The following is a 59,183-nucleotide window of genomic DNA, read 5'->3' as shown; positions in this document are numbered from 1 at the left end:
AATTAAAAAAAATTAAATTATTTATTATATTTTATTTATTACTATTTAAAATATTTCATCTTATTTTATTAATGTAATTGAATCTCAATTAAATACATTTTCGTGTCCAAGCAGTTTTCTTACTGGTTGTTGAGCCCAAATTAACGTTACTGCTGCACCACAGTCTTATCCACACGTAAATTCGTGGCTTTTCTATAGATTTGGTATTGCTATTTTCGAGAAGAGAGAACCACACAAAAGAAGAGTAAGAATATACGTACAATCTTTTTATGTAACTACTTTAAAAAAATCATATTTTAAATGAATATATATTTAGAAAATGATGTTACATTTATAAATTATTTTATCAAAACACATCTCTTTTAAGTCAGAAGTAAGAATTTTGAGATAAAAAATTAAATATTATTATTATTTTAAATTTTGAAAAAGTTAAAAAAAATTAAATTAGTTATATATTTTACATGATAATTTAAAAAAATTATAATGATAAAATAAAAATTTAAAATTTAAAATAAAAATTTTATACAGTCAAACCGAATCTTAAAACATAATAATTGTATAAAGATAGTAAAAGAGAGTCATGTCTATCCTTTTCCATTATTTTATCTCTCGACTACTGAGATTAAAGACCCAATGTCACGGCAAATCGACAAACTTAACAAAGGTATTTTTTTTTTGTTTTTTTATGTCACACATTACGGTGCCCTAAATAACATCGAAGGTGTTATTATTCAATAGTGTTCCAAAAATATATTTTAATCATGAACCCAACTTTGCGTCGATACACGTTCTTTATAGCAAATTGAAACTAGTTGCTAAATCCCGAGACAGGATTCACTAATACTCTATACTGGACATAGACAATATTACACCCTCCTACCTCCGTCTGCTGCATTCTTACAATAATACAGATACATATTTCGTTCCATTACGCATGCAAATGAGCCAAGACTCCAACAATTTTTAGTTCAGTTGGATGAGCGGTGAGCGTGGTATAAGCGAAGGTTTAGATTCCTTCACGTCAAAGGATACATATGAATGATTTTCCCGAAATTCCTCGATGAGGGCTTCCATCGGCATGGCTCGGAGTGACTCGATGGTCCCCTTACTCGGGACCTCTGGCTCACATCTTGTTGGCGTTGTGCCACTAGCCTCGTAATCCTGCACACACCATTTAAGAACATGCATGCTTAATGGACTGGTTTGTGTACAAAGTAAACGGAACGAGCGCAAGCTTGTTGCTCTCGCAGTTTTGAACACTTAAACAAAGCCACGACTGCGCCTCAAAAATGCCTTGACACATGCATTCAGCGGATAATCATGATACATTTACCTATTTACCTATCATATTAAGTGGGTTTAGGGAGAAACTGAAGGCAATGAATTATAAGAGAGAACTAGGATATTTGTTCTCTCTCTCTCTCAGAGGAAAAAAGTAGGTATCAACCTCAGGTTGATTTCTGAGATGCTCTCGGCATAAACCCATAGCAGAAGTACAAGTCAGTATCCTAACCATGATAAGAAAAGTAACATACCATATATCGCTGCTGGAAGGTGTTCTGTGCCTTCTCTTCTATACACGCTGCTTGGCTAGAGTGATCCTCCCTGAAAACTTGAAGGTTATTTTGATGGGCTTTCACAATCTCCAAAATTCCAGATATAGAGCTTTGCTCCTGCTCAGATACACCTGTAGCAATGTTCACGAGGAAAACATCACATCTGTGATCCCTAGACGCAAAACTAGCAACAATAATAGTTATAACTTTTATATCATCAAACTTTAATCATTCTCATCTTTATCTATAGAAATAAATATGCAAATAACCATAGACAATTCAAAAATAGGTCAAATATAAAATAAGCAAAGCCAACTTAAATATAACCCAAATCAAACGTAACTCAGATATCAGACACTTCTTAAAACAATAATGTTGAAGTTTCATTATATTTTAGACCAAAACTAGGTTTATAATTTAGTCCCAGTTCAAGTTCTACAAATGAAATAAATGACAACGTAGTTAGTAATCACCCATAACCATAGAGTGGTGATCCCAATTAACATCATTTTTAAGATCAAGATTACGCATGAGTAATCTAGCTTAAGAGAATCGTGATAACAAAAATAGATATAGAAAAGCATATCATTCATTAATTACGGTGTGAAATGTCAAGTCATGTCAGTGGAATCTAAAGACACATCTAAAAGATTGAAACCTATATTCAATTTATCTACCTTTATCAAGCAGATCCACAGTCAACGGATATGGAAAATTTAGACGTGATTTACTGGTATATCATATGTGAATTTGCAAGTCAGATATAAACAAGACCATATTCAAGCAAATCTCTAAGCATAATACTCACTATCAACATGCTGAAGAACATCCTCACAATTCCTTGACACATCTTGCTCAGCTGCAACCCGTGCAGAACTAATCTCAACGTCATGCTGTTCATTGCTATCAGAAGCACTCCTGCATTAAAGGTCATAACATCAAGAGAAGAAATAAAGATGCGACCATACTTTTCTTTTACTACATGATTATGACGCATCCATTAGGTCGAGCTAGAAAGAGTTGTCAAACGAAAAACAAAGGCAGAAGCACCTTGAATATTTAATAATACAGAGAAAAGGCTTTTTCTTTCCCCTGTTCCCACCGTATAAAAGGGATAAAAGAGCTATCCACTAGAGCCCATTGGCCACTGACCTGACTAGTGACACCATTGCGGAAACATGTTTATTTCCCATCTCATTCACACACACGTGTGTCCTTTTCAAGTGCTCGAAAGCCGATTCAGAAGTATTTACACTACGCCAAAGAGAGAAAGAGAATATCAAATAAAGTAATAAAAAATTATATGGTTCAAGAGTCGGAAGAAGGCATTGAATCAAACTTACCATTGCTGTAGGAGTACCTCCATACGACAATGTTTAGCAGCAGAGTATTCAGCACTATCGTTGGCATCATTTTCTGCCAGTGTAGAAAATGTTTGCCACTTTCTTTTTGCATCTGTTGTAATACCCTCCATCGATGAAACGTGTCCATCCAAGAACGCCTTGTTTGCAGTAGCACTTTCTTTGAGATCTACAAGCCTTGTGTCAACCTGTCAGCTCAACTCTTAAAACAATTCTGGAGAAAGATATAGAAGCAGAAATTAAAAACGTATAAAAGTAATCCACACACAAAACAGACCAGCTTCTTTTGACGCTGAATGTGATTTGTGACCAGACTGGTTACATCAGCTATAAGCTTGTCTGCTTCAGATTTTGACTGCTCCTGCAAAAGATATGCCCGACATGTAAGATATTTCCACAAATGAAGTAATAAGTGTAGTAAAACTTCAATTGTTTCATACCTCATAGGCCTTTTGAAACTCTGCAATGCTTCTCACATGAATTTCATCAGCTTGCACTGCATAATTTTCAAGCCTCTTTGATTCTTCCAGAAGCTTTTGAAGAAATCCTTGAGAGAAATCAGAAATGTCCCTTGTTTGCTCAACACTAACATTGAATCTCTTTTCAATTCAAAACCAACAAAAGAAAATATGAATTCAAATTAGTCAAAAAATTAAAACCATAAGAGAGAAGGATGACAGTTTCAAATTTTTCCATAAATCAAATCGAACCATTTGTAGACCAATTAAGGAACTTTCACTAAAACCTCATATCAAAAGAAGGCAAAAAATTGGAAGAAATTCTTCAGTTTTCCATTAAAATATTAATAACCCTTTTTCATTGATTTTGGTCCATCAAAAATTGGATATACATTTTTTGGAGGAATATCAAGTGGGGGTGAAGAAAGGACACCTTTCCAACGGTCATGCTTCCTCTTTTTCCTTTCAAAATTTAATGTTTAGAAGTGGAGGGGTTCTAGCTATAACCCTTTGTGAACAATAGGACAAAGTAAATATCAAGGCATAAACCTGTCGCAGTTCCCTTGCAAACACAGCCATTTCTCCTTGGTGAGAGGATAGAGTACTCTGAAGATCATTGAATATTGAAGCCGCTTCACAGGCCTCTGACCCTAAAAGCTGATTCACAAACAGAAAATTAAATGATTATAACCACAATAAAAAGAGCCATCCATGAGGTATGATAGGGGATAGACACAAGGGAACTTCATCTGTTGCACCTACTTCTTCAATAGAATGAGCATTAGAAGCAGCCAGAGAAGAAATTTCCTCCAGTCCAGCATTAGAACCCGCCTTGTGCAAACGCACAATGTTTTGCACTGCCTCAATATGAGACAAATACAAAGCCCTCAAAGTTGTAATTTTTTCCTTGACTTCCACAACAGCCTAAAGGTAGAAACAAGGTGACTAAATCAAAGTTGAATGAAGCTTATGACATGACAACACTACCATCCTTTAAAAGAAAGCATGTCATCTCAAAACAGATAATACATCAGGTGAGCGCAAATTATTAATCAGAATTACGCCACAAGCGTCATCCAATACCTTCTCATGTATGCCTGTAAAAGAATGAGAAAGTTTCTCAACGCTCAGGAGGTGTTCTTTCTGCTCAGACAATGAAGTTTCCACCAAGTTGCAAAGCGAACCAATTTGTTGGGCAAGCTCAACTTGGAAATTGTTCACCACCAATCTGTTATCAGCATTAAGTTTGTCTTCTCTTCCTACAACATAAAACAATAGGAAAGCAGAATGTTAAAAAGTTTTGGCAATATCTGAGTTTGAAGCTTTGAAATCATTTAGAAACTGCATACCAATTTTGGAAAACAGTGATGCATTATCTTGAAGAGCTTTCTCCAAATCAGATCGTAAAACACAAGCTTGATGAGCCAGTGCATTTTCTGTTCCACGCATTGAGCAACAGTATGAACACACAAGATAGCATCCAAATGTCAAAAAGGATGATAGTCATGCACACCTGCTTTTCTCTGTTCAGAGATGACAAAATTCTTCTCTGTCAAAGCATACTGACATTTCTTAAGTTCCTCCTCAGAGTTGGCAAGCAATTTTCTGGTTTGATTTAAGTTTTTCTGCATGGTTTTCTCCACATTAGGACAAAAAATGGACCCAAGAATTCTGAAGCACGTACAACAACTTATGAATTGAGAATGACCTCAGTGACATCCAGTTTATGACTCAAATCAGAGCATTGCAGGATTTGGAAGTTATATTTATCGTGCAGTTCCTCAAGTTGCTGCTTGAAATATGATAAAATGAGTTGAGACATCACAACAATTTGTAACAAGAAAACACTTGGTCATTAATATTAGTGTCACGTGAACAAACCTTTTGATGGGTTTCTAGCATAATCCCCATTTGCTCAATCTGATCTACCATGGCCTAAGCTCAAGGTATAGAACACATGCATAAAAGGGAAGAAAATAGACACATCAAAAACTCAGAAATTTGAGAACAGAGAATGCAGGTGGTGAGCATCAACAACATTCAATGTGTATCCAGTTGTTATTTCATGTCGAAAAAGGACACCTCCCACTAAAAAAGTCTGTTCTTAGAAATTAGACAAGTTAAAATAAGCCAAACATCGACTGAAGCCACGGAATCATTAAGTGAACCTCACATTCACATAATCGTATAAAAATGAAACAATTTATGGAAATTCCACTCAAAATGTATGAATACTAAGATACAAATACAAGTAAAAGCATTATGAAAAGACAAAAATTAGGTGATATGTCAATACCTTTTTCTCACTCTCCTCCTGATGGTACCGCTCCTTTGGAATATAGACACCATTTTTTTCACGTGCAGCATAAACCTCTGAATAAATCACAATGGTGAAAAACAGGAAGCACGAGAAGCCACCTTAAATTTCGCAGATGCCACTAAATTCATTATACTGTTTCACCAACAACAAACATCTATCTCACCTGCCTTTAGGCGTTCAATTTCACCATATAGATCCTTGATCAAAGTTGACTTCATCATTTTTTGGTTAACCTAACAGTAACCAAAACAGAGTGAACTCCTAAGGAAATAGTATTCATTATCAACTATTTTGAGATTTGGCAACATTTGCACCAACCCATTCTAACCAAACCCTACAAAGACATTGAACTCGTGAATATCTGAAAACAAGAATTTGCATGAGATGGAAATTGTCCCAAAAGACATCTCCACTAAATTTTTAAGCTCAACTACAATAACTTGAGAGCATAAACTCTCGACATTGATTCCAAACTTTCCGAAAGCAAAGAGGCATGGTAACACTAGGTTGTATCCTATTTACTCAGGCTGCATATTAAAGGACATGTACCAAGAAGCTGTCAGCAAAATTCAATACATGATAACAGATATAAGAAAAAAAATGATCATCTCTGAATAAATCAAAGCTTTCATTCAAGGAACCTAATATAAGTTTACTTCTAAATTGGAAAACAGAAACAAGCTAGTTCCACAAGGTGATCAATCTGGTATTCAAATTAGATGTCAGACCTCAGTAATGGGTAAAAATCCATACAGATAACAGCAGATACATTACTCTATAAACCACGCTAATAACCAAATGCTAAACTAATAAGAGAGAGCACATAAAAGATGTCCAGACAGTCGACAGCATGCTTATTTTGGGAGAAATGCTATTCATCTCTTTTAACTATCATCCTTTCATCATTCTCAAAAACTATTTGTTATGTTTTACTTATCTATCAATCATTTGATTTCACATTAGAAGATAATAAAAATTTAATAGTTTAAAAGAATGAAGAATATAATCTAACTAACCTCTGGTTTATTTTTTATATTTTTGGCCCTATGCGCGTAATCCAGTGTACTTAAGGTTTCCTCCAAACAGTGTACTGCAGGTGAAACTGTGGCTATAATGCATGTCTTTGTTCTTCCTCCCAGTGAATCACGAAGTAACCGTGTAAGCTTGCTATCCCTAAATTTCAGTTTAAAATGTGATCATTCATCAGAAAATTAAATAGATATATTAATAACTTAAAATAAGAAATGCTAACCTGTACGGGATATGCCCAAGATGCTCTACTAACGCATTAATGACTCTCCCTAGAGTCAGTAAACTTTTGTTGATTTCTCCAGCTTCTCTTGCACGGCCCTGACGGATTATTGTAAAAGAAACAAGAACAATCGTCAGTTTTAGCTAGAGATCTCACTGTGCAATCCCAAACTTAAACACAAAAGCAGAAATATGATCGTGCATAAAACTAACTGCATTTACCTCCCGAGCACCAGAACGAGATATATTTTCTGATCCAGCTAAATCAACCAGATTAAGCTTGCCACATTTAATTAGTTCTTCACCTTCTGGTGTTGCTTCCTTGATGTGAATTGTAATGGAAAAGAGAGAATGTGACCGACTAAAATCAAAACAGATTGTTAATTACAAAGGAAGCTTGACTTCCACTCTAAAGCATGAAAACTACTTTAAAAAGGAAAAGTACCTTGACTGCTTGTTTAGCAAAGTTTCCGCTGTCCGACGTTTTGCAGACCCTCTTTCAAGAAGAGTAAAAATCTCACTCGCACTAGTCACAATTTCCTCCTCCAGACCTCTAACAAGAACTCCACCTTTTCCATCCTCCATCAGAGGCAACTGCTTTTTTGTCTTATCCTCCGAAGCAACTCTTGAAAGTTCCTCAGGCGCAAGCAAGTCAGTGATCTCCTCATTGTACAGTTCCAAGAAAGTAACTTTTACACTGTATTCTGCATTCTGACCCTCAAGAGTATCAAATATCTGCTGTACAGCCCTAGGTATAACCCCAGCTTCTGGAGGCAATTCTCCGTTTGGCCCACTCTGTCACAACATCACAAGACATTAACAGACTCTCATTTTATGATTCATGCGTGAAGATACATGAACATCAACACGAACGTAAGAAAAAAAACACAAAAATTATACCTTTGACCTCTTGCATTCACCTTCCATCGTGTAAGTCTTCCCGGTACCGGTTTGACCATATGCAAATATTGTACAGTTGAAGCCCTCTAGAACTTCATTCACTATTGGAATCACGGCTTGATCATAAAGATCTCTTTGTTGAGCTGAAGGACCAAAAACCTACATATAACCACAAACAAAATCTTACTATCCACAACAAAAATAAAATTGGAATTAAAAAACACTGTTGGATGTTATGGGAAGTTCTTTCACGTGGCAGTACTCCCTCAAAGAAAGCGTTTACCCAAATTCAAAAATATTCATTTCTAACTCATTTTACCTTATCTATTAGAAGCCTTGTGTACACAAATTGAGCCAACTGAACCTACTCAAGTGCTTAAACTAAAAGCATGTATAAAATAATAATCGGTAACCAGTGAATCCCCTCGAACCAACTAAAAACTAAAGTACGCCAACTATCCTACTGGTTAAGCTAAACACAAAAAGGGCATATAAAAAATCCCTCTGGCCAAGAAAAGACCATAAAAATCAAAGCAGCTTCAAAAACATTGGATTGGTGAACCATTTGTGAGATTCTTAAATTTCCAACAAAACAAGGCATCAATATAGAGATCCACAACAATTTTCCAAATTTCAAAAATCCCCATCGATAGGTATAGTTAAAAAATAAACTATAATTTTCATTTCGAGCAATATAGATTAAAAAATAAATAAATAAATAAATTTAAAACAAAATAAAAACTAGCATTGAATTCGTTTAAATACCTTATCGAAAGTGAAAACCCTGTCAAGATGCTTTCCGGCGATGTTTTGTGACACTGACACTTCTCTACTGTACTCATTGCAAGTAACGACCTGCGGTGCATTGCTCCGGAGCTCTTCATCGCTAAACGGTCTGTGAAAAATATCAAAACAAAATTTCATAACTTACAAAAAATTCACGAATTAGTTAAATGTTGAAAAGGCGTAGTTTCAAATCCCAAAAAAAATAAAAAAATAAAAATGCTCAACTCAACGAACTAATTCCAAACCAAAGAAAAACTCCAAAGTTAAGGAGAGGCAACTGTAAATGTGTGCGACAGGAATGCGTACCTGCAACGAAGAAGCACCTGAACGTTTACGCCCTTTTCTTTCTCGTGGCGACCGGACATTATGAATCGGCGGCGATAGAGAGAGTAGATCAGCTACAGAAATGCAAATCTCCACTCTCACGGGTGCGAGATGCTTCGTTTTCGTGATATGCACTCCGTTTTATCGATCTTCTCCAATCTCTATCAGTCACACACAGTGGTTAGGAATTTAGGAAGAGAGCGGGATGGATTTGATATTTGAAATTTTCGCACAGAAGCACGCGCTCTCGTTCTCTCTCACTCTCTCGAACGGCTTAAATTCAAAGATCACGGATCTGACGATCCATATTCAGATCGTAATTGTTTGACTGGAATAACCCTGTGCGCTTTGTATAATGCCGGATTAACCCTAATTTTTTGATTAGTAGGTTTGCTAACTGGGATCTGAAGTTTATACAGCCCATAAATGCAGAAGCCCAACCCACAACTCTATCCCGAATGGAACATGGGCCTTACCCACTACTCCACCCAAATAATAAAAAAAGAAATGGATAATTCATAATATTTAATTATGTTTTATATTTTTTTTTCTCTTATTTTCATGGTAACATGTTGGTATGACGCCGTTCATTATCAGATTAGCTTTTATTTTCTAATTCAATAAACTTAATTACTGATAGAAAATATTACATCATCAACAGAGTGTGATCTAAACTTTCTTAAATTTTGGAATTTTTTTTCTCTTATTTTCATGGTAACATGTTGGTATGCCATTTAGAATCTTTGTTTTTTTTTTATTATTCTTAAATTTTGGAATCATGTCCTTGCCAACTTTTGAATATATATACGTCAGACTTGAGCAATGGCCATAGGTGTTGGGTTTGTACTCTGTATGTGACGGCCTATCTTGATGACCTAATTTGACAATAATTCGTTATGATTTTTTGTTAAAAAAAAAATGGCATTATTTGTTATTAGAAAAAATGACAGGCAAAAAGTTTATTCCAAACTCATTTAAGTGAAATTTAGATAGAAAATTCACTTGACGAGCACTTGACACTCCTTTTGAGCGAAACTTAGATAGAGAGTTCACTTAATACAGGCTCAACACGTTGCTCGCTCGAATAAAACAGAAAAGTAAAAATTATTATTTTCCCTTGTAACACTATAAATATGTACTTATTAGTGATTTTGAGTAATCTAAATGGTGAAATTTTGCTCACAAAGTATATTTTATGATTCCTAAATATAATAAAATCATCTGCAGTTATATGGATATAAGTATGTTGTCAAACCACATAACTTTTGTAATCTATGATTGTTTATTAGTGTTTGCTTTTATTAGTATCTCAAAACGCATTTCTTTGCAAGACTAACTGCTGGCCTGCTTGGTGCTGATAAGACTTTTTGCATCAAGATGGGGAGATAAGTAGGTTGGGCAAATATGCATATGAATGTGTTGAGAGCACAGTGAAATTGTATGCATATGACTGCATCAATCATAAAACGAAAGCCGAAGGGCATAATAATTTAGCAATTGGGTTTTGAGAACTATTCGATTGACACAATAAAATATCCATACAAGCGACTAAACCATCATCAATCATGAATGAAAGCCGAAGGTCCAATCATTTATCAATGAAGAAGTGAAACAGAGGCAATTCATGTCCAGGCATTCATTACCGGCAAAACGCTCCAAGCTCTAAGATCTATATCACCAAAATGATCAAAATTACCTCAACCGTTTTGGAAGAACTGACTTGTATTCCTGTAGAATCCTAAATCATTACATCCTTTGAATTAGAAGCGGCCGGCCACGCACTTGCATCAAGGAAAAACAATATCCTGGTCCCTATAAAAATATATGATCTATCTTCTACAATCTAAATGAACTCCTCAACCAGTTTCCCAAAGTCAAACTTCCCATTGCTGCACTGTACAGCTTTTAAGACCTCTTGGAAAGTAGACACGCTGCATGGAACTACCAGGCCAGTGCTTTGCTCGAACCCAAACTCGTTGTATGACTTCTCCAACAACATCTTGAACAATGGGTGTGAGAGAAAGCTGGTTGGAACCGCAAACCTTTGGCGCTCCTCTCCTATATATGCCGCAAAGAACCCTGTTGGCGTTTTGGGAGAAAGAGAAGCTTCCTCAAATTCCTTGAGCAAACATTCATGATATGTTAGTTCCTCATGAGCAACTCTACCCAGAACCTTTACCTTCTTCGCTAGTTTCTTGAAAGACACCATTTTCTTCCCCACCATTTTTCTCTCTATATATGCACTTCCAAGGAAGATAAGGAAAGAAAAGGGTGGGAGAGCAAGAGAATGATGAAGTTTTAGAGGTCAGATGCAGAGCCAAAGGGGAAGAGACCTCATGACATGGGCTTAGTGGGAGTATAGGTGGGTGGAGAGGATTTTATTTGCAATGTGGTATGAGAGGAATGTCTTGTTGACTATAGAAAACTTTGAAATACGTGTCCATCGTGATTTTTTTAATATTAATTATAAAACAAATTTCACTTAAAACTTTGAAAAATCAATGATGGGATGGCACTACATTGCATGATATCCCACGGTGATGCACTGTTGGCCTAAGAATCCTAATCATTTTAGTGCTGTGAAGTGTGAATAATATTTAAAGGCCAGTAAACAAGCACAATTAAGAAACTGTCATTCTTAACTGGTCTATATGTAAGAAAGTATAAAAGAAAGTACCTCAAACTCAACTTATAAAGTTGCTCCACAAGTTTCTCTAGATCGACAAATTTCAAGAGTTTCCACTTAATGATAAAGCGTATTACGTAGTGTAAAACTAGAGTAACGCTTTAACAAATCTACACCCTAAATACTATTTTAAGAAAAAACAAAAGAGAGTGAACTTTTTTATTGAATCAGATAATTACCAAGAATCAAAAAGAGGGGGGCTATATATAACCCCCTACACAGCTAGCTTTTAAGGCCAGCCTTAATCTGCCATTTAATTGGCAGAAATGTATAGTTTTAAGCCAAAAGTTGTAAGCAAATAACGCATAGCTTAAAGCCATGCGTTAGACAGAGTAAATGAGACGTCTGCTCCACGTGGGCGCCCTCCAATTAACACTATATAATTTGTTAAGGTCCATTAGAGGGAGAAGAGGCTGTGGAGGGGGTGGAGTAAGGTGACATTTGGCGAAGAATCTGAATCAAATGACAACAGCTAATTGTGGCTCTAGTGCTTTGAGAGACTCTGTAAATTTAAACAACCATACTTTACTGGAATCTCGATTCAATAACTAGTAAGAAAACAGAACTAACTTCAATACTTAGACCAAACCTCACATTTAAGGCTAATGCTAAAATGTTGTTTGGATACTGAGATAAGATAGTTTTAAATAAAAATTGAATAAAATATTATTAAAATAATTTTTTTAATATTATTATTATTATTTTGAGATTTAAAAATATTGAACTATTTATTATATTTTATGTAAGACTTTAAAAAAATTATAATAATCGGATGGAATAAAAATATTCCTCAATCCAAAAAGTCTTAACAGCGTTTGAATTAGTCAAAAAAAAAATGGAGGGCCACTCTTAATTATCGACTCGGTATGGTTTTTTTTTTTTCCAATAGAACGTTGACATGGATTACATTGAGGTGTACAAAAAATAATATATAATTTCTAATTTGTTCGTCTTCTTGAACTTTCTTGGATGAAAACTTCTCAGACTTTTGATCTTTGATATAAGAAAAGTCAAACATTGAAAAAATTAGAAAAAAAATGTTGATGAGCATCAAATGGGTTGGCTTGAAATGACTCAAAATTATTTCCAAACCACAAAAGAATTACAATGTTTTAGAATCCAAGGGCAAAGAGTACAGAAAAAGTAAGGTGGGCAGTATGATGTAAAATGGAAGATATAATATTGTCATTATTTTTTAATATTATTATTATTTTTAAATTTTTAAAAAATTAAATTATTTATTATATTTTATATAAAAATTTAAAAAAATTATAATGATGAGATGAGATGAAAGTATTTCTCAATCTAAAGTCTTAGAAGATGAGATTACTTGTTAAAATAGTCAAAAGACAACTTGAACGTGTGAGGTGGAAAGTGCTAAACTACAACAACACAGGAATAAAGAGCGACCACGGGTGGAGAAATTTTTAGATTGAATAGTTGACGTGGGAGGTGGCTCCTGGCGCACCAAGACAAGAATTTCAGGTCTGAGTGGGCCAGGCGCCATGCCATGAGAATCCACGATTCCACACGTTGACTCGTACATTCATTCGCCACCGTCGGCGTGGGTTTCTCGTAGACCCGTCCCATCACCCCATTTTGTACTTCAAAGCGTACAGTATTCACGTTGACGCATATTGAGGATTAGTAGAATAAGTCAAATGAAAAAATCTACACAACTTCTTATTATTTATATAGAGCTGCACCCAAAGCTACCTAGTTGACGGTTTGGTCCGACTTGAACCGACTCATAAGAAAAAAAAAAATGCGATTGATCTAATTTGATCCGTGAAATTTAAGTCGGGTCAAACCTATTTTAAACCCGTTCACTATCTCCTCGCTTGTTCTGTCGTATTCATTGAGGGACAAAAGCACAATTTCTACATTTCATGCCGTAGTCTTAGCCAGAGGAGGAAGAACAGAGAAATTCAAATAGAGAGTTTCTATCTCAATCAATCTCAAAAAATAAGTTTTTTATCTTCCCATTGGTAGTTTTTATCTTAATCAATCTCAGAAATGGATAATCATGTGATGATATATTTTTAAGGAAAACAAAAAAAAAAATAACAGATAAATGAAAATCGAAATAGAGGGACAAACCTGTGTTTTAATACAAAAATCTGTATTTTAATTCTACCATTTCATTGTTCCTTCGCAAACCACTCCGATTCCATCAACACAGTGCCATGCCGAAGAAATCTCTCTTCCTCCGGGAGCAAGCTTGACCCATTACTCTAGCAACATGATGTCGCGTCATGATGTGAGCTAAGGCTGAAGCACAGGCACTCCTCCGTCGCCTCCGTGCTAATCGCGAGGCGTCTCCATCTCAGCTTCAAACAGGATGATGAAGAGGATAACGAAGAGCACTTCAATTCCTTGACGTGGAGCTTCCTCCTCTTAGTGGTGGTTACTGAACTTGCCGCTGCCTCCGCCATGGCCAGAAATGGTCGAGCTCTAGCCCTCACGCCCACCTGTGCCACTTCCATCACTGCAACATCTGAGATTCCTCTACGGGTTACTGGGTGGCATTCTCTTTTGAGGTTGATCTGTTTCGACCGAGGTAATAAAACTGTTAATGGGCTTGACCCGCTGAACCCGGTTTTAGGCAGGTAGGGCCATGTTGGGCTTTACGAGTTAATCGGGCTAGGCTCTTTTATGCACAAGCCTAATTCATATATCTTTCACACATTATATTTTTCTTAAGAATGTAATTAATATATACATAATAAATAGAAGAATTAAATTAATTTAAGAAGAATAAACTTAAACAAAAATTTAAAAATAATTAAAATTTTGAAATTTAAAAAAAAAAATTAAAATTTTGAAAATTAAAAAAAAAATAGTATGTAGAGATTGGGAGATTATGTAGTATTACTCAAAGCAAATTTGGAATTTTGGAGAGCAATTGTAAGGTTGGGTTCGGACGTGGACTTGACTTGATTTGAGTTTGGTAGGATTAAATTGAATTGAAATAAAAGTTAAAAGTTAAATAAAATATTATTAGAATATTAGTTTTTAATAATATTATTATTTTAAAATTTGAAAAGGTTAAATTGTTTATTATATTTTATATTGAAATATGAAAAAAAATATAATGATTATATGAGATGAGTTTAGTACATCATTATAATTTTTTCAAATTTTTATATAAAATATAATAATTAATTAATTTTTTTTAAATCTTAAAATAATAATAATATGAAAATTGTTATAGACAAAAAGAGATTATATAAAATAAACCCATAAATTGACGTGATTTCATTTAATATGTTAGATTTACTTTATAATAAAAGTAAATTTACAATCTAACATACTATATCAAACTATTTTGAGCATTTATTTCTGAACAATACTGAATTTATCATCTAAAATTATATCTTATTAATGTGTTATATTTATTTAAAAATTTATTTAGAATATTAAAAAATAATAAAATTAAGAATAAAAAATTAATATTACTCTTCTGTTTAATAATTTTAGTTGATTATTAATTATCTCTTAACAAGAGATTACGAGGTTATAAAATAATATCTCTCAAATTTAAATTGCATTAACATCTTGTGTCGACCATTAATTGAAGAGGACTGCTATAATTACAAATAGATTATGCAAAAACAGCTATAAAAATTGATATAATTTTATGTGATCTATTATATTTATACCACAATAAAAATAATTTTACGATATGACGAATCACTTAAAGACACGCCATTAAATTACTTTTATATAATCTATTTATAATTAAAGTATTTCTTTAAACTAAAATTCCTAGATCGACGCTCAATCCACCACATGCTCTTATTTTCTTTTGAACCATAATTCAATTACACTATTAAAGCTCAAGGCTTTTGTTTAATTTGTGCATGATCTTCCAAATCCATGTCCACTTATAAATGACGTTTTAAAATTGTAACCACTCGAGTAAAATCCAAAGATTCATTGTATCACACAGTCATCATTGTAAGCTCAATACCAAACTTCACATAATTGCAATATAAAGTTCGATCATGAAATGATTATGAATTACCTTCGGAAAAATGATTAGCATTTGGAACATGAGGACATGACATATTACCAACCAAAAACCCATTGATGATTCTATTTTTTATTTATTTTTTGGTTATCTCTATCAATTTTCAAATTTTGTTAGTCTCTTGATCTTGGTTGGATATGTGGCCAACTACCTAGGGAAGTTATAAGACATTAAGGTCATGTTTGTGAAGTGAAATGAGTTGAGAACATCTCATATTATTTTGAAATTTTTCATAATTTCATTCACAAATATTATTTAAATACAAAATACTTTTCAAGTTCAAATCTTCAATTTTTTTACATAATTATTGCAATTTTCTTAAACTTCCAAACAAAATATAAAAAACAATACAACTTTTTCAAAATTTAAAAATATATATCAAAAAAAGTATTTCAAACAAAATTTTAATTTTATAATATTTTTATTCAATATTTTCTATCTTATTTTCTAAAATTTAATAAAATATTTTAACTCAGATCATTTTTTTATTATTCCTTTTAGAGAAAAGCTTCAAATTGGATTAGGTATTATTTGATATTTTACACCATCCAATAAAATTTGAACACGTGAGAAATTTATGTGTTTTACGGTAGATATGCTTGTATCTCAACTTTTTAGGATTAATGAAGTACAAGTTATTATAAAAAAAAAAAAAAATCCTCATCTCATCTATTATTGGATAAATATCTATCAATGTTTCCGATAAAGGACACTAATCAACCTATCAATTTTACAAAATTACCCTAGTTACAACTTGACATTCATATTAAGCACAATTTTCATGTCTAAAATTAAAATGGTGAAAAAGAAGTTTGTAAGTATAATAAGAAATGGGTTACATCTTTCTCATCGTAAGGGAAGATTGGGTGTTTGGTCTAGTGGTATGATTCTCGCTTCGGGTGCGAGAGGTCGCGAGTTCGATTCTCGCAACACCCCTTCGGAATCCTTTGGGCTGCGCTTTTTTGAATTATTCACATGGGCTGATTTGGAAAACCACACTGCCTCCTCTTTTCAGGCCCATCATTACGTAAACCTCATCGGTCCAATGTTCGTATAGCCCATTTGCTATTTTGCTGAACTCCGACCTTTCCGTTCCCTCAAAATCTTTCTAGGGTTTTACTCAGCCGAATCTCTCTCTCTTACTCTCTAATCTATCCCGCTCGCAGTGTCTTCAACATGAGCAGATCGGGCCAGCCACCAGATCTCAAGAAGTAACTCTCTCTTCTCGACTGTTGTTCTTGGATTTCTCTTCTAATTCCTTTCCTTTTGTTTTGTTCGTATGATGTAGATTTTAATCCTGTCATTTTCCTTATGTAACAGATATATGGACAAGAAGCTTCAGAGTACGTTCCGTTCGCCCTCAATGAATTATCGGCCTTTATTTTTCTTCCATTTTCCTTACTTTTTTGGTTCTAGTATACGTTTTTTCCTCTCGTCTGTGAGAAAATCTAGGTCGCTAATATCAATCTAACCATTTAGCTTAGTTGCAGTGAGTTTTTTTCCCCATAAACTAGATCTGCTTAGTAGTTAGTATCTGAACCTTAGGTTTCCCATTTTGTTCATCGTTGTTTATCAAGTTTTTTAACTGGTACCATCTAGTTCTCTTAATTTATCTTGTTTTTTGCAGTTGGTTTGAAAAAAAGTTTGAGTTTTATTGTACTCGTTGTTTGTGGTCTTCAGAAGAGATTCTGGCCCAAGTGCGGGTTACTTGGTACTGTGGTCTTTTGGTAATTTAATTTTTCTAAGTGAACGTTTTGTGCCATGAGTAGTGTTACATGTATTACAATTTTACTTACAAGACTCATTTTGTTAGTTTCTTTTAAAATTTAAATTTTTAATTTCAAATTTAATGATTTTTAACATATCAATAATTGACATGCGGCGAAGTAAGTTTTTCTTTAAGTGCATTTAGCATTTTTCTTTGTGCCATTATTCTCTGTTGCTGTGAGTGTGGAAGTGTAGAACTCCTCGTAAGTTTGACTTGCCTACTTTTGTCTTGCCCAACAACCATGGATTTTACATTGTGGTAGGTTTGTTTGGAGACAGTCTTTTGGTGTTTGTTTGGCTGTTGTTCCTCGTTTTTCAAAGCTCAATTTTGATTTACATTCTGAGATATCTTATGAACTATAATCCGTAATAAGAAGTTGAGACCCATAGAGACCTATTTGCCTAAGGATGCACGTTTTGGAAGTCCTTGGAATAACATTATGAAGTTTAGAGTGATCATTTGCAGAGGTTCTCATGTCATCATCTGAAGGCTCGTTTTTATTGTGGGATATTTGCTTTATTACCTTGCTTGGGATTTTGGCTCATTATATGCCAATTTAGCCTTTTCTTGGGTTCTCTTCAAGGGATTGTTTTCATGAGTCTCGAGAGATCTTGAGACTGAGTTTACATCTTATGCGATTGGTTTGTTTTGAATAATGCAACGTTCAACATTTTTAATATTTCAACTGCTAGGTCTAATCCATTATGGCCTCATAACTTTCAGCCAAGGTAATTATATTACAATTTCAAACCCTAGCAGTTGGCTCAAGTGGTAAAGGCCATGGGCTTGGTGGTATACTCCCTCTAGGTCTAAGGTTTGAATCCTCTTGGTACAAACAATTTCTAGGGGTCATTGGATTGGGGGAACTTCCCGTTCAATTACCCAAGGTGCACTTGCGAGCGGGCAACTCATTGCTGAGGGGTTGTGCACCCCTGGGATTAGTTGGGATTTGTGCTCGGACACCCAGTGCCAATAAAAATAAAGAATTTATATTAAGATTTCTGTTTATGGTGGCTAATAATATTGGATATATTTATGACAAAATGCAGATCTAAATAAGTGGGCTAAAACTAATGTGTGTGTGGCAGGTTTTAGTTTATATAATCAAATTGTGTTTTCTTTGCACTCTTTACTTCTTTGGGTCAGATATTATATATTTACAATGTTTTGATGGGTGCTCTTCTTGTGCCTAGCAAGAAATTTTTTATGTACCGAATGTTTTAATTTTTGACACAATTAGTGTTTTATATTGCAGTCAAGTTAAATGCAAATCGAATGGTCGTTGGTACGCTACGTGGTTTTGACCAGTTTATGAACCTAGTGATTGACAACACTGTGGAAGTGAATGGCAATGATAAAAATGATATAGGCATGGTGGTGGGTTCCTCATTCTATTCCTTTTTAATAAAAAAAAGAAAAAAGAAAAATCTCATTCCTTTTCATAGTTAGCTTTAAGGTTAATTACCATGATAATATGATAATGTAAACACAGCGTACTTTTAGCTGATATTACTTTTACTGCTGCAGGTTATCAGAGGAAATAGTGTTGTCACTGTCGAGGCTCTTGAACCAGTAAACAGAAATTAGTGCTTAGATAATGCTGAGGATTTTATGTATGATTTAGTGTTTATTTTGGATGATGGTATGGCAATTAGTTTTTTTTGAAGGAAGATGTTGTGTAATGTGGATCAGGTGCTTGATTGGTTGAAGCAGTTGTATCACTTATTTCTGGATTCCCATTTTCAAGCAGACTTAATAGTCATATTATACATTTCTATGGGTTCTGATGGACAGACAATGACTTAGGTTAATATAGTTCTCATTCTGTCATAACACTTCATATGCTTTGCTTTTCCTGCTGTTTCAAAGGTGTTGTATATTTGCATCTGTAGCATATCTTTGAACTTGACACACGTCTGCTGGCTCTATGATGTTGGGTGGATTATATATCCTACAAAATCCGCCTGAATGTATATTTGGCTGTCATTGAGCTCAGATGAAAAGTGATCACCGTCACTTTGGCTAACGTTTATTCTTGTTAGGTCGGGTGAGGTCATGCATGTTCACAAAATTTTGAATTATTCTTGGCATTTGCAGATTGGCTTTATCCAATCGAGAGAACCTCGTGGCCCCATTCTCATGTGAAGGATTCTCCAAATAAAGAGAACAAAAAGATTGAGAGAGATACATTATAAAGAAATAAATAGATAGAAAGAGGAAGAGAGAAAAATAATGATATAATTTTTAAAAAAAATGCAGACATTGATAATTGGTATTGGTTCACGTTTGGATTGGTGCATTGCCTTTGTACAGTCGGATGGGAAAGAGTTTTTTGAATGCTCATCTACCGTTAGGCATACAAATGCAAAATGCAATGCTACTAGGATTCAGGAATGCTCTTAGTGCCATACCCTAACGATATTTCTTAAAGGGTAACTGCTGTTTGTAATCTCAGACACTACACTGAGGATATAAAGAATGCCCTTTATTATTGTTCTAGTTTTTGTCTGCCTGTGTGGTTAAATTTCCTAGGACTAGTCCTACAACTTTGGGGTGCACAAAAAGATGAGCAGCTGCCCACCTGGTGCAGTTTGAATTTTGAATAGTGAGTACCCATGGAATCACCATGGTTGTCTTCTCTTGAAGTTCTAAAGTTGGCTTTCCGATTTCTCATTTGTTTTCAGAGATGAGATGAGATAAGTTGAGATAAGTTAAATAAAATATTATTAGAATATATTAATTTTTGTATTGGAATTTAAAAAAAATGTATTAAGATTTGAAAAAGTTGAATTATTTATTTTATTTTGTATGGGGATTTGAAAAAGTTGTAATGATTAAGATGAGATGAGATGAGATGAAAATTTTGTGAAAACAAACAAGGTAAAACAGCTTGCTTGGCTCCATTTCACTTTTCCCCTTTTTCTTTCTTCTCTCTGATAACCATTTTTGGGCAACGTAAAAATTCAAAAATGCCTCTGATTACTGATATGTACCAGCTGTCTCAGAAGGCATCTAGCACCTGTTGGAAAGCAAGCTGCCAAGCTTAAATCCAACCCGACATTGTTAGAACTAGAAATCAACGTAAAAACAAACAGCTATGCTTTGTGCTTCAGGTTGCAGAGTGATGTTACATGCTTTGATTGACATGAAAGTCAGAGATTCATGATACAGTAAAATAGACAACTCAGACCCACCATTAGCGAATCTCTGTGTTCTTAAATCGCCACTTGCTAAAACTCAAGTGTGGAAAAGGTGGCACATGTGTTTTCTAGCAACAGTACCATATTAAGGTCATGATGGCAGTGTGTTTTTGCAGCTGCACCTCCATTGCTTCTACAATACTTCACAATTCATATAATCTTTACTTGCTCACTACTTGTTCTTGATCTTGTTCTTATTTCTTATTAGTCATGAGTTTCTCCTTTTATTCTGGACCCGTGAAAGAGGTGGGGTTGGGTGTTGTGGTCCTGGAGCTGGAATCAAAATTGTTAATCTTCTCAGAAAAAAAGACAAATGGGAAGACATTCAGTTATCACCACCTTGGCTGGTCTCATGAATTAGCTAGCAATGGGGTTTTGGATAAACGTACTTTACTGTTGTAAATTTGCAAATGTGAGACCTAATAACTTCAGCGAGTGAAAGATTATTACCCAAAACTAGGGTTTAACCCCCTCCCCAAAAATAGATTAAAAAAAGGAGTACAAGCAAGCCATGATCCCTTTTAAAATTTAGAAAAAACAAAAATAAATAAATAAAAATAAGAACATTACAACCTTGTGAAGCAACTTAACACTCTCTTACTGGGATAATTCCTAGTCCAAACTTTATAGCTCAATCATTGGAATTTGGGTTGAGAAGAATTTTTTATAGTTCTAAGGACAAGATTACCTCGAAAACATTGTCATCATTCTCCAGCCAAAGTATCTTTTGTAGGTCCAGGAAACCTCTTCTTAGAAGGGAATCAATCTTCTAAATAATCCATTGTAGACTTAAATAGTGAACCAGGACGCACACTAGGAGATTTTTTTTTTTTGGATTCTCGAGCTATAAGAACCATCACTCACGTGTTACATTTGTAGGAAACTGGTGGACCCATGTTCTGGACTCAGACATTACTGTTACACTAAGCAAATTGAGCAATATCAAACACATTTGTAGAGCGTGTAAATGCTTTATCATCATTTAAAAAAGAGTAAGATTTATTATTAAAAAATTAATTTTTTTTATGTGAATTATGTATTTATTTATTTTTTTAAAAATAATTATACGATATTTACACACTCACAACTACAAGTCTACAACCAGAAGAAAGAAAAAAAGAAACTAAATACTACAATAATTGCAGATTTTCATTACAGGGGATTCTTTTTTTTTTTATTTTTTATTTTGTAGCAAAAAGCGTCTTAGTAAACGCCATTAATTAATATACTTAAAATTGTAATACTCATTTTGCTAGAATTTCTTGAGGTTGCACTTAATCAACATAAATATGGAAGTGAATGTATTATAATTAATGCTTGAAGAAGATATATACTTGAACAAAAATGATTGTAATCAAGAGTGATCTCTATTTCTATGGAAAATAGAAATTCAATTATATAAGAATCTCATGTAATGCTTGGTAATTATTTCGTTACCCAAACAGTAAAGAGCAATTCTTAAAACACTTTCCATTATTGCTGCTAGGATTATTGGCGTAATTATTATTTTTGTCGTTTTTCAAGATACAATAGTGCTGTCGGAGCCCTACAATCCTGAGGCGATTGGATGATGGGTTGCTTCTGAAGGGCAAACGCCAAACAACTACCAACCTCCATTTCTTTCCGTCGAACTAGAATACAAAAATCTCATAATAGTTCCTGCGTCTCTCTCCCTCTCTCTAGTCTTACCTCCACGTCTCCGACTCTCCATTCTACCCTACGGCTACTTCTCTCTTTCTAAGCAAAATCCATTCCCCGTCTTGCTCTCTCTCTCTCCTTCGCCACAAACCTCACTACAGGAAAAAGTTAGGACAGAGGAGATGGAAGATATAAAAAAAAAAAAGGTGATGACAGTCACGTCTTACCCTCCATAAGACCTTCCTTAGATCCAACTCTACTCCACGTCATTCCCAAACCTTGGTCTTTCCGCAGACCCCCACAAAAAGCCTACTAAAAAATAGCCTAATAAATTTAGAAAAAACAGAGAGAGAAAAGACCGTGTCTTGCGCATAAAAAAATTTGCACAGAAGCATGACTGATGTACTCCAATCCGCATCTCACTTCCCTTCACCTTCAAGCTCTTCCACACCCAATGGTGGGTCACACCCACTTACCCTTATTAACGGCCCCACAATAGATGACCGTTTGGATATAGAGGAGGGAGAGGAAGGAGTTGGAGAAGGAGACAGGAAAAGCGAGGAAAGAGACAGAGAGGGAGATCAGCTGTCTCTTTTGACACTTTTGGTGGCTGCTTTTAGGAAGTCGTTGATTAGGTGTAGTACTGCTGGGTCAGGGAAGCTCTCTTCTATGGAGATTGGGCGGCCTTCCAATGTCAGGCACGTTGCCCATGTCACTTTCGATCGCTTCCATGGCTTTCTTGGTCTGCCTGTTGAGTTTGAGCCTGAAGTTCCCAGAAGGGCACCCAGTGCCAGGTCTGTTTTGAATTTCGTATTGTCTTTCATATTGCCTTTTCTATCTGCATATATGTTTCTTTTCCAACTCGAATGTTTTTATATGCTGTGATCAATTCTAGTCTGGGTTTTGATTATGAGTTTAGTGTATGCATTCTTGAAGTTCTGTTCTGGGTTTGAGATTCTTTTGTAATTCTGATTCTTTCTTGAAAATTTTGACTTCGTGCTGGTTCTTTTATGGAAGTTATGTTCTTTACTTCTTGCAAATGCACAGTTTTGGATTTGTGTTGAGAATCCTTTCTTGGGTTTTAGTTCTTGAATTATATGGCTTTATGACCCGTTGTAAGGCATTAAGTGATGATATTATTTGCAATCTCGTGCACGAATTAGGTGATATTACAATGTTGGATTAGGATGGCTTCATGCCATTAGGAATTCTGATATTTGCGTACTTTTTTGGTTTGGTTTGTAAATGCTTGTTGTTTTTCAAGCAGCATGAGGTTTTAAACAAAAATGTAACTGAAATAAGAAGAAAGAAAGAAGAAAACAGTAATCTGCTGACAGTTTTTCTTTGGTTAAAATCCATTCAGCATTAAACCTTACTTTCTCATAATCTTGACCTCTTTTTAGTACATTTTGTTCCCGTAATTATTTTCATGTCCTTATGTTGCAGACGTGTCATTCCTGTCTTGACAGCGTTCAAACTAATGCTATACTATTGACATAGATAATTTTCATATGTAGTGCAAATGTTTTTGGGGTTTCAACGGAATCTATGCAGCTTTCATTTGATGCAAGAGGAAATAGTGTGCCAACAATATTGCTGATGATGCAAAGGCAATTGTATGCACAAGGAGGCTTGCAGGTATCTGACTATTAGTCCTTCGTTATCCCTTTATTCTTGCGTATGAAGTGGAAGTGATTAAGTTTATTACGTCAGGGTCCAATAATTAAATCATACAGTGGCCAATATGGCTGTCTTCTTTCATGTCGCTTATTGAATGGGATTTTATCATGTTCACTTCAGCTTTTATAATTCTTTAGACTCCAACTCCAACAGACATTCTATAATTTTGAATTCCAACATGCAGGCGGAAGGAATCTTCAGAATTAATGCTGAGAACAGTCAAGAGGAGTATGTTAGGGAACAATTAAATAGGGGTGTCATACCAGCTAACATTGATGTGCACTGCTTGGCCGGTCTTATAAAGGTATGGCATTGCTAACTGAACTTCTCGTGGACTGTTCTTGACTGACTTCCTTATCCATTATTTCTTTCACCCCGGAGAATTGTTCTGTAATAAGGTTGTCTTTCACCTGTGATATTATTTTCAACGCACCAACTGAATTGGTCTTTCTTTTGCGGTACCGATTTTTATAATGCTAACTGTCAACCAAACTATCAAAGGTGCTGGTGGATTCAATGTTGAGCGTGTTCTGTCGCCAACTTCACATTTTAAATTAATCTAATGTGTTTGTGCTCCAATAGGCTTGGTTTAGAGAGCTCCCAACTGGTGTTTTGGACACCCTCTCGCCAGAACAGGTGATGCAATCGCAGTCGGAAGATGAGTGTACTCAGCTTGTGAGGCTACTTCCTTCAACAGAAGCTGCTCTGATGGACTGGGCAATAAACCTAATGTCTGATGTTGCACAACTGGAATACCAGAACAAGATGAATGCTCACAATGTTGCTATGGTTTTTGCACCAAACATGACTCAGGTGAATGGAAATTATTTGCTTTCTTAAGTTTAACTACACATTTAAGCGAACTTCATTTGTGTTGAGTGGAGTAGAGTGAGATTTGATTGTATCCATTTTCACATCTTCCTCAGAAGTGGTCATGGTTATGCCTTAAAAGTTGGGAAATAACAGAGTTTGTTGGGCGGGGATGAGTGAATAATAGGGAAATTTTGGTGCACCCGTTACCTATTCAAATATACATATTTAGTCAACTAGAGTTACAATGTGAGTCTAGGTGCAAAAATCTTGTTGTGCCGTCCGTCTTTTTCTAAGACCCCTTCTTTCATTAAATCTACTACTTGGGTATTCTACCAAAATGTGATTTTGATCATTCAATCCAGTTTGTTTGAGGTGTAATAACAGCTTTTCTAACTTTCATGCAACCGCAGATGGCAGACCCCTTGACTGCATTGATGTATGCAGTCCAGGTGATGAACTTTCTCAAAACTCTTATTGTTAAGACATTAAGAGAAAGAGAAGAGTCCAGGGTAGAGTCACCTACTTTTCCTCGACTAGAGCCTTCTGATGAGGACGGCTATCAAAGCTCTTCACAACTATGTGTTGAGGGGGCGAAAGAGGAGGGCAACAGTGTTGAAGAGAGAGTTTTTGGCTGCAAAGACCCGGCTTTTGAGAGCCCTGATCATGCTATTCAAGGTGTCACTCCAATTGAACGTGGACCTTGTATTGAAATTGTCACTCCTGAGGAGAGTCAGTCTCTGCTCGATACTCATCCGTGCGAGGATATATCTCAAGTGAATCTCTTAGTAAGTGGACTGGCAGATAGTTTAACAGGCTTGAGTGGAGGGGTTGAAAAAACTATTTCCAAGAGCAAAACTGTACAATCAAGTTTACCAAGTTTCAAGAAGGGATCCAGAAAGGTCAATGAAGGCCTCGTGTCTCTGGCGGCAGGACGTGCGGAGAAAACCAAGGGACCTGGAATTGTTGGGCGTATAAACTCGAGGACGGAGCTGTTCGAAGCTTGGCGTTGAAGACTCAGGCTTTCAATTTCTTCTTTTTTCTTTTTTTGTGGGGGGGGGGGGGGGGGGGGGGGGGGTCGGGTCGTCCCGGTCAGCGGGTGAAACCATCAGTTAGCAATCTGTAATTTCCAGCTTTGGAAAATTGTGTATGATTTTCATGTGTTTTTTTCGTTAATTTACAATGTGCTTCTGAGTGGTGATGTCCTCAAACTTTCTCGTCTCGTTTTAACTTGTTTTCATAGTACAGCTTTTGATCAATTTAAAGTTTTAAAATATGCATTGATCAATGAGCAATGTGAATACTACTGAGCTGTGGCTTTGAAATCCTCTCCATCTTTTCGCATCAAATAAGGGTTGGTTTTAAACATTCCTAATGAAACTGGCTGATGTGATAGTGATTTAATAAGCTAATCACGTTAAATTAATAAAAAAAAGCCATTTCAAATGTGACAAACCGTGTAATTGGAATGAAAAAATGGAATAATATTTCTCATTTTACGCCGGTTTTCGTATATCCAGTGAATAAAGGATCCGAATTTGTTATGAAGATGATAGAACCAACCTCTTTGACCCTGGATTCAATTATGTGATTTGAAAGCAAGTCGAAGGTAAAACTATACATTCTTTTTCATCAGAAATGCGCCCATACATTGCCGGTAGAATGTTTTCTAGAACACATGCTTAACTCTGCTGCTTCATTGATAATATATCCTGTAAATAAACCTTGAGCCCTGAAGCATTTGAGCTGACAGTTTCACTCTCTCTGACCTACTCATTCCTGCATCATCGCTCAAACCAACATTTTTGTTCAAGCTAGGATAGCCGCTTGACTATCATTCTCTTGCAATCGTTGAAAAGATAGGATAAGCAAATACAAGTGAAAATGGTGAATTTTCTCAGTCTCCAATGAATGTTATTTGTTCAAACGATTTCAGTCGTATGCATGTAACCCATCCACTACTACTATAGGGTGCAATCTTGCTAGTGCTTCCTCTTTGAATCTGTGTTAACATCCAATCACAAAGAATTACAATCTTGTTATCAGCTGCTAAATACTTGTATCAACTTAGCTTCCTTTGTGACTTTGATCTGCAGCCTCTAAGCAGGAAATTTGAGCAAATATTGCTTGGCAGCCAACCACCTTCATAAATTCTCTGCAATCGCAAGAATTTTCAATATTTTTTTTCCATTTTTTACATTTGAAAGCTTGAACCAGTGTTGACCTGTATGTCGTAGCCATGCATTATGGTCATCATTTTTAGACATTTTTAACGTTTTTCTCTTTCACTAGGGCTTTTTTATTCTGAAAGGTTTCACCAATAATCTTTGCAAGAACAGGACCCGTTCTTGAAATGATGGAAACGAGTTGCATCTCTAACAACGAACTGCCTATCCACGATCTTGCTAACCAACTTTATAAACTGGTGACAATTTTCACAGATCCTCAGGTTCTTTATCACAACAATCTCTGTCCCTGGTCGAGTATTTAAGAGCCCAAATGCAATTGCAAGCTTTTCACTGTGCACTCCCATGCCGCTCATAAGTTCTTCATTTCTTCTTTCTCGATCATTCTTATAAAAGCCGCCAAGTTCCTTTACTAGATTTTCCAAGTCATCCAACATTCTATATATCTCCTCTGTTTGAGGGTGAGTTCTATCCCCAGCCAAGAAAAGGTGAACTCTCCCTTCATATTCAACATAGCTATAGCCAGGGTCCTTTTTGAGCTTTCGCTTTCTCATCATTGCCCGAACCTCTAAGACTCCCTCCAAATTCTCTGCTTCACAGTATATATTTGATAACAAAACATAATAACCGATATTCATTGGGTCAAGCTCCATGACTCGTTCAAAAGCGAATTCTGCTAGCTGTACATTTTTATGAATTTTACAGGCACCCAAAAGGGCCCCCCAAACTGGACCGTCAGGCTTCACCTGCATCGACTCAATAAGCTCCTTAGCTTCCATGAGTCGACCGGCCCGGCCTAAAAGATCCACCACACAAGAGTAGTGCATTGGTTCTGGCTGCAACCCATAATTCATCTCCATTGCAGCAAAATAATCCAAGCCTTTATCAGTTAGTCCAGCGTGACTACACGCGGACAAAACACTCACAAAAGCTGCTTTATCAGGTCTAATTCCGGTCCCAACCATTTCATCAAAGAGCTGCACTGAAATTTCTCCATGTCCATGCATTCCATACCCACCTATGATTGCTGTCCATGAAACTACACTTTTCTCACGCAAATGGTCAAATATACTACGAGCCTTTTCCAAATTACCACATCTAGCATACATGTTAATCAGGGCATTGCACAAAAAAGGGTTGGAACTGAATCCACTGCTCTGTATCTGCCGTTCTACTTCAGTACCAAACTTTTGGGCACCAAGGTAAGTGCAAGATGAGAGAACCCCAACAAATGTCACAGGATCAGGATGAACTTCACTCAACTTCATCTTATGATAAAGGTCCAAAACCCGGGTGGCCAACCCATTTTGAGCATACCCAGAAATCATTGCATTCCAAGTAATTAAATCCTTATTAGACATCGCATTGAACAACTCTAGCGCATAATCAATTGCCCCACATTTCACATACATTGTCAGCAAACAGTTTGCTACAGAGCTTTGAGTGTCCAACCCAAACTTAACACAGCAACCGTGAAGACACAACCCAAGACACAAATGCACGGGAAGCGTACACAAAGGTACTAGCCCCAACATCGTTACTGAATTAACCGAGACACCTGCCTCCCTCATCTTACGAAACAACGCGAACCCATCATGAAATCTCGAGTTCAACGTATACCCAGATATCAGAGCATTGTAACAATCAGTTCGATTACTTGATTCACCGTTTTCATCGAACACTTTGCGTGCATACTGAACAGAGGAGCATCTGGCGTACATCGAAATCAATGAAGATTGCACGAAGGGTTCGTGTTTGCACCCGGTTTTGATAACGTGGCAGTGGAGCTGTGCGCCGGAGATTGGGAGAGAGAGGGCGGCGCAGGATTTGAGAACGAAAGGGAAGGTGAAGACATCGGGTGAATCGCCAGAGCGGAGCATTTGGCGGTAGAGAGTGAGGGCATGGACGAATTGGCATTGATTTGCCATTTCTCTTAGGTGAGCGTTCCATGGGTTGGTTGTGACTCTGCTTGCGCCTGTGGTTTTGGTGCTTTGGAGGTTCAGGAGTTTCGTTGTGCGAGAGACAAGGGACTGTGGGACTGTCATATTCGGAGTTCACCGACTAAACGACACCTTTTATCTTCCTCATACTGTACTGAAATCGGTTGAAATTTAGGGGTTTCAAATCGTATTAGGGAAATGATATCCTTACAATCAATTTACTGTTCTTTTACCACTCTTAATAATATAATATTTTTTTAATATTTAAATCCATTAAATCAAAACAAAAGTCAAATTAAAATTTAAAAAATATATTATTTTAATCTAAAATTGTAAACAAATTGTTAAGTGATTGGTAATCTATTATTTTTTATCGTATTAACGGGTCGTATTCGTGTGTCAAAGTATATATATTATATTATATAAGTCAATTTTAACCCGACTCGTTAAATTTATCATGTCAAAATCTTAAACTCTAATATGATCCATTAACATAATGAGTCATGTCGTGTCAACTCGTTTTGACCCATTAATAAATATTATAAAATAGGTTAACACGATACAATATAGGATTGTACAAAATACTGAAAAACTGACCGGAATCGACTCAAACCAGCCGCCGAAGATCGGAACAGGCCGGAATCGAAGTAGAATCGGTCGACGCACAATATCTTTTATTCAAAACCAATGTTCAGCGATTCGGTCTCGGTTTGAACCTGGGTCGGACCATTGAATCGACTGATGGTTTAATTTTATTTTTATTTTTTTATTTATACATATATGAAACGACGCTGTTTCACTTGAACTGAAGTGAAACAGCGTCGTTTTATGTAGGCCTGTTCATCCGGGTAGACCCAAACTGGAATCCGGATTTCAAATCCAGACCGGAACCCGGATGAATCCGGGTTTTTCAAAACCCGGATTCCGGATTGAACCCGGGTCTTTAGCTGTGCGAGTGGGGCGAGATCCTCGATGTACTGAATCCGGTTGTTGGAGAGGTCAAGGTCTCTAAGCGAGTCGAGGCCAGCTTCGACGAGGAATTCAAAACGAAACCAATAGCTATGCCTATCCCATATCTCGTCCACCAAGATTCTCAAACCAACGAAACGAAACCGAGGCGTGGTCAGTTTGGCCGTCTAGCGCTGTCTCCACGGCCCGCTCCCATATCTCGTCCATCAAATATGAAACCCTATATCTTATACACCCAGTTTCACAAAACCTCCAAAACGAATTGTTTCAGAGCATCGAGAGCAAAAATTTAGCGCAAATCCACAGGTTTGTCCACACATAGAAAAAACCGAAATCGAAGTTTTTCTGATAATAAACCCTACCTGTATTTGCACTTGGAAGTAGTCGATGCGAAAACCAATAGCTATGCCTATCCCTTTACTCCGCTTAAAATCCTAATTTTTCCATATGTACGGTCGCTCCCTTCTGCAAGCTGGAAATGCACAAACAGACCTCTCTCGGGGGGCCGAGGCTGTCTGTCAGTTTGGTTTTTACATAAACGGGGTACCGGATTTAAAAGCGGTACCCGGGTTAGACAACCTGTATCCGGACCGGATAGATCCGAATTTTGCAATACGGATTTCAGACCGGATTGAATCTGGGCCGAAATCCAGAACATGAATCCGGGTTCCGGATCGGGCCGGATTTAAATCCAGCCCGGTTGAACAGCCCTAGTTTTATGACTTAGTATTGGAAAAAAAAAAATTTAAATGAACGACGCCGTTTTAACTCTAGGGTTAACACAGCGCCGTTCCACTTCATCTTCCTCTTCTTCGTATCTCTCACCTTCACACTTCACAGTATGCCGCCGCTCCTCTCTCTCTCTCAAAAATCTCAGTCAGTGCATGGCTTCACCGTAGTCTCTCACTCTCTCTCATGGCACACACAGCCACCGACGACGCAGACGAACCGATCGGAGTTACGCCGAGACCGAGGATGATGGTTTCCTCCCCATTCTTCGGCCGATTTCGGTCGAAATTTTCATCATTTTCACCCCATCGATGCAGTTTTGATTTTTGTCCAAAACCGATATGTCGGTTTTCACCCTTAATATAATACAATCCGTTTTAAATTGTTTATATAAATTGGTTGAATATGTCCGAAATTAACCCGTTTGACCTGATTAAATTTAGCAAAATTTTATATAAATATTAAAATCATAATATCAATAAAATTATAAAACTAACTACAAGTTTAAAATTACAATCTATATAATAAAAATATCGAAATTGAAATTCTAACAATTTTACTTTTAGGTATAAAGGTATAATTGTAACTTTAACTTTCTTAACGTGTCATAATGGGTTATAATGTGTCAAAACGGATTGACCCGTTATCAATCCGTTAAGTAAGAGTATATTAACGGGTCAATCCGTTTTGATCTGAATCTGTTAACACCAAATCCTAATCTGCTATTATCATATTGTGTTCGTATTGGATTAATTAATCGTGTAACATATTGCCACCCCTAATTAAAATTGAATCTAATTGCCGTTGAGTCGTTCGCGTAAGACACCGGCAAACGACAGAACGTTCATCAGCATGATATGCATGACGTTTGTGTATTTAAAAATGATGGCATTTTTGGATAAAAGAATAAAAGAATAGAAGAGCTATATGTACGTATAATATTACACGTAATATATATTTATCTTATTTTATTAATTTTTTATATTTAATTTTAATTTAAAAATTATCAGCATTTCAATAAAAAACATGTTAGCAAGTATGATTATTGTGAAAAATTATAAGTATAAATATTAATTTTTATTAAAATATGATATTTGTGTACGTTTTTTTAGATGATTAAAATAAATTCTGGTAATTTCACCTATTAATAAATTAATCTTTTAAAATTAATTATGAAATAAATGATTTAAAAAAGAGAATTATGAAAAAAGAAATATTGGGAATTTTAACCATAGTGAATAATCACCAATTTTAACCATAGATCGATAGAATAGATAGAGCCAATTAGCCAACCGAAAGCTCCAGAGTGTTTTCAGTGGATAAAGCCCACTGTTCACTCCCAGAAACAAGCAGGGAGCTTGACATCCTTCACGGCTCTGGGCGATGGAGGCTGTGCATTTCTCGACCGTTGCTTCCAGCCACTTCTCTGCAGTCTCTCACTCCTTCTCGACGAACACAAGAAGCTGGAGCCTCGGCGGTTCGACCACCGACGCTAGGAAAACGAGTCGGTTTCGCTCGACTTGGACCGGTTCAAACAATTCCACCTCGATCTCTTCCAGGAACTTGTTTACTGTAAGTCATCATAATCTGTAAAAAATTAGCAATGGCGTTCTCATTCCAATCTCAAGTTGTCTTTTTTTACTGTATCGGGTCTTCAGTGTGTAGTGAATTGAGTTTTATATTTTTCTACAGAGAGAAGTTTGGGGTTGGGTGAACTCCAAGAGTCTTACTCTGGGAACAGGCCTGCACGGTGTTATTGTGAGAGCTGAGATGTTTGGGCAGCTCACGGGCGGTCTTGAGGCGGCCTGGAATAAGCTCAAAGGAGAAGGTTCGCATCACTTTGCCTTTTCTTTAATCAACCATCTAAGTTTATTGTTTCTACTCGCTGTGGAACTTGGTCACTCCAAAAACATAAGTTGGTCAATCATGGTCTTGTGCTTTGTCGAGAGAAAATAAAAAATGGAAAAAGTGCAACTTCATGATATAAAGAGGTGAATATACACATAGGCACATGGCTATAACTTAACTTGTTCTTGTCTAGATGTTCTCCTTATTTTGATCAGTTCCATTTCTTATTGGTTCAATTCTCTTCACTTCAGAGGTCTTGACCGAGGAGAATATAGTGGAGCCAATGCGAGATATTAGAAGAGCTCTTTTGGAAGCAGATGTAACTGAGCCTCTATATGTGTGTTGTTATGTTCGAGTTTAAATGTAGCCATCGTAAATGGAATAGTGATTACCTGTTCCATTGACAGGTAAGTCTTCTTGTTGCACGACGGTTTGTGAAAGCTGTCAGTGAGCAAGCTGTTGGTGTTGGGCTGATTCGAGGTGTGAAACCGGATCAGCAGCTGGTTAAGGTATAAATATATGTTATCGTAACACTCCGTTGCAAATAATGCATCCTTTTGATTTTATCAAATCCTTAAGTAAACTTAAAAACCTTATATTAATTACATAGAATTGTCGTTTAGCCTGCTTTAAGATACTCTATGTAGGACTCTGGTGGAATAAATTTGCTGTCATTAACTTTCACAGATTTATATGCCTGTTGGTGACTGCTGATTGCATATTCTCATTGTTTGCTGTGGTAGATTCCCAGAACAATTATCACTGGTTGGCATAGTACTTTGTTCTTTAATTTCACCTTTTTTCCTGTTTGGTTCTTACTGTTGATATAAATATTACACACACACACGAGATAAGACAGCTCCCATAAGAAAACCTTTATTCTGTCGTTAATGAAGTTGAGGGTGTAATGTGAAAGCAAGAAAAAACTTGGCAATCTCTAGACTTTTTCGTCTCTATTGAATATTACTGGTGCCGTAATAACTAATAAGGAATATTTACTTTCTGTTTCTTGCAGATTGTTCATGATGAGCTCGTGAAATTGATGGGTGGGGAGGTATCTGAATTAGTTTTTGCAAAATCTGGTCCCACTGTAATTTTATTAGCAGGTCTACAGGGAGTTGGAAAAACAACTGTTTGTGCAAAACTGGCCTATTATCTGAAGAAACAGGTTTGTTTCAAGAAGTCCCCTTTTCTATGTAGGTTTGGTGTATGGAATAATTGTTGTGAGTAGACTAGTCTAGTTTGTTGCCAAACCTTGCTGACACTAGTGACATAACATTGAATACAGGGGAAGAGTTGCATGCTGGTTGCTGGAGATGTGTACAGACCAGCTGCTATTGACCAACTTGTTATTTTGGGTGAACAGGTATTGGTACTTTTTTTTTATTGTCAATGAAGTTCTGGATCTTCCAATATGAAGAGCAGCATTATCATTTCAATCGTCTATTATGCTTGCAATCATGCTGTTCACATGAATTCCTTCAAGTTGTAAACTTTCTGATGTACATGGCGATATTAATTATTGTTATTAGTAGAGAGGGCGCTCTGAAAATCCGAAGGTGAAAAAATGAAGAATGATGTCTCTGATCAAGTTGATGCAATCTAATGGTCACAAATTCAAGCAGAAACAACTTTGAGCAAGACTAGAATATTGCATGAGAAGAGGGAATGTAGGAAATGATTAGCATTTTGATGTAACAAATTGGGTACTTTTCATTGTTTCTCTACAAATAGAAGAAATATCAAATAAGAGTATAACAAAATGGATTGTATCACTCTACATCTAAGTTGCAATTTTGAGAGAGTTTTGGTTTGTTCTCTGGTCATTTTTATAATCTGCTGTTTTTCTCCAAACTTAATCCTTTATTAGGATTATTCAATTCATTCTCACATCCTGTTATTGCTTGTGACAGGTGGATGTGCCTGTTTTTACATCAGGGACTGACGTTAAACCTTCAGACATAGCCAAGCAAGGTTTAGAAGAGGCCATAAAGAAAAAAATAGATGTAGTCATAGTGGATACTGCTGGAAGGCTTCAGGTGGCACTTCTTATCTGTTGTTTGAAATGATTTGTTAGATAATTCTAAGTTGGTATTGATAACATTGACTGGTTTACTACTCATATGTTGTTGATCCTTTATTAACAGATTGACAAAGCAATGATGGATGAGTTGAAAGAAGTGAAGCGGGCGTTGAATCCCACAGAAGTTTTGCTCGTTGTTGATGCAATGACGGGACAAGAAGCTGCAGGTGGTGAAAGTCTAGTTTTACTCATTGATAATGAAATAAGTCCCGGGTTAATATATTAGTTGTCTACATATGACATAGCATTTAAGAAAGCAGTCGTATTGTAATGAGCTAAATCATACATGTGTGATTATAAGCTCTAAGGTCAGAGTTATTGGTTTGGATCACACTGTTGTTGATTTCATGCCCTTGTTTTGATTTAATGTTTAGTGATTGTATTCTCCAAAACTTGACTCTCACCCTCTTCTTATTTGTACAGCCTTGGTGACAACATTTAATCTAGAGATCGGGATAACAGGAGCCATTTTGTCAAAGCTGGACGGGGATTCTAGAGGTGGAGCAGCTTTGAGCGTCAAAGAGGTTTGCCGTATTGTCCTATAATTTAATTTCAAATGATTTCTTCCTCAACATAGAACTCGTCATAGCTCTTTCCTGTAAGCTTTTTTCATTATTGGGGATGCTTTCAATGCCATTGATATGTTAATGTTAGCTCAGATGCCTTTTTTAGGTAATCAAAGAAGATTTATTCATAAAAATAGGTATAGCCAAGTAACGTTTACACAAGTAATACCTAACTAGGGTTCTCAACTGCAAAAGGAAGTTCATGGACGTAAAGCCCATTAAAATTGCCCCTGCTCAAATTAGCTCAAATGCCTTTGAAGTTAGTTCTATTGATTTGAAAATCCTGAAGCATATACGCACATGAGCAAAAACTGAAATTAACCATGCTGACTGTTCAGTTTATGGATGATAATATTTGGAGGAGATTACAGTCATGTGGTACTATTGTATGAAAATTAGGTGTGAGTTTTAGGGGCAGTTTGGAAAATAAAGCTTCGCTATAATAAAATAAATGTGTTATGGTGAGGCCAAGAACGGAATAAAGCTGTGCAATCTTTTCCAAACGGAAATCTATTTTTCTCTACATTCTTGGACCTGTCCGACCCACTTCATGAAAATCCAGTTGAGTGCGTGCAACACCTCCCCTCCCGTACTTCCCACCCTCTCTTTCTCTTCAATGCACACAACCCCATGCAGACTTGCTTCTCCTAGATTTTAGGTGGTTATCTGTTAGTTCACTGTGGCCTTTTTCCCAGATGTATAGAAAGTTTCTAAAGCTTCTATTTTCAACTGCTTCTTTGAGATTGTAAGTTGCATTTCAACGTGCCATTTGAAAATATGTTAAAATTATGTCTTGTTTCCTCTAAACAGAACAGAAAGGATATCTATGATGCTTCTTTGACTATTGGAATATTGTTACTATATTAGTATCATTTTTACATGATTTTTTTATTTGGATTTTCTTGTTGCAGCTTTCAAGTAATTATCTTCCTGTTAAAATGCTTTCACTAATGAAAATCTTATGTTTTATTTTTGTAATACAAATGGTGGTAGGTATCAGGAAAACCAATCAAACTTGTAGGGCGGGGAGAGCGTATGGAGGACCTTGAACCTTTCTACCCTGACCGTATGGCAGGACGAATCTTAGGAATGGGAGATGTCCTCTCTTTTGTGGAGAAGGCACAAGAAGTTGTAAGTTTTATTATATGGAAGTAAAAAATATTTTGATGGGTTGTGGACTTGGGACTTGGGAGGCCACAAAAAAGGAAATATTTTTATGTGTTTTTCATTACATTGTCTGCCTAGATGCGACAAGAAGATGCTGAAGAGCTGCAAAAGAAGATAATGAGTGCAAAATTTGACTTCAATGATTTCTTAAAGCAAACTCGAGCTGTTGCACGAATGGGCTCCATGACTCGTGTTATAGGAATGATCCCTGGTATGGGGAAGGTATGAAGTCAGTTTTCTTCTATTTTTTGAATTTAATTTTGCTTGTAGGTGTATTGAGTAGAATTATGGTATGAAATATGGGTCCAATGTCTCTCCCATAATCTTTTTCCTGCTTTACATTTTCCCGAGTTCCAATTCTTGTACTTCTTAGCGAGTATATTGAGAAAGCATTATGAGACAGCTGAGCTTATGGCCATTCTCCAGTATTCATAATGAAGCAGAACTGTGATAACTACTCGATTATTAATTGTCTTCAACACTGGATTTAACTTCCCTACGTGCCTGCAATCAGGTTACTCCTGCACAAATTCGAGAAGCAGAGAAGAGTTTAAAGATAATGGAAGCAATGATTGAGGCAATGACCCCAGGTATTTTTATCTCTCTGCTTTAAACCGAAATTATATTTGGTAAATGAAAGTGGACCTATTGTCTCGTTATGATTGGAGCAACGTTCTTTCTTGCCATGTAAAGTAGTCTGTTTGGTTTTTTCTGTTTCTGAGACTCTTCTTCGCTTGTAGAGGAAAGAGAGAAGCCCGAATTATTGGCAGAATCTCCTGCCAGGAGGAAAAGAGTTGCTCAAGATTCTGGGAAAACGGAGCAGCAGGTATGCATTGTTGCTGTTTGATGCAAGATTGGTAAACTGGTTTCATCTTACCTGTCCTTATATGGAATGTTTTCTATGACATGAAAAATAGGTGAGTCAACTTGTTGCTCAACTCTTCCAAATGCGTGTACGAATGAAGAATTTGATGGGTGTAATGGAAGGTGGTTCCATTCCTGCACTGAGCAATCTCGAGGAGGCGCTCAAAGCTGACCAAAAGGTGCCTTATTTTCATACTTGTGTCTGTGCTTGTGTTCTTTAATTGAATTGATATGATTCGAGTTACAATGTGCTCTGCTGTTCAGTTTCCACCTTTCTATATTTGTTATTAGAATTATTGGGGCGCACTGGTGTTACCAGATGTGCGATATTGTTCAGACCACAATACGCTAAGGAGGCTGGTAATACCCTTCTGGAAATTCATAAGTTCACTCTTATTAAGCATGTTCAATGCAAGACACAATGTTGGGACATTATTGGGGCATGACCATCATTGAAAATATTTGAATCTCCCATGAGTAGTTATATTAAACAAGCTTCATGGAACATTGCTAATTTGTTTCTGGAGTGCCGATAGACCTTTCACAACCTCGGTACTCTGATGGGTATGCTTTTAATTAAAAAGTTGATGGTTGGGTTTTGTAAATGTATTAGGCTCCTCCTGGTACTGCTAGGAGAAAGAGGAGACCAGGATCAAGGAGGCAGCTCGTAGACTCAGCATCAACAAGGCCAAGTCCCAGTGGTTTTGAGGCTGGGAACTAAGAGCTATCAGCTAAGACGGTAATGCACTGGTGACTTCGTGTCAATTCATCATAGGCTCTCAATTTGGTACTATGGAGATACATGTCATTACATACCTTTTCAAAGGTGAAATATCCAAGGTTCTTGAGCTGTGCAAGGCCGTTGGCTTTTTTCATCGCGAGCTCGGTAGCTGTGTAAATGAATGTTCCTGCAACGGTCAATGTAACCAAACATCATGTATATCAACACGTCTTGTTCACCAGTTCAGATGTGTAATTGTAATGCATCCATTGGTTGAAATGGAAAAATGTTACAAAGTTCTATCTGTTTTTACATTGAAGTTCCATTTGGTTCTGGGCAACTTGAAAGCCTACACTGAAGCTTAGGATCACACGACACAATCCTTGGACTGTTGGATCTTGAAATGAGGAATAAATTACAAAATGAATGGTAGTTTAGAAGCAACAAAGAAGTAACTGACGGTGTAATAATCTTACTTGATTATAAATAGCATGTCCGAACTAAGGAAACAACAGCATAACGAGGGCAATTAATCATTTTGGAAATATATATTTGCTGGCCTGACTTGCCTGAAAACTTTACCCATTGTATTACATAAATACTCCTGGACAAGATTGGATGAGGTTTGATTTCGTGACCTGTTTCATTTATTCAACCTCAATCGCATTAGCATAGAGAACATGACAAAATTAGCAAGGCCTGTGGCAGGGACGGTCTTTGCTGTTACCAAGAAGTTCATAAAACATGATATAGCCGCATAATACTCTGCTTTTTGTTTTTTAATTATAAATTGGGGTGCTTTTGTTTCGTAGATGTTGATGTCGAACATGGAGTTACCGCCACCGTCTGTTGTGTATACAAACTATAATTGGGGGATAGAAAGAAGAGATATTTGCTGCACAGCATTCCAAACAAGGGTCGCTCGGTGAGCCGTTGCTTGTTAACGGAACAGCTTCCTCTGTCTGGCTTCACTACTTTGCCTGCTCTTCCTCGTACAAACAAATTCATTTTCCCACCTCACCTCTGAAATCTGATAAACATAGAAAGACTAAACGCAAATGTCCAGAATCGTTCTTCGAAGCCCTCCATATCCGCCACCACTTACAGTATTCCTCAATCCAATACCCTACGTATTCCGTCAACCTTCCTCAACTCAACTATATCTTTTTCCCAGAAAGCCCTCCCTCAAACCTCTTTATTCCCTCAACCTCCCTTCCCACCTTCCCTCCTTAAACCCCACCTCCTCTAATAAACCTCTCCCGCTCTCCCGCACCCTCCGTTCCCTCCAACCCTACCTCCTCTCCCAATGCACGCCCATCCTTGCCGGCTGGCTCTGCAGCCTCTTCTCCGTCCTATCCCTCTCCATGCTCGTCCCCAAGGTCGGAAAGCTCTCCTCCGTCCTTACCTACGTCGACGCCCTTAGGTTGAGGAACGAGGGTTTCTTCTTAGGGGCTCTGGTCTTGGTCCGCTTTGTCGCTAGCTACTGGCAGCAAGCGTTCCTGTGGAACGCCGCCCTGAGCGCAGCATATCGACTTAGGGTCCACGTCTTCGATAGGGTTCTGGAGAAAGACCTGGCATTTTTCGAACATGGCGGCGCCGTTTCCGCCGGGGATATCGCATATCGGATCACCGCTGAGGTTGCCGATATCGCCGATACCGTCTACGTTATTCTCAATGTGAGTGACTTTTTTTCCTTGGTGTATAGTATAGTCATCTTTCTGATACTTGAATTTGTTGGAATGAAAAAGGAAACGTCAGATATGATGGTGATAGGTAGGGTGTGATTGCAGCCGGATTTTTTTTTTTTTTGTATGAGTGTATATCTATGATGTCCGTATTATCTCTCTCTATTATTTCAACTAGAAAGATAGATTCTGATTTTGCGTGACAGACCATTGTACCCAGTACCCTGCAATTATCAGCGATGGCGGCGCAGATGTTAATGATCAGCCCAGCCCTTTCAATCATTTCGGCAGTGGTGAGGAACAAAATAAGTGGACTATTTAGTCAGTTTGAAGCTTATTTGTGATCACGGGTTGTGTATTTTATTAAGGGTGTGTCTAATTTTATTGATGCAATTATAGGTGATTCCATGTATGGCTCTTCTCGTTGCCCATCTTGGCGAGAAGCTTAGAACGATATCTAATGAGGCACATATGAGTATTGCTGCCCTCTCAGCCTATTTAAATGAGGTGCTTTTTTCTCTGCTACTCGAAATGTGCCATGGTACTTCGTGAATGTTTAAAGTTGTCTTGATAGTAAAGTGTGGTTGTTTCCTTAACAATTATTCTCACCTTTTGATTTTCTTGTGGTAAAGTGTGGTTGTGTTGAATATATGTTGCAACTACTGTTTTTCCTCCCGCTTGTTCATGGAGTTTGTAGTTAAATCTTCTTTGCCATTGGACATAACCTGGTGCAATTATGTGATATAGTTTATATTCGTTTTAGGTCCTACCAGCTATTCTATTTGTGAAAGCAAACAACTCAGGGCCGTGGGAAAGTGCCAGGTTTCAAAGGCTTGCTCATACCAACTTATCTGATCAATTGAGAAAGAAGAAAATGAAGGCGTTCATTCCTCAGATAACACAGATTATATATTTTGGAGCATTGTTTGTTTTTTGTGCTGGTTCACTGATGGTTTCAAGTGGTTCTTTCAATGGCGGTAGCATGGTTTCATTCATTACCTCTTTGGTTTTTTTAGTTGAGCCAATTCAGGTAATTAATTTTCCTCTCTTTTCTACTTTTTTAATTTTATTTTAGCCTGTTCCTGTTTTGTGTCAGTTTTTTCCCAGTTTCTGATCTGCATATTTTTTAGCTGACTTGAAGTTTAATGCTTTTTTCGTGTACTCTTCAAGTAATTCTGGCATGATAGTGGCAACATTGTCCCGTTCCTTTTGCAAAAAGAAAATAAAGGAAAAATAAATGTATTTCAAAAGTCTATTGTCCGCATATTCTTCTCTGATGAGAAAAAAGAAGGAAAATGTCTACGGCCGTTTTTCTAATTGCTTTTTGTTGTTGTTATGATGCTTCAGCCATTGAGGAGCTTCCTTAAGTTATGAATCTGAACATAAAGAATCACGCAGGGTGTGGGGAAAGCATACAATGAGTTGAAGCAAGGAGAACCTGCTATTGAACGCCTGCTTGATTTGACCAGGGTCAACTCTAAGGTACATCTAAGGTTGATTACTCTTTGGATCGATATCTTCATACTCTTATTTAGTTACTTTTACATTTGTGATTATTATTTTAGTTATTATCTGCTTTGCTGTGGTAAGAAAATAAATGTAAGCTTCAATATAGGTGATCGAGAAAACAGATGCCATTGATTTGGACTGTATAGAAGGGGAGGTGAAATTTTGTGATATCTCATTTGGATATGGGGATGATGTGCCCTTAGTTTTGAATGGAGTGAACCTCCATATTAAAGCTGGAGAGACAATTGCTCTTGTTGGGCCTTCTGGAGGAGGAAAGACTACCCTTATAAAATTGCTTCTTCGGCTTTATGATCCTTTATCTGGTTTGGCTTTTGAACTACAATGAATTGCAAACTTTAATGTTCATCTTGGTATTGGAAAAGTTGCTTCTTAATTGAGAATGAGTATATGTTCTTCACATGTTAACAGGTGGTATACTTATTGATAACCATAACATCCAAGACATCCGGTTGGATAGTTTGAGGAGACATGTCAGTCTGGTTTCTCAGGATATAGTAAGTTACTGAGGACTGTTCTCTTTCTTCTTTTAATTCTTTTATTCTAATAACAACCCCCCCCCCCCCCCCCCCCCCCCCCCCCCCCCCCCCTTCTTCTCCAAAAAAAAAAAACACCCCACAATAGCGGAAGGTGAGCGATACATAAGAGCTTCACTAGATGTCCTTAAAATTAAGGCCTCTTATCTCATGCTGCCCATAAGTTGTACCAGAAGTTTGTACGAATTGTTTGGTTCCTATGTGCCGTTGGCTACTTCATGCTAATTAGATGAAGGGTACAACTGCCATGCACCTTGCAAGTTGCAAGATCCCTACCTGGAAGATAGTTGGTAATAGAGGGAAGTAGGATTTCCCCTTTATACTCACTTAAGAATAGTCCAAAGCTCCAATGCTCCAATTCAATGGTTTTATTAAAATGCTTGTGCAATGGGCGACTTTGTAAAATTGGAACAAATGGTAATTTAGGAAACCTTTTGGAATGGTCATCATGATATGGTTTGCTTTTATTAGACAATGTTTTCAGGGACGGTGGCTGAGAACATTGGGTATAGGGATCTGATGTCAAGCATTGACATGGAGAGGGTTGAGCATGCAGCACAAACTGCTAATGCTGATGAATTTATCAGAAAACTTCCAGAAGGTTACAAAACTAACATTGGACCAAGGGGCTCAATTTTGAGTGGAGGCCAAAAGCAAAGGTGAAGCTTTACGTTTGAACTCTTCTTTTAGTATGATGCTAGATTTAATTATTGTCAGATAATGTTTAACATGATTACCAGGTACAGTCCTGTAGTCAGCATCATCATATTTTGCTGTCTAGCTGAATCTCTTGAAAAGCTCCATTTGTTAGTTAATCACGGGGTTATCTCATAAATGCAGACTAGCTCTTGCAAGGGCACTCTATCAAAATCCCTCCATACTGATATTGGATGAGGCAACTTCTGCTCTAGATAGTAGGTCTGAGTTATTGGTGAGACAAGCTGTGGAGCGCATGATGCAAAATCGTACGGTAAGTAAATGAATAATTCGATCAGCTTGGGGTGTATTTATGGATGCAAATTTTAGTTAGAATTAAGTAATTGCAAGTTTTCACAAGGAATCAAATATTGTGCTTAATTAGAGTGACGTGTATATATATATATATGTTTATAGGTACTCGTCATTGCTCATCGGTTGGAAACAGTTTTGATGGCTAAACGAATATTCCTTTTGAATGATGGGAAGCTAGATGAGCTAAGTCGCTGGACTCTTGTGGATAGACACCACGACTTGGCAGAATCAACTGGACTTGTGATTTGAAATTAGCACTGCAAAAATGGTGATCGATGAACGGAGGAGGGTCATTTTATTGGATGGGAAATCGGTGCTAGCTAGGAATGGTAGAGGGTGAAGAAAGGATAAAGGAAACAGTACTTTCTGGATCATGCTTTGGACTAGGACCAGAATAGAGGAATTGGGGTGGTGCCCATTATCATATTATTTAGTGTATTTATATATAAAGACCAGAACTTAAAATATAAGCAAGTTCATGTATAGGTTTAATGTTATCTCAATCACTGTGGTAAATGAGCTTTTTAGGACTCTGCAATATATCACGTATGAGCATGCATGCATGCAGTGATACACTCATCAATACACATGAGATAGATTACTTGGGGGGGAAACTAATTAGAGATGAGATTATTTCGTGGGATCATCTAATTAATGTGATTAATTATGTGTCCTTTTTAGCCCAAACTTCATTACCCAGATTTTCTTTTTCTTTCTTGCACAGGAGCAATAAATAAAGGGGCATATTCCAAGTACACACCTTATGGAAACTCGGCCATTGAAGTCTATGGCGGCTGCCCAAAAAATAAATCGGCCTTGCGTTGTTAGACGACGTTCACATATAGAGTTGGTTTGGATTTAGGAATGAGAAGAAATTGAGAGAATTTTAAATAAAAATTAAAAGTTAAATAAAATATTATTATATTATTATATTTTAATATTATTATTATTTTAAGATTTAAAAAATTAAATTATTTATTATATTTTATATAAAAAAATTAAAAAAAATAAAATACAATACTTTTCAAATCCAAACGCCGCCACTTATTTATGTGGCAGCACTAAACTGGCTCCATGGTACATAAAGACGGTACAGTTCCTCAGCACCATATTTTTATCGAGAGTGTATCGGATTTTCAAATTTTTTTTAGGATAAATAAAAATTATATTTTATTTAAACAAAACTTAGTATCTTTTTAAAATTTTTTAGAAAATTGAATTGACCACGATTATATCACTCGTTCAAATATCATTATATATATATATATATATATAAAAGTTTCTGATGATGGTTGAAAGTTGAGAAACAAACATTTAGGCCGTTTGGTTTTATTGATAGTTTCAATTCATCTAATTTAAATACCATTTAAATAAAAATATTTTTTAACTTTTAACTTTTTAATTTTTGAATCATTACAATTTTTTCAAATTTTAAAATAAAATATAAAAATTAATTTAATTTTTTTAAATCTTAAAATAAAAATTATATTAAAAAATAATATTTTAAATTTATAATATTTTTATTCAACTTTTATTTTTCTTTTTTAAAATTTTATAAAACACATTAATTCAAACTATTTTATTTCATTTCATAAATTTAAGTTATTTTCCAACTCATTTTATGGAAAGACTTTAATAGTTCTTTAATAATTCCTAGCAACCAACTAACACGTGAAAAATAGTGAGGTCACCAATTTCATTGCTTTCTGCTTGGTTTCATCGTCACCAATCATTTTTTAACGTATGGCCCAATCGTTTTTTTTCCCTTGATTTCTCTTTTTGCAGGCTAGATAGCATGTCTGATGAGAGCCCCCAGAACCCAGAAGCAGTCGAGCCCAAGGCTCGAACCGTCGGTGGCACCGAGTACAGCTGGTGCAAAGCCGTGCCCGGTGGTACCGGCATCACAGTCTTAGCCCTACTCCTCTCTAAGCCCCCAGATATCTGGACCATCCAAACTGCCATCCATAACCTCCAAAATGCCCACCCTATCCTCCGCTCCAAGCTCCACTTCACCACCACCACCACTAAAACCTTCTCCTTCCTCACTCCTCCCACCCCTCACCTCCAAATCCGACCGTTGGATCTCTCGTCCACGTCCCACATCCTTCACAACCAAAACGACCACCACTACTCCGTCACTCCCTTCCATCTCATCCTCGAACACGAGCTGAACCAAAATAGGTGGCACGATCCTGACCATCCATCGTACGCCGACGAAGACGTGCTCTTCGCTAGCCTGTACACACTGAGCAAAGCCCAGTGGACCCTGACGCTCAGGCTGCACACGTCAGCATGCGACCGCACGACGGCGGTATCAGTACTGAGGGAGCTGCTGGGGTCCTTGACGGGGTCTGGAAGAGAAGGGGAAGATGTAGGGAGGGAATTTGGGTACAAGGAAGATGTTAATTTGGGAATCGAGGATCTTATCCCAGCAGGCAAAGCTAATAAGCCCTTTTGGGCGCGGGGCGTGGACATGCTTGGGTACTCGTTGAATTCACTGAGGTTGGCAAATTTGGATTTTAGGGACGCAAATTCACCTAGATATTCTCAAGTGGTGAGGCTGCAGATGACTGCAGTTGACACTGAGAAGCTTGTTGCAGTAAGTCATTTAATTGGGCAACATTATCATCACCTTTTGCCACTTGTTTAAGTTTTCGCCTTTTTTTGAATGTTGGGCTTAACAAGGTTTAAAGATGTTATTAAATTTATTAGGTAACCAAATAAGTATATTTTATGCCTCTTACCTGAAGCATGTTGACGCAGTTTGTTGGAATTCGTCTTTATCATGGTTGGGTTGGGTTGGATTGGATTGGATTAACCTGCGTGATATATTTACACACACACACATATATATGATCGGTAGATTAACCAGTGTGATGTATCGTCTGAGATTTAATTGTTAGATGTTAGGTTGTTCGAATGGATAAATATTAACGTGATAAAATAACTATTGTTCACTTTGAGAGTAATTGTTGGAATTTAATACTTCTGGATTGTTAGATAGTAGGGGATTCTGATTATAGTGAGATTGATTCTGCTTAATCATGATTTTATTTTGTTAGTCATGATGCATCGACATCACCTAGGCCGTATTGTGCAGGAATATGAAAATATGATACAAAAGGAAAGATCCAGAGTAGGGTCATATGCTTAGCCACGAGCCAGACTCAAGAGACATGGACTCTTTTGTCTTTGCTCATAGGCTGACACTTCCCATTCGCAGCAGAGATAGGGTGTGGGCCTAACGGCCACCTGTGCAGCTGGTGCCATTCTCGGTTGTCACGCTCAAAATAATTGATATATGTGTGTGTGTGTACGTACGTATGTATATTTACAAGTTGAAGGAACTGTATTGATGTTCAAAAGTTCATCCGAATACACAGGAAGTGTGTATATATATATATATATATATCAGAAACACTGCTAAGTGGCTAGAATATCTATTTGGTGTTCTCAAAGACCTTATTTAATAACCTAATGACCATGCTGGTTGTGGACTAGGTTGTGCAGCATTAAACCTCGTGGGTTCATATAATTAGGCCTGTCATAGTGCCTATGGTCCTTCATATGCAATTCAAATTTTCAACCACCCTGCCCCATATGCTTAATATAAGCTCTTCAACTCATGCGCACATTCTTGAAAAAGTTCTGATTCATGATCCAAGTGAGTTTTTCAGAAGCAACAACGTACTTTTTATCGGTATATCAAGCAAAAAGTTTTCAGTGTTAAGTTGGTGAACTACATATTCAGGTTCCAAGTTTCGAACATTTGCAATTCCATAGCTTCTGTTTTACCCCAACGTTTTTAGTGTTGAGTTTGTAAGCTATGTCCATGGGTTCCAAGTTTGATCACCCGCAACTCGTATTTGCCCATTATTGATCCATGACCTCGCACTTATATGTTGGCACAAATTTTGTAGGAATGTAAGTCAAGGGAAATTAAACTTTGTGGAGCCTTGGCAGCGGCTGGATTGATTGCAGCTTATACTTCGAAAAACCTTCCTGATCAGCAGAGGGAGAAGTACGCTGTGGTAACTCTCGTAGACTGCCGTTCAATTCTTGATCCAGTCCTTTGCAGTCAAGATCTAGGTGAACCTGATTACTAACCCTTCCTTGCATTATTACATAAATAAAAGAGTTATTAAGTGGTTTTTTTGCCTGTCTTGGCTCAACATAAATAAGGCGTTATACATTAATTAAAATGACAAATGTATTTGTAACACACAGGATTCTACCATTCTGCCATCCTAAATACACATGACGTATCTGGTGAAGATGAACTATGGGAGTTGGCAAATAGATGCTACATGTCCTTCGCAAATGCTAAGAACTCCAACAAGCATTTCTCAGACATGTCTGACCTGAACTTCCTAATGTGTAAGGCGATTGAGAATCCCAGTTTGACCCCATCATCATCCTTGAGAACTGCCTTGATCTCGGTGTTTGAGGACCCAGTTATTGATGATTCTAATGAACTGCATCAACAGCTTGGATTGGAGGATTTTGTGGGATGTGCTTCAGTACATGGTGTCGGTCCGTCCATTGCCATATTTGACACAATAAGAAATGGTGGTTTGGACTGTGCATGCGTGTATCCATCGCCACTTCATTCAAGGGAACAAATGCAAGAGCTAATTGATCATATGAGGAGAATTCTTGTGGACGGTTGTAACAAGTTGGAGAGTCATAGCTAGACGTCTTGTTTCTTTATTTGAGCTAGATCTCTTATTGTGAGCATGTGACCATGAAATGCCCTCTTTCCTTTGGTTTGGAACGTTGAACTAGCAGCCATTGCATTCGATCTTGCAGTATATCTCAAAATTCTCCTATTTTTAAATTGGTGGAATTTGGGATGGGTTCGTGGAATGAAAGTAAGTAAGAAGAGAGTGTGATTTGTAGAATTTTTCATTACGCAATCCCAATAAGATGCACCAAGCAGGCTCCTAGCTAATATTATCTATCTCTATTCCATTTAAATGTTTATTTCCATTTTTTCTTTACAGTTTTTATTCTTGTGGTAGTTGGAAAATTTATTTAAGTTAATCATTTAAAAAACGGATGCACAAAAAATATGATAATTTTTAACAAATATATTTTTTAATTCAATATAACTACTTATAAATGTACACGGCTTTGATTTGAATTGGGTAAAATGGAATGAAATGTATATATACTACACATAATAAGAGTTGAAAACATAACATATAGTACTTGGCAGACATACACCAACTAAATGCAATATGATAAATTTTCCATTGATTTGTTTTTCTCTAATAACAACAAAACATGTAGTAATGGTACCTGGAGAGTTCCAGTTCTACCAAGAACAGCTTAGAAAGACACGAGAGAAATAAAATAAGCAAAAAGATTGAATGGCTAGCGTATTTGGCTCAAGAGACTTGACCTCTGAAAATAGCTCTAGCTATTTTTACTGTTCAATAAAGGAAAATGGCTAAAATATAGCCTAGCAATGGCTTTGCCGAGGCCACTAAGAAGTAAGAATGCTCTTAGATCAATATTTTTACTACGAGGATTTTACCTGGATTAGTGGAAACTGTGGAATCTCTCAAGAGTGAGAGAGGGAATCAACTTGAATACTCCCATTTTTGTCATAAATCATTGGGCATCGGGCCCAAGTTATTGCTACGACCTTCATTACCCAAAACTTTCTTCTTAGCGATAAATTCCTGTAAATCATGGACTGGACTGATCCAAAAGTCCTCTTTTTGTCGATTTGTAAACCGAGATCAGTCCCAAGAAAATGGCCCATAGTTATTAGCTTGAGGCCCAAAGGCTCTGTAGCTAGACGTGGAACTTGGAACCAACCAACGAGGACTGAAGCCATCATTCTCTGTCCGTGTCCCGACTAACATTAATTTAGGGCACAGACTGAGCCGAGTTACCTAAAGCGTTTGAGCAAGAGAGAGCGAGGTGGTTGAGGGGCTTCACTCTCTTTCGATTTTCCGTGTCCAGGTAATTTTGCATCCCTACATTAGTTTTTGCTGCTTCGTCTCTTAAGAACCATGATACATATATGTTCGTGCGTGTCTATAAGGCTATATGGAACTAAAGTCTTTATTCCCTTCATCCCAATTCTAAAAAGTGCTGCTTTTTGGTTGCCTTCTAATGCTCGGTGGTTCTAGGTGGTATTGAAAAAGTAATTTATATTTGTAACTGGAAAGTGGATGGAGGATTTTGAAGAGGCAAATATCTTCGATTGGCACTTTAAAATCACATTTCTTGTTTTTAAGACCTTTCAACATTATGTTTTTGCTTCCAATGGGGCGTGTGATAGAAATAAAATATAATAAAATTTGAAATGGAAAATAGAAGGAGAATGAGAAAGAACGAGAAGAACTTTATGGGCTCATCTTTGTTATTCACAATTGTGATTGAATATAAAGCATAGGTCCTAATTTATAGGAAAATTACATGGACATTAGATAAGGCAAGTATCATGATTCTTATGAAAATCAAATATCTTGATTTGATTATTATGAAAATGAAATCACTTGATTTGATAATTATGAAAATCAAATCGCTTCATTATGATAATAATCATTCTTGATTTGATGTTATCTCTAATAGCTTAGTGTTGCCTGTGTTACCTTGATTGACAGTGTTTGGTTTCTGGTGCCTGACATGATATAAACTGAGTTGGGTCTAAAGCATTTTGTTGAAATTGCATCTATAGGTATGCCAGGCCCAAGGTATTTCCCCGATTATTTTTTTTCAGTAATCAAAGATTTTATTAAAAAAGGGCATAAGCAAAGTACACAAGACATATTCAAGAAGATCACCTAATTAGAAATTGGAAAATATACAAGAAATCCCTGAGAACTCAGCCCATTAAACTCTATGGCGGCTGCCCAAAAATGCTGCTTCTGCCGTTAGACAACATTGGCATCTTAGATGTATTTATGTAGCAGCACCAGACTTGCTATGGTATATAAAAGATTCTGGCCTATTGACAGTTGAAAGTCGAGAAACGAGCACTTATTCTTTGGGACTTTTACATGCCTTACAACATTTTGTTTTAGTGCAACTAAGATATAAATGGAAGATTAGCCTTGATAAGTTATACTGGCAATACAAGATTCAAATTGTAGATAATCTAACATTTATGTGGAAAATGTGGTATGGAACTGGAATTGTTGTTTTAAGTCAAACCTAATAACCCCGTCTGCCTGCTGTTTTCTTTTCTCTCACATGTATTTGATTGGGAATTTCAAGTGTAGATGTAACCTCACTTGTATATTTCTGTTTCCTGATTGTATTACTGCTTTAGAAATAATCCCTTTGTAATTACTAGTCCATGTTCGATTTCTCATCCTTGTTTTTTTGCCTTTTCTTTTTCTTTTCTTGTGAATGCATTGTTCCAGATAGATAGTTAAACAAATAAACTGGCCATTGCTTTTGGGCAACTGTCAGTATCTAAATTTCGAGAAAGTCACTACTTCATTGTTTTTTCTCCTGTTGAGCATCACTATCCTCGTGACTGTCATTCAGAACTCTCTCTTACCTGTTCTTAACTTTTGTTACTATTTATGATCCCTTAATTGAGAATCATTCAAATTGCAACTCCTTGAAGCCATTCCTCATGGCAAATATTCGATCGAGATTCTTACTCAACTCCTTTTGGCCTCTCGTTGTGTCCACCTTTCCATATTTGTATTCTTTCTTCTGCCATTGCTTGTGCCTTCTGCGCTTCCATCACAGTTGCCTTGCAAGCTTTCTTTATAGATACATAAGATGCCAAGGACAAGGGCAGGTGCTGCAGCCTCTCATAAGCTGGATGTATCTGAAAAGCCTACCGAATCTGAAGAGCAGGTGGACCTTGATGGATACAATGATCCTGAGGAGACAATGGAAGAAGAGATTGAGTATGAAGAAGTAGAGGAAGAGGAAGAAGATGAAGAGGTGGAGGAAGAGGAAGAAGAGGAAGAAGAAGAGGTAGAAGAGGAGGTGGAGGAAGACGGCGGAGAAAAGGAGGCTGCCAAAGGAGCTGATGCACAAAATGGGTCACATGGTGATGAGGAGATGAAGGTTGATCAGGCAGAGGAGGAAAATGACAGAAAAAAGCATGATGAGCTTCTTGCTCTTCCACCTCATGGATCTGAAGTTTACCTTGGTGGCATTTCACATGATGCCTCTGAAGAGGAACTGAGGGGGTTTTGTAGGTCTATAGGAGAAGTCACAGAGGTAATGTATATTTGTGGTTATAATATTCCTTGTTTGCTATGCAACTTCTATAGCGACCTAGATAGGTCTTATCTCTTGTATACCATCTTGTGTACTTGGGCTATGCCTTTTATTATTAATACTACCGTTTTACTTATCAAAAAAAAAAAAATATTCCTTGTTTGCTATTTATAAAAAAAAATTATATTCCTTGATTGCATTTCTTGTTGAACTAATTGGATCTATACTTGCTTACAATAGGTTAGAATGATGAAGGGTAAAGATTCAAGTGGGTCCAAGGGTTATGCTTTTGTGACCTTCAGAACCAAGGAGATTGCTTCTAAGGCCATTGAGGAGTTAAATAATTCTGAACTAAAGGTAATTTAAGCACACATCTGGTTAATGCTTGTTTTCCTTCGAATAATTTCAGCCTTTTCTTATTGATTCAGGGGTGTGCTTCCACTGATTTGCGCATTCACATGTTGTAAAAGAAACTCATTTGTCAGATTTATCATTTATCACTTTTGTTATTTTAATTGAATAATTTCTAAATAACTCAAGTCTCTGGATTTGTTTTCCGGATAAGTTAGCGACTGACTTATTGTAGGATCAAATTTTCTGTTGACCCCTCTTTCTTACCAGGGGAAAAAAATAAAGTGTTCAACATCTCAAGCAAAGCATCGGTTATTCATTGGCAATGTTCCCCGAAATTGGGATGATGAAGATTTGAAGAAGGCTGTAACGGAGATAGGGCCTGGAGTCATTTCTGTGGAACTATTGAAGGTTCATGACTTTGTTAGGTTCATCATTGTTCACGTTTCCTATTCTCATTTTAAGTTATACTTGTTTGTTATCATAACCATATATGTAATTTGAGACTATTGCTATGATTCTTCAGTTGTGCCTTTATATAATGTTGTTGTTCATTAGATCTTCTTGGCCAATACAGGACCCACAGAATTCTAGCCGGAACCGTGGATTTTCTTTTATCGAATATTATAATCATGCTTGTGCAGAATACTCGAGACTGAAGATGTCTAGCCCAACATTTAAGCTTGAAAACAATGCCCCTACAGTGAGCTGGGCTGACCCTAAAAATGCAGAATCATCTGCTGCTTCTCAGGTCTGTCTTCCATTTTATGATACCATTTTTGTGGGTGCTTTTACAACGAAATATGTGTAAATGTAGTAGTTATTTGATTATGTAATAAGATGTTCCGTGCTTTTTCTTCACTGGATACCTAATGTCCCCCTCTCCCCACTTCCTTCCAATCCCTAGTGTTTGGCATAGCAGGCAACATCTATGGATTATTGAATCCTCTTTACGTGGTGTCTATAATGTCAATAAGAAAGGGGAAATTTGCTTACGAAGCTTCTCTATAGTTGTGAAATTCTATCATAAACTTTGTACTGTATATAAGCACTCCCTCTGATCTCCATATGAATTCTATATATGCATGTGCATCATGTTAGCAATAATCTCTTGAACAGATGGCACCTGAAGCCCTCATAAGAATGGGTTGGGCAGTGACATCCTTTGCATAAGATCCACTGAGTGTGTGTCACTAGCAGAGAACAAAAACCATGCTTTGCATCTTCTTTGTTAAGAGTTTGCACTCATTCTTGTACGTCCAAGGATTGTGCAGTCCTGATTTTAGGAATTTGTTTGGTACAGGTTAAGGCAGTGTATGTCAAGAATTTACCAAAAGACATTACTCAGGAACATCTGAAAGGGCTGTTTGAACATCATGGAAAGATCACAAAAGTGGTTATCCCGCCTGCAAAAGCAGGACAGGAAAAAAGCAGATTTGGTTTTGTCCACTTTGCAGAAAGGTCAAGTGCCATGAAGGCATTGAAGAATACCGAGAAATATGAAATTGATGGTAACTTTTTGCTTCTTGCACCTTGTGCCTGGTCTTGTCATCCTCAGTAATGAAGTATCATTGTTAACTATCTTTGTCGGTTCTTGGTTTGGCAGGCCAAGTTTTGGAGTGTTCCCTTGCTAAGCCACAAGCAGATCAGAAGTCTTCCGGATTACCGAGTTTGCAGAAGTCAACCTTACTCCCAAGCTACCCCCCTCAGGTTGGTTACAGCATGGTTGGCAATCCCTATGGTGCGGTAGGTGCTGGGTATGGTGCTCCTGGCTTTGCACAAGTAAGATGCTTCTGCCCACTCCCCAAAACGCCTGACCTCTGCATATTTTCTGGAAATAGTTGGGAAAAAGGGTTTTGGTTGTCTTGAGTTCACTAATAATTTCATTTGCAGGGCATCAATATTCTCCATTCTCTTTTTCCTTCTTTGGAAATTTATTTATTCAAAGCCAAATAAAAATTCTTCTAATACATGGTTAATTAACTCGTGTTACTTGTCAATTCACCCCTTGAAAAAATGTAAAGGACATTCTAATTAAGAATTATAAATATACCATGACTGGTTTCCACTTATTTAATGAGAATTAAAAGATAACATAAATGAAGAACAGTGGCCTTGTAGCCTAATGGCACTTAACCTGTCTTTCTAGGAGGTCTAGGATTTGACATGCAGTTAGTGTAGGGTTCATGTTTTGGAAATATGAGACCTGTAGAGAGCATATGATTATTCATATATGTAAAATTTGGTTGGAAGAAATAATAGATTCTTATTACTAGTCCTTAAATCTGTTATCCAAAATTAATTATCAAAAAGATCTGTTATCCAAAACTAATGAAGGCGTGTACTTGAAAAAGACTAATATAGGTGCCAATTTCTTGCAGCCGCTGATTTATGGTAGGGGACCAACTCCTGCTGGCATGGCAATGATGCCAATGCTTTTGCCGGATGGAAGGGTTGGATATGTCTTGTAAGTGGGAATATTTTGGGCTTTCCCAGTCTGTTTCATGATGTATGCCTTTAGCTTTTATTTCGCTTTCTCCATAAATAACATTACTTGGCTGCATTGGCTGCCAGTTTTTTTTAGCACCTGTTTATCCAATTAGAGTCGATCACTACACTGGAATGTTTATTCCAACTTTTTTTCCCAGATGATTTTTGTCTCCGGCTGTTGAACTCATATATATTGTTACAGGCAACAACCTGGTATGCAGCCACATACCCCTCCACCACAGTCCCGGAGTGGCAGGAGTGGTGGCCGTGGTAGCTCGAGTGGTGGAAGGCGCAGCAATGAGAGCGGCCGTGGGCGTGGCCGGTATCACCCATATTGATTTAATCTCTTTTCTGCAACTTGATTACTAGAGGTGAGCAGATTTTAGTTTTACACCTCGACTGTGTCCACTGGATCACGTCGAAGACAGTAATTTTGTGTGTAAGTTATCCAAAAATTGATTATATATTGTGTTTATTCCGATGCTTTTGGAAACTGACATTGCCCAGGGCTGTCGTCTTGTCTTAGAAACAAAATTTATGTAACTCAAAATGCAATTTACCTATTGATTTACTGATAAATAAAGGGTGCAATTTACTCGCTGCAAGCCTGCAATGACATTTTAAAAGCCACACGAAAGGAAGCAAACTAGTGCTCGGTGCTGTTGTATAGAAAAGATGGTGCGTGGCGAGAATGATTGTGATTCTGTTTGGGGTTGCCGGGGGTATAATAAGCAATTCTTTTTCAAATTTCAAAATAATAATAATATTAAAAAATAATATTTTATTCAATTTTCAATTTTCATTTAAAATTATTTCATTACATCTTATCTCACTATTCAAATAGCATCTAAATTTCTTATCCGTGGTTCGCAGAATGGCTGAGTTAATTTCTTTTTGGTAATTTCCATTAATTAAACATTAAAAATCCAGCGTCAACAACAATAAATACTAATGAAGTCTGCCAAATGGACTGATTTAGCCCTTTGAAAGGCGATCAACTGGCATTCTAAACGGGCAGGAGGGTTTGAGACCTCTTTCCCCTGTCTAATCTGCCGATGCCCAAAGCTGCAAGTTCAAATGATTCCGATATCTTCCAACTCCTTCAGCAGTTGAGCGAATCACAATGTACGTGCCCCGTAGACATGCAACCGATAAACAACCTTAGAGAATCAAATTCTAAATCAATATGTGACTCATCAGGGATTTAAATCTGCTCTACGTAGTGATGGACCTGACCAACTTGGCATCTTCGTTGTGGTCTGAACAATCAAATCCCCGCCAAGCCAAGCCAAGCCATCCCATACTACTGTCGACATTCTGCTGCTCTGCTCTGCATATTAAATAGACGTATTGTTACTAACATAAAATCATTTCTTATGCTCGTCGGCAGACTAGCTCAAACATGGAGGGGGAGGGAAAAAAACGATACCAAGATGGATGTGTGCCACCCAAGATCTTTTTAATGCCTGAGATTTAACAGGAAATGAGACTGGTTTGTTTGTAACACGAAACTGGTCTCCATTAAAACATTTTATTTTAAGAAAAGGATACGGGTTTAATGAAGAACATTGTGGTCCAGGTTAAGGTTTAATGATTTAACCTTAAACTGAACAGTCTCGGTAGTTCTGCGAAAGTAAATGGAATATACTTTATACGAGACTGTAAAACTCCTGTCCCAGTCCCAGTCCCAATTTGGGGAGTTGTTTTCTTTAGAATATCCTCAATTAATTTCAAAGGTTTGATTATCTGGTCAGCATTCAATGGCAATAACTAAACATGAGAAATGTTTTAGCTAAAAGAGATCCTACAAAAATAAATCTACAAACTGACATTGACTTGATGTGATACATTAAATTATAAAACTACTTTTATTGTAAAGTAGATATATAAAACTATGTTAGTCTATGTGTTTACTTTTATAAAATTTCCTTGTGGTTGTAGCACTTCTCTTTCTGCATACATTATAGTGCAGATTCTTTTGCAAGAAACTAATTGTTTAACGGGCTTGCCTGGACAGAATGACATCTTTAGTCATTCTTGTAAAATTTTTTATGCATAAAGCCTTGAAAAATGGGTAATAAAACTTATCATGCCTAGAATGAGATTCGGGGCAGTATACTTGCTACTGTGAGACTCACTTTGGAGACTGCCATAGGTCGCAAAAGGAAAAGATATCAGACAAACTGCCAAACATTGAAGGTTGACATATGTAGCATGTACAACGGCTTCAAGTATGATACTATCCTGAAAAACTTAGTTTTATATGAAAATACTGGTTGTGAAATCAAACGTCTGATTAATATTTGTGTTGAAAGAAAACAGAACTCCAATAAGAGTTCTTCTAGAAGTATATTAGTCACCTAGTGGGCAACTGCTTATACAGAAATTCAAATCAATATAGCTTTCCATCCAAGGCAGTTGTAACTAAATATATAATAAAGATTCTCTAAATGCTCAACTATAGAACATACTTGTGCAGCTAGGTTTCCAGCTAGACTTCTTCAGGTGAAGCTTGAGAAATTTTGGGGTGGTTCAATCCAGATATTTTCAAAAGGATCTTGATCTCCCCAGTCATGACACTGCTTACGTGGATAGTATCTACGATGGTCAAAAGAGTATGATATGCAACGCTTACCATAGAAACGAACTTTAGGGAAGTAGACACTGTTTCTCATCAATCCATAAAGGTCAGTTCTGCAATGAGAAGACAAGAAACTGGCAAAAAGGATGACACCATCAAGGGTTTTCATCTCTTCCCATACCATGTTTACACGATCCAGCTTAAACATGATGGGGTTTTCACTAGAACAAGTATAAATAACTGATATTTCTCCCTTATGCTCGGCCATAAACTTGCCCTTCCACCACGTTTTGGCAAAAAAGTTCTCAGGGCATTTGGGTGGAGGCACAGCAAGAACACTCCAAATACGTTCCAGTGGATCAAAGACCCCTAGCCAACCAGTGAGACTGAGACAATAAAACAGTCCATTGCAGAAGACAAGCTTATTCCAAATACTACTAACGAAAGGCAAGCGATTTTGGTAATTAACAGTAACCCACTCTGTCGCCCCTAGATGGCAAGTGCTAACAGCAACAATAGTGGGACTGATGTGCTTAACTGTAAAAAGCATGCAGCTTGTAGACGTTGGGGCGCAAGAGAAGGCAACAATCTGATAAGTCAACTCAAACCTTGGCAGTTTAATCACTTCACGAGTAAAGGGATTAAAGAAGAACATACGATGAGATCTGGGTCTGTATAGCAACAACCAACCATCTTTAGTGTAGCAAACTCTAGTCCCATTCAACTCAGGCAGCTCGATGGAATGTGTCTTGCGTAGTGATGGGTCATAGAATTCATACAAGTTACCATATTTTGGGAAGTACATTAGCCATGGTGACTGATTTACCACCCGGACAGAATTTGCAACTGAATGCCATCTCTTGCAAACAACAGAGGCACGGACATTGTCCTCTAGTGTTAGTTGGGATACAATCAATTCCAAAAGTTCTGTAGGAAGATCAGACCAAGTCTGTAACTCCGATTTCTCTCTCTTCCCTTTCAATGCCATTCTTTTACTTTCAGTGTTTGTTTCAGCTAGCCTGTACAAAATAACCTGATAAGTTGTAGTGTACATACATCCAAAAGAAAAAAGAAAAAATAAATTAATTAATGAGCTTCAAAATAGTGAACAATAAATGCTAAAAGACAGTGATTGGAACTCCCAGTAAAATCCAAAAATTTTTAAACTAGAGACCTTAGTGCTCAGCTTGCAAACAGTTACAAAGGTCCCAAAGTGCTCCATTAGTGGAAAAAAACCACATGATGCGCATATCCAAATCAAATTTCTTAACAATGATCTGGATTGGATTTGTAGCAATTCCTCCCAAAGAACCCCGACTCCTAACCCACCACTTGCACCCAAGAGAGAGAGAGAGAGAGAGAGAGAGAGAGAGAGAGAGAGAGAGAGAGAGAGAGAGAGAGAGAGAGAGAGAGCAAATGATTTATATTTGCTAGCAGATAGGATTGATTATCAACCAATAGCAGATTGGACCTTCAACTAGAGAAACTTGAATTACTATCAAAAGATACAAAATCACCCTTAAAGATTGTCAAAATTGTATCCAATTCAAGGCTATCGTCAGAGTTTGTTAAGACTTGGACCGAGGAGTTGTTTTGTGGGTAGAAGTGTTGTGGGCTATTAGACCGTAATTTTGGCAAGTGGTTCGGAAGTAGTTTGAGCACAGAGGTTGTATAAACGGTGAATTAGCCTTGTAATCTGAGGCATGGGAATATCTTAAAAACAATCCCTCAATTTCTCTCTTAACTTAATTTTCCATTCATTTTCTGTCATTTTCCATCCAAACAAACACAATCCATCTAGTGCATTACAATTGGTACCAGAGATCTCGATCCAGAAGCAGCTATGGCACATAAAACTTCCATAACAGAGCAGCAAGAAACCCAGTAGAGCGTACGGAAAAAAATTCTTGCATCATGCTATAAGATTAAGACCATGGAACTAGTATATCAAATGGAGGAAGACTATGAATTACAACGGCAGCAGTATCAGTCTATCAGATCATTGAAGATGAAATTCTACCATTGGCGGAAGAAGAAAGAAACGCAACTATCGTTACAGAAACCGAGAACCAAAAAATTCTTGCAACTAGAGGTAGAAGAAGAACAAACATCAGCAGTAGAGGATGAAGAAGGAACAGAGGATAAAAAAGAAGAAGAAGAGAAGCCAGCGCTTGTAAAGGAAGGCACAGAAAAGCAAGAACTCATTGTATTGCTTTTTACAGTTGGAAGAAAAACAGAGCTCGAACTTTATTCAAGCTTTCAGAATTCGATTCCATTTCCATTCTTTCTTACATTTTCTATCACCAGGTGTATCACATAAACCCTAGACCGATTAATCCCTAAAACCCTAACATCATTCGTTCAAACCTGCCTATAATCAAGTAAAACATTAAATTAAAAATAAAAATAAAAATCTTACGATTTCAGCTTCCTTCTCTTTTTCCCAGCCATGGTGAACCAAATGAAGCTAAGGTGCTTCTGCTTGGACGGAGACTTCAGAAGGCACAGAATTCAGAGAGAGAGAGAGAGAGAGAGCGCACATATGAAGAGGTGACGGTGCAACACGTGTGAAGTGAGTAAAAGTCAGGTGTGAACGTTTCTACACTTTAGTCTGTGCAGGCCAGTGGCTGGCTGCCAATCAGAAAACTGTCACGTGGCATGCATCACTTGACGTCATTAAATTTTCATGACGTATGTGCTGGTTTTTTCGCGTCAAAGATAGAAAATATTTGTATTAAAAAAAGATAGAAAATATATTTTCTCTAATGCTATCCAACTTATCCAGTATCTCTTCTACCACTTTTCAATCAGTCGTAATATTGAATATTGGATTATTAAAGATTATTTATTATATTTAATTTATAAATTAATTATTTAATATTATTTGATAAAATATTAAAAGAATAATAAAAAAATAAATATAAATATAAATTTTTCAAAAATTTTACTCGCAAGA

General features: G+C 36.9%; 10 protein-coding genes and 1 non-coding gene across 19 annotated transcripts; 7 read left to right on the top strand and 4 right to left on the bottom strand.

The window, feature by feature from the left end:
* Positions 1 to 701: 701 nt before the first annotated feature.
* LOC122280094 (kinesin-like protein KIN-5C) lies at positions 702 to 9,244 on the bottom strand. Its single transcript, XM_043091061.1, has 23 exons — positions 8,939 to 9,244; positions 8,612 to 8,741; positions 7,847 to 8,005; positions 7,392 to 7,741; positions 7,169 to 7,307; positions 6,948 to 7,045; positions 6,712 to 6,868; positions 5,859 to 5,928; positions 5,672 to 5,748; positions 5,257 to 5,310; positions 5,084 to 5,164; positions 4,889 to 5,000; positions 4,725 to 4,811; positions 4,459 to 4,634; positions 4,138 to 4,299; positions 3,925 to 4,032; positions 3,358 to 3,516; positions 3,195 to 3,278; positions 2,900 to 3,105; positions 2,709 to 2,810; positions 2,365 to 2,474; positions 1,536 to 1,687; positions 702 to 1,161 (listed from the first exon to the last, which is right to left on the bottom strand). The coding sequence occupies exons 1-23, from the start codon at positions 8,995 to 8,997 to the stop codon at positions 964 to 966; spliced, it is 3,030 nt and encodes a 1,009-aa protein (XP_042946995.1). The 5' UTR covers positions 8,998 to 9,244; the 3' UTR covers positions 702 to 963.
* Positions 9,245 to 10,445: 1,201 nt separating this feature from the next.
* LOC122279797 (auxin-induced protein 15A-like) lies at positions 10,446 to 11,330 on the bottom strand. The gene has a single exon (XM_043090631.1). The coding sequence runs from the start codon at positions 11,178 to 11,180 to the stop codon at positions 10,800 to 10,802; it is 381 nt and encodes a 126-aa protein (XP_042946565.1). The 5' UTR covers positions 11,181 to 11,330; the 3' UTR covers positions 10,446 to 10,799.
* Positions 11,331 to 16,539: 5,209 nt separating this feature from the next.
* On the top strand, positions 16,540 to 16,611 carry TRNAP-CGG. Its single transcript has one exon. It is a non-coding gene; the product is annotated as a tRNA-Pro (tRNA).
* A 111-nt stretch (positions 16,612 to 16,722) lies between these two features.
* On the top strand, positions 16,723 to 19,278 carry LOC122279099 (probable small nuclear ribonucleoprotein G). 2 transcript variants are annotated; one of them, XM_043089439.1, is made up of 5 exons: positions 16,723 to 16,886; positions 16,996 to 17,018; positions 17,303 to 17,386; positions 18,699 to 18,820; positions 18,971 to 19,278. In XM_043089439.1, exons 1-5 carry the CDS (start codon positions 16,852 to 16,854, stop codon positions 19,028 to 19,030), a joined length of 324 nt encoding a protein of 107 aa, XP_042945373.1. In that variant the 5' UTR covers positions 16,723 to 16,851; the 3' UTR covers positions 19,031 to 19,278. The 2 variants fall into 2 exon arrangements, with proteins under 2 accessions (XP_042945373.1, XP_042945374.1); XM_043089440.1 differs by lacking the exon at positions 17,303 to 17,386 and having other exon boundaries at positions 16,729 to 16,886.
* A 2,975-nt stretch (positions 19,279 to 22,253) lies between these two features.
* LOC122279098 (rho GTPase-activating protein 5) lies at positions 22,254 to 26,036 on the top strand. Its single transcript, XM_043089438.1, has 5 exons — positions 22,254 to 23,075; positions 23,799 to 23,919; positions 24,146 to 24,265; positions 24,544 to 24,774; positions 25,185 to 26,036. Exons 1-5 carry the CDS (start codon positions 22,675 to 22,677, stop codon positions 25,782 to 25,784), a joined length of 1,473 nt encoding a protein of 490 aa, XP_042945372.1. The 5' UTR covers positions 22,254 to 22,674; the 3' UTR covers positions 25,785 to 26,036.
* Positions 26,037 to 26,324: 288 nt separating this feature from the next.
* LOC122279097 (putative pentatricopeptide repeat-containing protein At3g11460, mitochondrial) lies at positions 26,325 to 29,055 on the bottom strand. Its single transcript, XM_043089437.1, has one exon. The coding sequence runs from the start codon at positions 29,000 to 29,002 to the stop codon at positions 27,086 to 27,088; it is 1,917 nt and encodes a 638-aa protein (XP_042945371.1). The 5' UTR covers positions 29,003 to 29,055; the 3' UTR covers positions 26,325 to 27,085.
* A 2,834-nt stretch (positions 29,056 to 31,889) lies between these two features.
* On the top strand, positions 31,890 to 38,144 carry LOC122279116 (signal recognition particle 54 kDa protein, chloroplastic). The gene is made up of 15 exons (XM_043089462.1): positions 31,890 to 32,167; positions 32,288 to 32,423; positions 32,695 to 32,762; positions 32,851 to 32,952; positions 33,459 to 33,611; positions 33,732 to 33,809; positions 34,357 to 34,482; positions 34,591 to 34,693; positions 34,950 to 35,050; positions 36,086 to 36,223; positions 36,338 to 36,481; positions 36,774 to 36,849; positions 37,000 to 37,085; positions 37,177 to 37,302; positions 37,737 to 38,144. Exons 1-15 carry the CDS (start codon positions 31,979 to 31,981, stop codon positions 37,842 to 37,844), a joined length of 1,734 nt encoding a protein of 577 aa, XP_042945396.1. The 5' UTR covers positions 31,890 to 31,978; the 3' UTR covers positions 37,845 to 38,144.
* A 218-nt stretch (positions 38,145 to 38,362) lies between these two features.
* LOC122279115 (ABC transporter B family member 29, chloroplastic) lies at positions 38,363 to 43,848 on the top strand. Of its 2 annotated transcripts, none has more exons than XM_043089461.1 (10): positions 38,363 to 39,520; positions 39,736 to 39,822; positions 39,929 to 40,036; positions 40,293 to 40,559; positions 40,928 to 41,011; positions 41,145 to 41,361; positions 41,468 to 41,553; positions 42,064 to 42,251; positions 42,433 to 42,562; positions 43,328 to 43,848. In XM_043089461.1, the coding sequence occupies exons 1-10, from the start codon at positions 38,903 to 38,905 to the stop codon at positions 43,334 to 43,336; spliced, it is 1,794 nt and encodes a 597-aa protein (XP_042945395.1). In that variant the 5' UTR covers positions 38,363 to 38,902; the 3' UTR covers positions 43,337 to 43,848. The 2 variants fall into 2 exon arrangements, with proteins under 2 accessions (XP_042945395.1, XP_042945394.1); XM_043089460.1 differs by lacking the exon at positions 43,328 to 43,848 and adding an exon at positions 42,706 to 43,290 and having other exon boundaries at positions 38,383 to 39,520.
* A 353-nt stretch (positions 43,849 to 44,201) lies between these two features.
* On the top strand, positions 44,202 to 47,563 carry LOC122279870. Its single transcript, XM_043090756.1, has 3 exons — positions 44,202 to 45,202; positions 46,524 to 46,692; positions 46,831 to 47,563. The coding sequence occupies exons 1-3, from the start codon at positions 44,399 to 44,401 to the stop codon at positions 47,295 to 47,297; spliced, it is 1,440 nt and encodes a 479-aa protein (XP_042946690.1). The 5' UTR covers positions 44,202 to 44,398; the 3' UTR covers positions 47,298 to 47,563.
* Positions 47,564 to 48,420: 857 nt separating this feature from the next.
* LOC122279011 (heterogeneous nuclear ribonucleoprotein Q) lies at positions 48,421 to 54,251 on the top strand. Of its 5 annotated transcripts, none has more exons than XM_043089250.1 (9): positions 48,421 to 48,576; positions 50,347 to 50,805; positions 51,046 to 51,162; positions 51,427 to 51,567; positions 51,734 to 51,907; positions 52,460 to 52,667; positions 52,763 to 52,938; positions 53,538 to 53,623; positions 53,849 to 54,251. In XM_043089250.1, exons 2-9 carry the CDS (start codon positions 50,356 to 50,358, stop codon positions 53,982 to 53,984), a joined length of 1,488 nt encoding a protein of 495 aa, XP_042945184.1. In that variant the 5' UTR covers positions 48,421 to 48,576; positions 50,347 to 50,355; the 3' UTR covers positions 53,985 to 54,251. The 5 variants fall into 5 exon arrangements, with proteins under 5 accessions (XP_042945184.1, XP_042945186.1, XP_042945185.1 ...); XM_043089252.1 differs by having other exon boundaries at positions 48,426 to 48,576; positions 50,323 to 50,805; XM_043089251.1 differs by having other exon boundaries at positions 48,430 to 48,576; positions 49,986 to 50,805.
* A 270-nt stretch (positions 54,252 to 54,521) lies between these two features.
* Positions 54,522 to 58,805, bottom strand: LOC122279013 (F-box/kelch-repeat protein At1g57790-like). Of its 3 annotated transcripts, none has more exons than XR_006229420.1 (3): positions 58,647 to 58,805; positions 55,076 to 57,246; positions 54,522 to 54,976 (listed from the first exon to the last, which is right to left on the bottom strand). XR_006229420.1 is itself a non-coding variant. In XM_043089255.1 (3 exons), exons 1-2 carry the CDS (start codon positions 58,676 to 58,678, stop codon positions 56,148 to 56,150), a joined length of 1,131 nt encoding a protein of 376 aa, XP_042945189.1. In that variant the 5' UTR covers positions 58,679 to 58,805; the 3' UTR covers positions 54,522 to 54,976; positions 56,118 to 56,147. The 3 variants fall into 3 exon arrangements, 2 of the variants coding, with proteins under 2 accessions (XP_042945189.1, XP_042945190.1); XM_043089255.1 differs by having other exon boundaries at positions 56,118 to 57,246; XM_043089256.1 differs by having other exon boundaries at positions 54,522 to 54,971; positions 56,118 to 57,246.
* Between the last annotated feature and the right edge of the window lie 378 nt (positions 58,806 to 59,183).

The sequence above is a fragment of the Carya illinoinensis genome, chromosome 10 (assembly GCF_018687715.1).
Source record: "Carya illinoinensis cultivar Pawnee chromosome 10, C.illinoinensisPawnee_v1, whole genome shotgun sequence".
NCBI lineage: Eukaryota > Viridiplantae > Streptophyta > Magnoliopsida > Fagales > Juglandaceae > Carya > Carya illinoinensis.
This window is presented reverse-complemented; position numbering and strand designations above follow the sequence as displayed.

What these genes read in the sequence shown, in the direction of transcription:
- LOC122280094 (XM_043091061.1), bottom strand. Translation starts at nt 8,997, where the DNA reads ATGTCCGGTCGCCACGAGAAAGAAAAGGGCGTAAACGTTCAGGTGCTT. An exon ending in CTCGTTCTGGTGCTCGGGAG is followed by an intron (nt 7,046 to 7,168) that starts GTAAATGCAGTT and finishes ATAATCCGTCAG; the next exon opens with GGCCGTGCAAGAGAAGCTGG. An exon ending in ATAAACTGGATGTCACTGAG is followed by an intron (nt 5,001 to 5,083) that starts GTCATTCTCAAT and finishes AAAACCATGCAG; the next exon opens with AAAAACTTAAATCAAACCAG.
- LOC122279797 (XM_043090631.1), bottom strand. Translation starts at nt 11,180, where the DNA reads ATGGTGGGGAAGAAAATGGTGTCTTTCAAGAAACTAGCGAAGAAGGTA.
- LOC122279099 (XM_043089439.1), top strand. Translation starts at nt 16,852, where the DNA reads ATGAGCAGATCGGGCCAGCCACCAGATCTCAAGAA. An exon ending in CAGCCACCAGATCTCAAGAA is followed by an intron (nt 16,887 to 16,995) that starts GTAACTCTCTCT and finishes CTTATGTAACAG; the next exon opens with ATATATGGACAAGAAGCTTC. An exon ending in AAAATGATATAGGCATGGTG is followed by an intron (nt 18,821 to 18,970) that starts GTGGGTTCCTCA and finishes TTACTGCTGCAG; the next exon opens with GTTATCAGAGGAAATAGTGT.
- LOC122279098 (XM_043089438.1), top strand. Translation starts at nt 22,675, where the DNA reads ATGACTGATGTACTCCAATCCGCATCTCACTTCCCTTCACCTTCAAGC. An exon ending in AGAAGGGCACCCAGTGCCAG is followed by an intron (nt 23,076 to 23,798) that starts GTCTGTTTTGAA and finishes TTTCATATGTAG; the next exon opens with TGCAAATGTTTTTGGGGTTT. An exon ending in TTGCACCAAACATGACTCAG is followed by an intron (nt 24,775 to 25,184) that starts GTGAATGGAAAT and finishes ATGCAACCGCAG; the next exon opens with ATGGCAGACCCCTTGACTGC.
- LOC122279097 (XM_043089437.1), bottom strand. Translation starts at nt 29,002, where the DNA reads ATGACAGTCCCACAGTCCCTTGTCTCTCGCACAACGAAACTCCTGAAC.
- LOC122279116 (XM_043089462.1), top strand. Translation starts at nt 31,979, where the DNA reads ATGGAGGCTGTGCATTTCTCGACCGTTGCTTCCAGCCACTTCTCTGCA. An exon ending in GACGGGACAAGAAGCTGCAG is followed by an intron (nt 34,694 to 34,949) that starts GTGGTGAAAGTC and finishes TTATTTGTACAG; the next exon opens with CCTTGGTGACAACATTTAAT. An exon ending in CGCTCAAAGCTGACCAAAAG is followed by an intron (nt 37,303 to 37,736) that starts GTGCCTTATTTT and finishes TAAATGTATTAG; the next exon opens with GCTCCTCCTGGTACTGCTAG.
- LOC122279115 (XM_043089460.1), top strand. Translation starts at nt 38,903, where the DNA reads ATGTCCAGAATCGTTCTTCGAAGCCCTCCATATCCGCCACCACTTACA. An exon ending in CCGTCTACGTTATTCTCAAT is followed by an intron (nt 39,521 to 39,735) that starts GTGAGTGACTTT and finishes TTTGCGTGACAG; the next exon opens with ACCATTGTACCCAGTACCCT. An exon ending in GCATGATGCAAAATCGTACG is followed by an intron (nt 42,563 to 42,705) that starts GTAAGTAAATGA and finishes ATATGTTTATAG; the next exon opens with GTACTCGTCATTGCTCATCG.
- LOC122279870 (XM_043090756.1), top strand. Translation starts at nt 44,399, where the DNA reads ATGTCTGATGAGAGCCCCCAGAACCCAGAAGCAGTCGAGCCCAAGGCT. An exon ending in ACACTGAGAAGCTTGTTGCA is followed by an intron (nt 45,203 to 46,523) that starts GTAAGTCATTTA and finishes CAAATTTTGTAG; the next exon opens with GAATGTAAGTCAAGGGAAAT. An exon ending in CCTTTGCAGTCAAGATCTAG is followed by an intron (nt 46,693 to 46,830) that starts GTGAACCTGATT and finishes TGTAACACACAG; the next exon opens with GATTCTACCATTCTGCCATC.
- LOC122279011 (XM_043089250.1), top strand. Translation starts at nt 50,356, where the DNA reads ATGCCAAGGACAAGGGCAGGTGCTGCAGCCTCTCATAAGCTGGATGTA. An exon ending in CTATAGGAGAAGTCACAGAG is followed by an intron (nt 50,806 to 51,045) that starts GTAATGTATATT and finishes TGCTTACAATAG; the next exon opens with GTTAGAATGATGAAGGGTAA. An exon ending in TTTCTGTGGAACTATTGAAG is followed by an intron (nt 51,568 to 51,733) that starts GTTCATGACTTT and finishes TGGCCAATACAG; the next exon opens with GACCCACAGAATTCTAGCCG.
- LOC122279013 (XM_043089255.1), bottom strand. Translation starts at nt 58,678, where the DNA reads ATGGCTGGGAAAAAGAGAAGGAAGCTGAAATC. An exon ending in AAGAGAAGGAAGCTGAAATC is followed by an intron (nt 57,247 to 58,646) that starts GTAAGATTTTTA and finishes TATTTTGTACAG; the next exon opens with GCTAGCTGAAACAAACACTG.